This window comes from the organism of the source record quoted next, unplaced genomic scaffold, assembly GCF_019419815.1.
Source record: "Pyrus x bretschneideri cultivar Hongxiangsu unplaced genomic scaffold, Pyrus_bretschneideri_v1 Contig50, whole genome shotgun sequence".
Taxonomy (NCBI): Eukaryota; Viridiplantae; Streptophyta; class Magnoliopsida; order Rosales; family Rosaceae; genus Pyrus; species Pyrus x bretschneideri.
The window spans coordinates 2,152,347-2,224,435 of NW_025999788.1; the positions used below are offsets into that span (position 1 = coordinate 2,152,347).

At 36.0% G+C, this 72,089-nt stretch overlaps 2 protein-coding genes, 1 long non-coding RNA gene and 1 other non-coding gene across 5 annotated transcripts; 2 read left to right on the top strand and 2 right to left on the bottom strand.

The window, feature by feature from the left end:
- The first annotated feature begins 3,750 nt into the window (after positions 1-3,750).
- LOC103945979 (9-cis-epoxycarotenoid dioxygenase NCED1, chloroplastic-like) lies at positions 3,751-6,040 on the top strand. The gene has a single exon (XM_009356579.3). It carries the CDS (start codon positions 3,919-3,921, stop codon positions 5,758-5,760), a length of 1,842 nt encoding a protein of 613 aa, XP_009354854.1. The 5' UTR covers positions 3,751-3,918; the 3' UTR covers positions 5,761-6,040.
- A 23,449-nt stretch (positions 6,041-29,489) lies between these two features.
- LOC125470611 lies at positions 29,490-31,333 on the bottom strand. The gene is made up of 2 exons (XR_007252907.1): positions 30,044-31,333; positions 29,490-29,861 (listed from the first exon to the last, which is right to left on the bottom strand). It is a non-coding gene; the product is annotated as an uncharacterized LOC125470611 (long non-coding RNA).
- A 21,669-nt stretch (positions 31,334-53,002) lies between these two features.
- LOC125470631 lies at positions 53,003-53,104 on the top strand. The gene has a single exon (XR_007252927.1). It is a non-coding gene; the product is annotated as a small nucleolar RNA R71 (small nucleolar RNA).
- Positions 53,105-59,739: 6,635 nt separating this feature from the next.
- On the bottom strand, positions 59,740-61,873 carry LOC103945984 (gibberellin 2-beta-dioxygenase 1-like). 2 transcript variants are annotated; one of them, XM_009356581.3, is made up of 3 exons: positions 61,309-61,873; positions 60,642-60,999; positions 59,740-60,240 (listed from the first exon to the last, which is right to left on the bottom strand). In XM_009356581.3, exons 1-3 carry the CDS (start codon positions 61,671-61,673, stop codon positions 59,989-59,991), a joined length of 975 nt encoding a protein of 324 aa, XP_009354856.2. In that variant the 5' UTR covers positions 61,674-61,873; the 3' UTR covers positions 59,740-59,988. The 2 variants fall into 2 exon arrangements, with proteins under 2 accessions (XP_009354856.2, XP_009354855.2); XM_009356580.3 differs by having other exon boundaries at positions 61,270-61,872.
- Positions 61,874-72,089: the final 10,216 nt, after the last annotated feature.

Genomic DNA, 72,089 nt, shown 5'->3' on the forward strand with positions numbered 1-72,089 from the left:
CTACCCGCCTACATTGAGTCATTGACTGAACATCTTATTACACTTCTTCTTAGCATTTTTAGATGAAGTTCAGAGTGAGTAATTAAGAAAAGTTTTAATATAATTAGCGTGTTTTATGTAGATAATTTCGTTTTCATTTCGTTAGGTGCGAATTTCTGTCTCGCACTCTTTCTCTTGCACATGCAATGATGTTCGGTTAGACTTACTGGAAACCTTAGTTTAATGTTTTACTAAAGGACATTGCTTTGCCTAAAAGAATACACTTTCAGATTACAACTTTTCCTAAGAGAATTACAAATTCATTAAATTAATGAAATTCCATGTCTCTTGCTCATCCCTTGATCAGCTTGACAAATTTTTTACGTGTCGGAAAATACTTAGCGTATAATATCCAGTTTTACTTCTTAATAAGTCCACAATATAATTTATATATTACACTTTTGAAGTATGTTATAATAAGCGTGTTCTGGTAGAATACACTATTGCATTACGATTTTTCAAAAGTAAAATACTTAATTCACTAAATTAATGAAAGTACCATCTCTCTTTTTTGCTTCTTCTAACCTCTTGAGTACGTCGTACTTTCACACAGGTAACGCATTAGATGACCCCATATAACAATTGTTTTGCGATTAGAAATATCATACTATAATAACTGTTTACAAAAAAATGGAGCTTGATCATATTATAATAACTGCTTACAGGAAAATGGGCTTACTCAAAATTGACTGGACCTAAAGGATGAGAGAGGCTCATGTTGGCCAACTCGTCAGCAACAAAATTTGTCTCACGATAGATATGCTGAATATTACATTCCTAGTCATGCAGTAACATCACAAGACAAGCTGCTTGAATCAAGTCACTAGTAAGATGATTATCAGTGGCACTATATGATATCAGACAATAATTGCATAATTAGACTCCACCATAAAGTGTTGAACCCCTTTATGCTAACTAAGATGTAATCTCAAAAAATACCCCTAATTTTAGCATTGAGAATCTCACCACGTCCATGATTAACACAAAACCCAGCATCCCAAGATTCAAAAGAATTTCTAAGAACACCAGCTGCTTCTATAAAACAAAGAGGGTCTTTCTTCAACCATCCACATTTCGTTTAAACTACACTTTTGGTTACCGTTAAATAATTTATACTTTAAACAAATATTTTCTTGTGATTAGCTTGAGTATATATACTACTTTATTTTTCATACATTTTTGCTCCTACATATTCTATATTCTTCCTTTTCTTAATTTTTCTAAAGAAATTAAGATTCCATTATAAAACCAATTGACAATATGAGGAGCAGCTCAACTAGCTCTTGCAGGTTTTTTCTTTCTCCAATGTGAGACTCTTTTACCTTCACACTTTCAACTATTATCTCTCATTTCTCTTATTCTTCACGTTTGTCCATTTTTTTTAATTAAAAAGAAGAGAAAATTAAAACTAAAATAATTAAATTAAAGCTATTCTTTTTTTTTGTGATTTATATGCTAATATCGCACTCTTAATGTGATCCTCGTGGTGAGAAAGTTGTCAACTAAACTCTCGTGTTGAGCTCTATTAACAATTGGGGTTCAATACATCTTTCCTTAAATATACACACGCGAGTCTCACATAAAGAGGTTAAAGTCGTTCTTTCAAACCAAATTAAGAAAACCTAGAACATTTGTCGTAAGATATAATATGAAATAAGGTTTCAACTGAAAACAGATTTGACGGAAAAGAGGCTTGAGACACGTTGTCGAAGGGTGAATATAAACCTTCAACTGACACTCATACTTTCAATCTAAACTAAGCCCAGGACATATTTGGTGATGCTTGCTTGTTTGTTGCCGACATAGATGGGGATGATACAGGGTTCGGCTAAAATTACTCAGGATTCTGGAACTAGTCTGATCATTCGTGACCATCAGGGTTCGGCTAAAATTGCAACAAAATAATGGATGCAATTAGATTACAATTGGAGGATATACAAATTTCTGTACTTCAAGTGCACAGTACAGTCAGAAGCCCTGCAAAACGTTCATCATCTGGGAGCATGCCTTACCACACACGTTTTAGGAAGTTTAGGTTTGAACCCTAATTGCTAACGAAGTTCGCTGCGAGGGTTTAATCAACAACTTTCTTACCATGCGATCACATTGAAAGTGTTGTATCATCATAGAGATCACAAGAAAAATGGCCTTACACTAAAAGTAGGGTGGTGCTATCTACACACTTATTTTTTTCTTCCACATACTCCTCTAAATTTTCGACTCACCATCAGATTGAATGAATTGAAAAAGATTAAAAAACAGAAATTAACAAGAAATGTGTTGATAACACCATCCTAAAAGTAAAGATGATATATATATATATATATATATATATATATATTATTTTTTGAATGTGGAATTTATTCAAGGTAGAGCCGTGTACCCTACCGTGCATATATGGAGCGCATGGTCGTATTTATTTATCCAAGTCGCATAATAGACCATTTGGTATGGTAAAAGTATTTTTCATGTAATAGAGACGTATGACAAGGAAGTTGGAATTGCATGCACTGCGCACAATACTTACTTTCATTCATTAGGGATTATAAACTTAAATTAAAAAGTTGAATGGCTTTCTGTGACATTCGTTTTAAATTGCACCATGGACTTCCCTCACCAATTTTTAAAGGAAGCCTTAAAGGGAAAATCTCTATTTTTTAAAAAAAATGAAGATTAATTATGAGATCCACACCTCACACACACACACGTATGTATGTTTATATTGTGAGAGTCAACTGCAACTGATGAATATGGAGGTTTTAAGCGTGTGGGGCGCATTTGGTGATGTGACCTAGATTTTGAAGGTGACGGAGACCAGGAAATAACGCCACGTACTCAGGGTGACTCTGATTGAGGGAGGAACGCGGGGTTAGACGTGTACCAAGGGACCAATACCCTCCCTCCCTCCCCACCAAAAACAACAACGAACCCAAAACCCAGCATTTCCATTAGTCTGATTTTTACACCAATGGGCCAATGGCCAAACTCAATATACCACCACTTTTGTCTCCTCCAACTTTTCTATTTGTCAAATTCAGTGTGACTGCAGAAGCTGCGTATGATTAAGTGGCATAAGTATTTTCAAAGTCATTTTCACGCCGCTATATAATATTACTGATTTGTGCATTTATTCGATATTAGCGAATGTTAAAAAAAGTGTTAATAGTCTGAAAAACAATCTAATTGGTTTGTTTTTTTGTTACTCAAAATTGTGACGCGACATAAGCAACCTGTTTTCAGATTAATCCGTGCCAATTCTTTATATTGCATTGTAATCAAATGTGACAGTGTCAGTGTGATTTTGTTCTAAGGAAAATTAATAAAAAAAAGTTTAAAAATTTTAAATTTTAATGATAAGGATAAAATAAAGAGTAGAATGAATAGTAATATGTTTGATTTTTTAATGTAAAAATATAATTTTTTATTAAAATGAATAATACCGTGAATTTTTCGTTTAAACTCCTATTGTTCTAAAGTTAGGGAAAAGAAAATCCAAAATTGATGCAATAAGTAGGGGGTTCGTGTCAAGTTATTAAGGAAGTAGACCCACCACCCCACCACCTCCTTTTCGATCACTTATTGGTAAAATCCTAATTTGAGTCCCCCATTCTCGTAGATCCACCACGTGGTCGCTTGCTACATGTTCGAGGTGGACCTCCCTGCCTCCTCCCTCCACTATATATTACCCTCCTTCTGTCTCGCCCATTTCTCAACTCACACTCTCCACTCCCCCACCACCCCTCCCATTGCTCACTGCAGTGCTCTCTCTCTCTCTCAAACAAAGCAGAAACAGACTGACTTGCCCTTCAAGGCCAATCAAGAGGCACCATTTTCTGCTGCTACTACTACTAATATTAATTTACTAAAACTGACCAAACCATGCCTTCCACTGCAGCAGCAGCCACCGGCACATGGGTTAAGCCTGTTACTAGTACTACTACAAGACACCGCCACCTTTCTTCTTTAAACTCTTCAAATCCTCTCAGAAAACAATTGAGATTTTCTCCCTCTTCTTCCTCAATTTTCAAATCAAACACTCTAAATTGCTCTCTGCAAACCCCTTCTCTAATCCAAATCCCCAAACGCTCCCCTTCCTATCAACAACCTTCAACTCCCACTAAAATCCCAAGAGAAAATAAGACCCAAAAGTCCAGAACTTCTTCAAAGCCAGTGCCGCAACAATGGAACTTGTTACAGAGAGCAGTATCCATGGCTTTGGACGTAATGGAGAGCGCTCTGCTTTCGAAAGAAAAACAAACCCCACTTCCCAAAACATCCGACCCAAAAGTACAGATTGCCGGAAACTTCGCTCCAGTACCGGAGCACCCCGTCGAACACTCTCTACCGGTGACCGGAAAGATTCCAGACTCAATCCAAGGCGTCTACGTCCGAAACGGCGCCAACCCACTTCACGAGCCGGTGGCCGGTCACCACCTCTTCGACGGCGACGGCATGGTCCACGCCCTCCAGTTCAAAGATGGAACCGCCAGCTACGCCTGCAGGTTCACCGAAACGCACCGTATGAGCCAAGAACGCGACCTTGGCCGTCCCCTGTTTCCCAAAGCCATTGGCGAGCTCCACGGCCACTCTGGCATCGCCCGCCTCCTCCTTTTCTACGCCCGCGGGATGTTCGGACTCGTGGACCCAAGCCACGGAATCGGCGTCGCCAACGCCGGCCTCGTCTACCACAACTGCCACCTTCTCGCCATGTCCGAAGACGACTTACCGTATCACGTCCAAATCACTGAAACAGGGGACCTCAAAACGGTCGGCCGTTACGACTTCGAAGGGCAGCTGAAGTCCACAATGATCGCCCACCCGAAGGTGGACCCCGCCACGGGCGAACTCTTCGCGCTTAGCTACGACGTCGTTCAGAAGCCATACCTCAAATACTTCAAATTCTCCCCAAGCGGCGACAAATCCCCGGACGTCGAAATCAACCTCGAGCAACCCACCATGATGCACGACTTCGCCATTACCGAACGACACGTCGTAATCCCAGACCAGCAGGTGGTGTTCAAGCTGCAGGAGATGATCGGCGGTGGGTCCCCCGTAATTTATGACAAGAACAAGATGTCGCGTTTCGGGATCCTCGACAAGAATGCCAAGGACGCGTCGGGAATCCGGTGGGTAGACTGCCCCGACTGCTTCTGCTTCCACCTCTGGAACGCGTGGGAGGAGCCGGAGACCGACGAGATCGTCGTAATCGGCTCCTGCATGACACCGCCGGACTCCATTTTCAACGAGAGTGACGAGAATTTAGAAAGCGTTTTGTCCGAAATCCGGCTTAATTTGAAAACCGGTAAGTCAACGCGCCGCTGCATTTGCGCAGAGAATCTGAACCTGGAAGCTGGGATGGTGAACCGGAACAAGCTAGGGAGAAAAACCCGGTTCGCTTATTTGGCTCTGGCGGAGCCGTGGCCCAAAGTTTCGGGCTTTGCCAAGGTGGACCTCTCCACCGGCGAGGTGAAGAAGCATATCTATGGCGAGGAGAAGTACGGCGGGGAGCCTATGTTTCTTCCCAGAGACCCCAACTGGGAGAATGAGGACGATGGATACATTTTGGCCTTCGTTCACGACGAGAAGGAGTGGAAGTCGGAGCTGCAGATCGTGAACGCCATGGATTTGAAGGTGGAAGCTACAATTCAGCTGCCCTCGAGAGTTCCGTACGGTTTTCATGGTACGTTTATAAGTGCCAAGGACTTGGAGAAGCAGGCCTGACGAAATTTACTTCCCCCCAGGTGTAAATTATCAAAAGTTACAGGAGGTTTACCTGTGGGAAGCTATCTGATATGCCCCCGGAGACTCCTCTGTTTTATTTTTTAGTGTATGTAATTTTGGGTGTATTTAGAAGGTTTTCGAGTGAGAGGTGGGGCATCCAGCTCGTAGCTTTGGAGAATGGGTTTAGCATTGGAGCTCAGCTGAGTTTTCTTCTTAATCTTTCACTTTTACATGATATGATTATACAGAAATAGTATATTTCTCAGCAGATTCTGTTTAATTATTGTGTAATTAAATTTAAACCTGCAGTTTGCTTCTTCTCTCACGCTATAAAGTTTAATAATTTATACCTTGTTTATAAACAGTCACGTGATAGTTTTCTGTTCATATTTACCTTCTGGTATATTTTCTAATATTTGTTCTTTTTCAAACATGATGTGGTGATGGCGTTCTTTTCCTGTTTTGTCCATTAAAAATGAAACGTGATGTTGGATTGAAAGGAAAGCAAATGAAGAAACGAAAAATAGAGAGAGAGAGAGAGAGAGAGTCATGTTAAATCTGTTGTGCTAATAAATTAAGCTCCTTTAGGCTTTTTAGTGAAGACGACTAATCCAGGATGAGCCAATGAGTAACGAGTATCCAATGGAGTTCGGATGGAAATGTTCAAATTGCAGTTGAGTGGATAGGAGAAGAACTTGCATGAAAAAGTTGCAACCAGCTTCGTACCGCGTTTTCTCCTCACGTGTTAATAATATGATGAAATATAGAGAGAAAAATAGGACATAAAACTTGTTTACGTGTGATGATAGAAGCAGAGCAAGGATGTGAAGTATGCACGTTATGAGCGATAATAGAATATGAAATTGGTTATTCAACAGGAGCAATGCTCGACTACTTAAAGATGAGTAGGAACTTTTACTTAAAATTCTTCGAGTCAGATTCACAGAATTTTGTGCTTATAATCGGAACCGTTCATATTACTTTGTAAAGATCATCTCTACAAAAATTGAATTAAAACTAATGTCATTAAGTCGATCAGCTGTAGAAAATAGATAGACAGTTTGTAATGTTTTTACCATTTTCGTCCATCTGTTTTTATACAATTTGATGACTAAACGACCTTAGTTTTAATTGATTTTTTGCATATATGATATTTATAAAGTGATTTATAATATGAATGGTTTTGATAATAAACATGGAGATTTATGAATAAATAAGAGCTCCTGCTCATCATTAAACTCTTAACAAAAATGAGATTTACAATGAAGCCATTATTTTTTTATTTATTAGAGTTTGAGACTTACAATTACAACATAACAAAAATGAGATTAAAGAAAAAAAAAAGTGCGCGTTTATTATTTTTCTTTAATAAAGTCCTGATCAAATTCGGGGGAAAGAAATATACCATATGTTTCATAATTTCATTGCCGTTACAAATGGGGGTAACTGATGGTGGAGAATTCTGAATGGTAACTTCGGAAATGTTAGGTTAATTGAAGCAAGAAACATCATAGCATCAACGACTAGCAAATTATTCAACGCTTTTGCAAAACTATCAGTGGGATAGTTTAGATGCTTACTGGTAGTGTTGACATCTCAGTTGGGTGTCTGAATATATAAGTCAACTCTACGACATAAATATGGAAATGCACTATCTTTTTAAATTTGTGACAATGAAGTAAGACTTCATGATTTAAGGAAGGAAACTCTTTGAAGAATTCAAAAGAGAAGATCAACGGTCAACAACCACATCATATAATTTACAAAATATAATTTAAAAAAATGATTTCTCTAGTATTACCTTCTAAATATTAAGGGTTTTGTGCATAAAAATTGTTGGGTATACAATAATGTTTCGAATGATATTCCAATTATTAAGAGGAGAAAAATGATGCGATGTTGATATTCCAATTGTCAAGAGGATTTACTTTTACATACAAAATTGAGGCCTATGAATGATCATGAAACTCAATTATAATAGGGGAACTAAGCTTTTTCCCCATATGAATTAGCTATGAGTTTGGTTTGGTGCTTGGAAGGTCCATCCCAAAATACAAATTAAGGAGGTTTTTTTTGGCATCATGCATGTCAAGTTGCTACAAAACGGTCCAATTGATTGGCCACTACTATGATTTAATTAACTTTAGAGGCTGTTTTATAGAGTATATGGGCGTTCCTGTTCATTGTGTTTAGATTGTGGGTGATGAGTATGTAGGGCATGTGTGGTCTTATCTAGTACTTCTCCAGTGATTGGCCTTAGTATATCCTTCATTTATGTTGCAGGTCCAGTCATGGTCTTGTTTTGTTTTTATAGTGAGAACCAATGTCAATTTTGCATTCTGTGAGGTTGAAACCGTTGAATTAAAGCATAATGCTTGGATGGGTGCTAATGCCCTTTACAAAATGGGTACATATGCACTATGGAAAGGAAGGATAATCCTTATAGTACATTTGGTTTGATGTCGGTCGCATACTTATCACATATGACGGATCCTACAATACTACTCCACGATAGAATGTGAGCATCTAATCAAAATAATAGACGTTAAGTGAAAGATATCTAAAATCTATTATGCACTTAATGCAAGACTTTCGCTTCTCTACACCCCGTTATGTCCTTCTATTTTTTAAAACCTAGCTAGCACGTGTTCATGTTTTATAAAGTGACAAAAAATGTGTGGCTGCCGGATACTCTCAAACAAATACTACCACTCTTCCCTAGGCTTGTCTTGGGTTCGGAAGGTTAAGCTTCAGGAAAGGATATACTCTGTGCAGGTACCTCTTGGATTCCATTCGAGTTGGTGTTTGTCATGTCAAGTGTCTTTAACTTGTGAGCACGGACATACATTATGCATTTGGAATCAGCGACTTTTATAATTCCCCTCCCCTAGGACTTTCTGGGGTTCGAAGAATGGACCCGGCTTCTCAGTCCTTTCATTTTCCATGCATTCTTATCTCTTTCTATTTTGTACAATCACGGTTAAGTCACGTCAACATTTTATATTGATTTTGTTTTACAGAGATAATAAGACAAAAAATAATAGTAATATAAAATGTTAACGTAACTTAACCATAACTACACAAATAGGAGAAGATGAGAGTGTATGAGAAGTTGGAGGGTTGAGAAGCCAGGTCCAAGAAGAATAGGGCATTCCATGTTGTGGATGTCATTTCATTACTTTTTTTTATTCATGTAGCAAAGGGTTTCTTATGGTTCACTCAATAAAAAAAATTCTGTCTACAGATGAATCTAGTTCACTATATGACAAATATACAAACCTATACAATTTGACAAAAGAAAAATATTATGAGATTATTTTTTTAGACTATATTTTGTTAACCCCATAATATAGCGATTGATATTTAATTATAGTTCTTTTTTAATGATTTAAGAAGTAATCCAAATCGTCAATGATCACATCATATAATTTACAAAATATGATCTAAAAAATAATCTCTCTAACACACCTTGAAAAAAGCTCAAAAGAAGCTACTCATAACATGTGACGTGATTGTTAGAGAAAAACTTTGATTGGGGCTTTCCTACTATATGGAAGGATCAGTGAGCAATTAGTATCGCATTGCAGTTAAACTGTAAAATGTGTCACAGCTAGTCTTCTACATTTTATATATCTTGTGTGTTAGCAAGATTCCATTGTTTAAGAAGTATAACTGCTAGGCTAACTACTTGATAAGAGTTTTCTTCTGTACATTAGTGCTAAGTCCTTGTCCCTAAATAATGAACACTACTTGGCCTGCTGCTACCCAATCACGTTTGAACACGTGTCTAATTTATGTTTACAATTTCAATTATTTCAGCACGTGTTCAAACATAATTGGATAGCAACGGAAGCTGCCGCTGTTGCAGCAACCAAATAGTGTTCCTAAATAATTGACCGACAATGTAATATTTATTAATTAATAGAAATACATTAAGATGTCGAATAAGATATTGGACAGATAGCTTTGTTCTTATGGTCACCTTAATTTCTTAGCACCATGCTGCATGGCTTACGAAGGGGCAAAACAATTACTAGACTGATCCCCATTAGCAGGACAAACCCCTCAGTAACTCGTCTTATGTATTATATCTGTCTTAGGTTTCCCTTTTAATTCATTGGTATTTTCATTCCCTATGTTTTGTCCATTTTGCCGACACAGCTCGTGAAGTAAAATCATAAACCTATCTCTTAGCGACCTATCACGTTTCTTGGACAAGCAACATCTTATTCACAATTAAAGTGAAAAGTTGAAAAGTTTTATTGACCATATTATGATGATTATTTTTTAAATCGATTCCTACACACACACACACACACACACATACACACACATATGGCAGATATGTGACATCATTTTGTTTTACATAATTTTTAGCATACATTTTTGTGGAATCTACTTCATAGTATAATTTAATGATCTAAACCGTCTATTTTTAAAACATTTTATATATCATTCTTACAAAAATTAGACAAATAAAAAATCATTAAGACATTTATTTGTAGTGAAGAAAATAAACGAATGCAGTTTTACAAAAAAACTCTAAACTCTTAATCCAACAGTCATATGATTTCAAATTTGAATGATTTTTTATAAATATGATTTTTGAGGGAAGACATAAAAAATAGACGGTTCAGATCGTTGAATTACATTATAAAGGAAGACCACAAAAATGTATGTCAAAAATTGTGTAGAAAAAGTAGTACCACAAGTCGGTTCCCAAAATGAGAGTTTGTAGACAAATTTTGCAAATTAAATAATATGAAATTTGATGGTTGGATTATTACTTAATTATTGATAAACATGTTCATTTATATTGTTGACACATCATTTAGTTTGCAAATTTTGTCTCCTTAGCATTACACACACACAAACACACACACATATATATATTTCTCAACTTGTATACAAGTGTCGACACTTGGCAAATTTATAGTTCGTTCCTTTAGTTATTTAGCATGTTGAAATGAGGAGACCCGACAAGGACTGAATTATTTCGGACCATATCTTATCGTAATGTTCATTTATCAAAGTTTTTATTTTTTAAGTCATGTTATGTGTACGTCAAATTTTAATTAGTTGTGATCAATCGATAATGTCATTGATCACTAAGAGCAACTTCACCCACGAAAGAAAGGGTAGGACAAAGACTGGGGAATTGTGCTTTAACAAAAAAAAAAGGGAGTTTTAACGAAAAGTCCACGGTACTGTTCATTTAAACGAAAAACCACATTTTTACACTAAAAAGTCAATCATGTTACTATTTACTTTACCATTTATTTTGTCCTTATCATTAAAACTCAAAGTTTTCAAGCCTTTTCCATTAGTTTTCCTTTAAAAAAAAAAACACCTCCAAGAGGGCATTTGGTGAGCCAACAGACGCCCGCCTAACTGCTCATGCAATTTGAGCTAGTCTTGAGTGCAAGATTGACGTCAGCTATATATATATATATATATATTTTTTTGTCTCATCTTGGACAAGTGGGCCAACTGCTTCTATTATCAAGAGCCCCAATGTCACGTCTCCAAAAGAAAGCCCGATGGTTGCCTAACATGGCGCGATGAGAGTTGTTGGATTTTTAATGGTATGATTATCTGGACTGTAAGACTTTCAAAGGTAAATTTTTCTTAAAAAAGTTTTTGTTGTGCCACATGGTATGTTCTAGAACATCAGATTTAATAATAAGAGAAATCAAATCGTCAAAATTAATTCAATCGTTATAAGGAAAAAAAATAGGGAAAGAAAAAAATTAAAATTTTTATTCTATAAATATCCAACTATCTTCTTCATTCGCCTTTTATTTTTAATGAATTATGCTTGTTGTAAAGATGTGCTTTGCTAGGTATTTGAAATTAAATTATTGAAGTTAAACAAAGAGTTTTATTTTCAAAGAACAAACTTACAAAGTTCACACTTACTAGGCATAAATAAATATATTTATAAATAGTAATCGCCATTGTCCTTACCCTTGCTAACAGGTGAACTTGCACAAAGACATTCACTTTTTAGAGGGAAATTCCAAAGCCCTTGCCTTTGGGCAAAGGAATTTTCCAATTCTTCATGTGCATCAAGAATCTTTTTCGCTTCATATACTCTTTTATTCTCTTCATTCTTTTGAATGTGTTTCTCCAGTTGAGTTTGGATGTCGTCCAATCAGTCAAATAGAGCTGAATTAGAATCTTAATATATCATATGAACTTTGTAGTTTTTAACACTTTATCCGACTGGCCGAGCCAAAATGTTAACCTTAGCAATTACAAAGCCTATGTGGCACACAAGCCAAGCAACTACTGAGTTAACTACATTCTTCTTGTGAATATGGGCATGCAAACTTGCCGGCCATCTCGGTAGGTGAGTAAAATGGATTTCATGGTGTGATGCTGAATGCGCATTTGACTTCTACATTAAGCGACTATGCCCAAAGAAGGAACACCTTTCAGCCTAGGGTTCTGGAAACCTGAAGACAAGGTTGCCTTTACTGTGAAGGTCAATAAAGGTTTGACTTTCAATGTGCCGAACATTATGTAAATTAAGTAACACCTCTCTTTCTCAAGAAAGATAATGAAGTGACCTTGTTCAGTGAAGGAATCCTTGTCGGAGAGACTTGGATAGATAACCAACCAACCAAAAGCAGTGATGTTAATCCAAAATGAAGATGCTCCTAAATCGCCTGATTCTACGTCTCCAGTTCTATTAATCTAAACTGAAGATGTTGCCGTTTACCAACACCGTGTTGTTAATCCAAATTGAAAGTGTGCTGACGAAAGGGTTAGGATGGTAAGTATTTTTTTTCAAGGTGTGAGAAGGTTTCGTGTAGAGTGTTTGAGTTTGTGTGTTGGGTTGAAGAGGTTTCCCTTCATTGCAAAACCTCATATTTATAGGGGTGAATTTCGTGATGGTCAAGTCTACCGAGTTGTAAAATTTTGATAATATTCCAATTCCACTTCATATTCTCTAAAGATACTCGAAATTATTCTCGGTTGAAAGTTTAGCGCTCGTTGTCTTCCATTAGGACTTTGAAAATAAATTGATTATGCAATTCATTCAACCTTTATCTGGAAACTAATCATAATCATGATCCTTAATATTCTCTCATCCAACAACTTATATTATATGAGCCGAGTGTGTGCAAAATCGGGTTCAAACACACACATACACATACACATATATATCACCAAGACAATTGCATGATGATAATGCAGAAAAATACAATCTTCAATTCGAAACAGTAAAACTCTAACCTAAATACTAAAAATAATCCTATAATATATTAATTAAACCTAATTGCTGCCTTAGCTAATATTCCAACGCGGTTTAACATTATCTATTATGCTACATCTATATACAGTTTCACTTTTCTATTTTATATTTGAATCAAATTTGAGATAGTGATCTTATTCTCAACTCTCATTCACCATTGTAGTAACTAATTTTGCGTCATTTCCAACTCTCAAATGAGGCCTCAAACATAAAATTGACACCCCGTATAGCACCTCTACATTGTGATATTCTAAAATAATAAACTATTTAATTATTTGGTTAAGTGGATTAATTCTATTTAAAAGTTTATATGGACTAAATGGACTGCCTCATAACAACTTAGTGTATCATATATCTAAAACGTTGACCTCATTGCATAATTCGAAATCATGCAATTGTATATACAATTAACGACTAATCATAACAAAACAACGTTCCCTACCCGTACCTAGCTTAGACACGTTTTGACACTCAACCATGCAAGTCTGCATTTAAGCAACTAATCATGCATCATAAAATAATTTCCCTAACTGTGCCTTGGACACGTTTTAATTCTACAATGAAAGCTTAGCACCACGCATCACAACTTTTTGTTCGGTGAATCAGCGATTGCTTTGTACGTTTCGTTTGCACAAGATCCAGTTGGTAGCACATTTTTATTAAAGATGATTTGAATGTCATAGTCTGTGTAAAGTAGGGCAACTAACAATCATTTGTTTACCAAAAGTAGATACTCCTCTTTCCCTACTCATCACATTGCCACGTTCCACTTACTCATAGTGGAAGGTAGTAGTAGTTAGCAGTCGTTTTCTTTAATTAGTAAATAGTGGAGCTCTCATATTTGGCATTAGTTAAGTAGGGAGTCAAACCAGAAAGAAGAATTAATTTCCACTTAAATATACATAGTTAATTACATTAACACCCCTTAAGGTATATCGGGTTTTCACAAAACCCCCTCATGTTTGAGACATTACACTAACACCCCTTCAAGTTTGAATTCACTTTCACATAACCCCTTTAGTCAAACTTCTGCTAATAAATTGACAATTTTACCCTTATAATTAATTACTTGAACAATAAAGAAAGTCTTTATAATTATATAGAAAAGAAAATATTCAACAACAACAACAAAGTCTTTTCCCATTAAGTGGGGTCGGCTGTATGAATCCTAAACGTCATTGTGCTCGGTTATGTATCATGTATTCCCTTAAATCCAAGTACTCTAAGTCTTTTCTTAGAGTCTCTTCCATAGAAAAAAAAATATTAAAAAAATAAATAAATTAAACATTAAAAAAGGGAGTGGAAGGATGCCCTATGAACGATGGCTAGCGTCCTCAAAGCATGTTCAAGTTATTGGATACAAATGTAATTGGCATGTGCTGTGCACATGGTATTAGATAGGATTGTATGTGTCATGTGCTATGCACATGTGATTGATAGCTTACTCTCTAAGTCATTGTCTTAGAGAGAGTTAAAAGGTAGAGTTTTGAGTAATATCTAGTCAGTTTTGTAAAGAGAGAAGATACAGATTTGTAGAGAGAGATTAGAGAGAGAAATCAAATTTGTCTAAAACTGTTCATCTTCTTCATCTTAACATTTGTGAGTTTATTGCTGATTCTTCACTGTGTTAAGATGGTATCCAGAGCCTACATCGCTTGCGCGGGTGCTTTCGTTTTCTGTCGATCCGATTGCTGCTAAGGTGATATTTTTCTTCGCGTGTTTACTGAAGTTGGAATTTTTTTTTTTTTGGGGGAATTTGTTGAAGGCCGATGCCCTACATGACTGTGTAAAGATTTTGTTGTTGAGTTACCTCAAGGCCGATGCCAATGGTGCTCCTTGTTTTCTTGTCAATCTGAAGGCCGATGCCACTGATGTTCATGAATTCGTTTATTCTTGTGATTCTTGATTTTTGAAGGCCGATGCCATACATGTGTTTCTTTCTTTCTTGATCATTTCTGAAGAATATATTGATTGCAGTTGGGTGTTTCTTGCAATTTGGTATCTGGGCTTTTCTTCTTCACATTCGAGTGTCTATATTGTTTCAGATTATTGTTGTTGTGTAATCATGTCGGATTTAGTGAAGATTGAAAACTTGCTGGGTATGCTTACTATCAAGCTTACTGATGAGATTTTCATAAAGTGGAATTTTCAGTTTACGTCTGTTTTACGTGGGTATGACTTGTTTGATCATTTTACTGGTGAATCTGTATGTCCACCCAAATTTGTTCTTACTCCTGAGATGGGTGTTACAACTGAGATTAGTGCTCTCTATAAGGCATGGATTAAAACAGATATGGCTTTGTTGAGTCTTTTAATCGCAACCTTGAGTGATGATGCTATAGAACATGTGGTTGGTTGTAAAACTTCCAGAGAAGCCTGGATAGCTTTGCAAGATCGTTATCTTTCTGTGTCAGTATCAATCACTTGAAGGCTGAGCTTTACACTCTACAAAAATGAGGTGATACAATTGATAAGTATTTGTTACGGTTGAAAGAAATTAAGGATCAATTGTAGGCTGCAGGGGAAAAGATCTCTGATAATGATCTTATCATTGCTGCTCTCAGTGGTTTACCTCCTGATTATGATACGATTCGTATGGTAATTTTGGCTAGAGATACTTCCATTTCTTTCAAAGAGTTTCGAGTACAGTTGCTTGGTGCTGAGAAGACTATTGAGTCAAGGGTCCAGTCTTTGGTTCAGGGCATGGCTGCTATGTATGTTAGTACCAATTCTTCCACTGGTACTTCTGACACTAGTAGTTCTTTGTGTTCGAATACTTCTGGTTCTTCTTCTCAAGGGTTATCTAATTCTGGGTATGGTTCTAATGGTCCTGGTTCTTCGCAAAATAATGGTGGTTATTCTAGTTATCACTATAATGGATCTAATGGTAATCATGGAGGGAGACCTTATCAGTCTAATAATTTTCGACCCAGGAATAATGGTGGTTACAAACCTCGGTTCAATAATTCAAGGTCTGGTACTTCATGGCAATCCTGGTCTGGTAATACTTTTAACAGGTATGAGCAGATGCCAGAGTGTCAGATCTGTTCTCGAAAGGGGCATGTTGCTGTTACTTGTCTTTATAGGAATGATTCTGGAAATGGTCCGAGTGTTCAAGAATGTCAGATTTGTGGGAAAAGAGGTCATATTGCACTTAACTGCAGACATAGATCGAATTATGCTTATCAAGGCCATCAGCCACCTCCCTCTTTGTCTGCTAACTATGCCTATCAAGGGTTTTCACCTCCAGTTGAAGCACCTATGTGTTCCTCTGCATCACAGTTTCCTTCCTTCCCTCTGAATACACCTCAAGCTCATCCTGGTGATTTGTCTGGTATGAATGCACATGGTGATTCATGGATCATTGATACAGGTGCATCTCATCACATGAGTCCTGATGTTAATGTTCTCAATCAGGTTACTCCATATGAAGGAAATGAGAAGATAGTTGTTGGTAATGGTGCAGGTTTGGAAGTCAAACATATTGGCAGTACTACCTTGTCTACTCAGTCTCATGTTTTACACCTTAAAAATGTTTTACATGTGCCGCTGCTTACTGTCAATCTTTTGTCTGTTAAACAATTGTGCAAGGAGAATCATAGCTGGTTCATTTGCGATGATGTTCAGTTTTTTGTGCAGGACAAGGCAACAGGGGCAATTCTATACCACGGAAAGAGTAGCCAAGAAGAGTTGTTCAGAATTCCAGTACGTGTGTTTCCTACATTGTTCAGTTCAGGTGGTGTTTCTTCTGTCTTTCTAGGACATACTGTGAAAAAGTCTTTGTGGCATCAACGTTTGGGTCATCCGTCCAATGAAATCCTTGCTGCGATGCTTAAAGCTTCTGATATAGTGTCTAGTCCAGATGAACATGTTCAAGTCTGTTCTTATTGTGTTTGTGGAAAGATGAGTAGATTACCTTTTTCAGAGAGGCTTGATAGGGTAGATATTCCATTTTATAAGATACATAGTGATGTTTGGGGACCATCTCCAGTTCTGCCTCTTGGTGGTTATAGATGCTATGTTTCTTTTCTAGATGAAGCTACTAGGTTTGTATGGATTTTTCCTCTCCTCAATAAATCAGATGTCTTTGGTGCTTTTGTTAAATTTTGTGCCTATGTTGAAACTCAATTCAATGCAAAGATCAAGGTGTTTCAATCTGATGGTGGTGGAGAATTTGTGAATACTTCCTTTAAGGCTTATTTAGAGAAGAATGGCATGTTGCATTATATTTCTTGTCCATACACTCCTCAGCAAAATGGTATGGCTGAGAGGAAGCATCGTCATTTGCTTGAAACAACTATTACTCTTTTGTCAGTGGCTAAATTACCACACAGGTTCTGGTATTATGTTGTTGCTCATGCTGCTTTCTTGATTAATCGAATGCCGTGTAAGATTTTGCAAATGATTTCTCCATTTGAACAATTGTATGGCAAGAAACCTGTATTGACTACTTTGAAGGTGTTTGGTTCGGCTATATATCCTTATCTTCGACCTTATAATGTCAACAAACTGCAATCCAGATCTGTCAAATGTATTTTTCTGGGGTACTCGAATGGTTATAAAGGCTCTCTGTGCTATAATATGGTCACATACAAGATTCTTATTTCTCGACATGTATTGTATGATGAAAGCTCCTTTCCTTATGAGGAGATGCTCAGTTTGCAGAAATCTGGTTCATCCTCCTCTTCTATTCCTGTTAGACCAGTAGTGATGTATTTCCCAGCTTCACAAGACAGTTCTCAGATATCTGCTAATCCTGACACTTCTCCTAGTGACTCTTCCAGTTCTTTAGCTAATCAACATTTGTCTCCAGCTTCTCCAAGTACAGGCATACCTTCATTTGCTGGTCCTGCTTCAGAAGTCAGAACTGCTGCTACTCTTTCTGGTCCCAATCCCTTGTTGCCTGTCCCTCAATCAAGCTCCGTTCCCAGTTCAATGTCTTCACAGGGTATTCAAACCAGACTGCGAACATGCACTATCACTCGCAAGGATTACTCTGCTCTTACTACTTCCTTTCCTCAAATTCATTCCTTAAATCTTGCAGATGACTCTCATTTTTCAGGGGGTTTTACCTTCCTTGCTGACATTACGGATGTTTCTGAGCCATCCAGTTTTAAACAAGCTTCTCAAATTCCTCAATGGCAGTTGGCAATGCAAGAGGAATTTGATGCGCTTCAATCTCAGGGTACTTGGATTCTCGTTCCTAATTCTGGGGAAAAGCATGTTATAGGCAGTAAATGGGTGTACAAACTTAAGCGTAATAGTGATGGTTCTGTCTCTAGATTTAAGGCCCGGTTGGTAGCCCAGGGTTTTAATCAAGAACATGGTGTTGATTATATGGAGACCTTTAGTCCTGTAGTTCGTCATACTACTGTGAGATTGATTTTAGCATTAGCTGTCACTTCCAAGTGGGAGCTTCGACAGTTAGATGTTAAAAATGCTTTTTTACATGGGGAATTACGAGATGAGGTGTTTATGAAACAGCCTCAGGGATTTGTTGATCCTAAGCTCCCTACACATGTTTGTAAGCTGGTGAAATCATTGTATGACCTCAAACAAGCTCCTCGAGCTTGGAATGAGAAGTTCACTGGTTATCTCTTTGCAATTGGTTTTCAAGCTTCTCTTTCAGATTCCAGCTTATTTGTGAAGACCAAAGGTGATCAGGTTGTCATTTTACTGTTATATGTTGATGATATTATCATCACAGGATCCAATTCTGAGCTGGTGCAATCTGTGATTACTAATCTTAGTATGGTCTTTGATTTGAAGGATATGGGGAAGTTATCTTATTTTCTTGGTCTTCAGATTACTTACAAGTCCAATGATGATCTGTTTATCAACCAAGGGAAATATGCTAAAGATCTTATTCATAAAGCTGGTATGAATGATTGTAAGTGTTGTTCCACCCCTTATAAACCTCATAATCAGATTCTAACCACTGATGGTACCTTGTTGTCTGATCCTACCTTATATCGCAGTTTGGTAGGGGGTTTGCAATATCTTACCTTTACTCATCCAGATATTGCTTTTGCAGTTAACACTGTGTGTCAATACATGAGTACTCCAACTGATGTGCATCTCGCCATGGTTAAGAGGATTCTGCGATATTTGCAGGGTACAGTTTGTAATGGTTTGACATATGTTTCTGGTGGATCTTTATCAGTAAGTGCCTATAGCGATTCTGACTGGGCAGCTGATTTGAATACTAGGCGTTCTATCACTGGTTATGTGGTTTTTCTGGGGGACAATCCGATCTCTTGGCAATCCAAGAAGCAATCTTCTGTTTCTCGGAGTGCCTATAGCTCATACAACTGCCGATATTGCTTGGATTCGGTTACTTCTTAAAGATTTACATGTGTGTCTATCCTCTCCTCCAGTTCTTTACTGTGACAATCAATCTGCAATTGCTCTCAGTTTGAAACCTATACAACACTCTCGGATCAAACATTTAGAAACTGACTATCATTTTGTTCGCGAAAGGGTCCAAGCAGGGGATCTTTCCATTCAGTATCTGTGTACCAAGGACCAAATTGCAGATGTTCTCACCAAAGGCTTGCACGAACCTGATTTTCTAAGACATTGTTTCAATCTTAAGTTGGGTTATCCCTCTTAAGATTGAGGGGGGGTATTGGATACAAATGTAATTGGCATGTGTTGTGCACATGGTATTAGATAGGATTGTATGTGTCATGTGCTATGCACATGTGATTGATAGCTTACTCTCTAAGTCATTGTCTTAGAGAGAGTTAAAAGGTAGAGTTTTGAGTAATATCTAGTCAGTTTGTAAAGAGAGAAGATACAGATTTGTAGAGAGAGATTAGAGAGAGAAATCAAATTTGTCTAAAACTGTTCATCTTCTTCATCTCAACATTTGTGAGTTTATTGCTGATTCTTCATTGTGTTAAGACGAGTCTTAGTGCTTTTGGACAAGGAAAGCAAATCCATGCCCGTACCATCAAGTATGCGTTCAGTCTTGTAGTACCAATTGGAAGTGCTCTTTCAACCATGTATGCAAAGTGTGGGAATTTGGGAGACAACAGTCTGATGTGTAGGAGGATGCCAACGAGGGATACAGTAAGTTGGAATGCAATGATATCAGGGCTTTCACAAAATGGGAGGGGCATCCAAGGCTCTACGGGCATAGAGGTTATGAACTTTATGATAACTATAAGTTATTCAGTAGGTTTATGCTTCATTATTCTTCAGGAATTCTCGTTTTACTCTTTTCTTTGGAAATTAATTTGAGGAAGAAAGGCAACCGTCTGCTTATTTTTTGGTTCAAAAGAATAGAATTAGACCAAAATACAAGAAATTTAATTACAAGTTGCAAATTTAGTTGATTCCTCTTGCGCCTCTTGACTTCTTTTGGCATATCAAAGTAATTTTTCATGAAACTGAAACATTGTTGCTGTTAATTATTTTCTTATGGATGCAAGCAGAATGCTTATGAAGTAGAATCCCATTGTTCATAAGCATTCTTAGCAGGGAAACAGAAGATGAAGATGGTGATACTATTTTAATGTTTAATTTATTTTTTGTATAAATTATAAAGATTTTTTTTATTGTTTAAGTACTAGTTATAAAGGTAAAGTTGTTAGTTTATTAGTATAATTTTGACTAAAGGGGTCATGTGAAAGTGAATTAAAACATGAGAGGGTGTTAGTGTAATGTCTCAAACGTGAGGAGGTTTTGTAAAAACTGGATAAACCTTAGGGGGTGTTAGTGTAATTAACCCTAAATGTACATGATCACAGATTAAATATTCATGTCATCAGCGTTAATTTTTAATGAGAAGAACAAAGAGGAAATTTAATTTAAAAAGGGGGAAAAATACATTGAATTTGGATGACCACAACTCCAAACACTAGAAGATTCATGCCAAATACATAATAAACAACGAAAATAAAACCGGGCCATAAACAGTGAGGAAAAATAAACACACCTCACAGAAGCCGAAAAAATGAGCATCTCCAGCGCGCAATTCACGTCATCAATATTAGAAGGTTAATTAATTTGTAAGAAACAAAACCCTACACACGCGCGCGCGCACAAACACACTTTACAAACCCTAGCCTGTGAGAATGGTAGGAGGAAAAACAGAGGTAAAGAGAGAGTGGTCAGAAAATTGTGGAAGGAATTTATATTATTATTTTATGTAACATTACAAAGGAGGTGGTTTTTTTGTTGGAAGTTTTCATGAAAATGGTTTGGGCTAAGTTTATATTAACAAAAAATCATGCTATAATTTTATTTAATGAAAAAGAATTAAATATTAATGAAAAACCCTTAAATTTTAGTAAAAATGACAAAAAGAACTTAAATTTTAATGACACAATTTAAAAAAAATAAATAAAAAAATAGACTTGACGCGCAGGACCCGTCCATCCACTACAGACACTGTTTATGAAACTGGACAATATTTATGAAATTGAACACTATTATGAAACTGAACGGTACGACACTAGTTATTGGTCTATGTAATACTCTGAAAAATTAAAATATAAATTAGTTATGTGTATGGTTATGTGGAGCAAATTGAAAATAAATTGAATTAGGGTTATGAATTTTGAATGGGGAAAATATGGAATTGCGTTCCTTGATTTGATTATTATTGTCATATAATTTTTCGTTAGGTAGAAAATAACAAAAATGCCCCTAATTGGTCAATGTAATTATACGATGACGCATTTCTATTCTCATATATTTTATCGTATTTCTTGATATATATGGATAGAGCTCGACCCTACGAAAGTGTAGGCTAAAACCGTTTGTGAAGCTGTTTGGACCCAAAATTACACTATCAACCCGAGTAATCGAGGCCATTAGATGAGTAGAGCTTTAGGGCGTTGGATGACTCTGACTATTAAGAGGCCGTGATTTTGCACACACTCGACCCGAGTACTTTAAGAGGCCCTAATTGATATTACCATTTTATTAGAAATTTATTAAAATGGGAATTATCTTGTGGTTACGGCTTGAGAGTCAAATAAATGAAAGAAGTTACATTGTATAAAGACTCTATGTGATTACGTGTTGTGTGCAGCATGGCTTGTTCGCGGCCTAATCAATGCGGAAAAACAGTACTTATCAGGATTTAGGGATAAGACATCATGCAAAGGTGGGAGATGTGATCAGGTTGAACCTTTTGATAATGCATGGCCTGCATTTAGTTGAAAAGATGGGATAATGCAAATGAATTTGGTGCAATTATTTTGTAAGTTGCGTTGCATGCATGGATGCATACGAGCAAAAATAAAGGAGATGCCACATTCGTCACTTTGCTAGCAATGGCATATTCTAGTTTAAACTGGAATTATCATGATGATCTGATGAATTAGTGAAAAGATATGGCACATGGTACATGGAAATTTGGAGTTGGCTACAATTCCAAATTTGAGCCTTATCAAGTGACTAGTGTATCTAGTCTTAATAGAAGGAAAGTGCAATTGCCAACCCTTTCAAGATATCAAGATGATGGCAAGGGCTTTTGTGATAATTATCTTTGGGAAAGTGTTCTGCTTTCAACTGGAACTACACGGGTTAGCTAGTAAGTTTTTAGTTACTATAAATAAAAGAGGTCGTGCAACATGGAAAGGCCTTTAAATTCAACACACAAATTACCTTGCGTAAACTCTCGCTCTACGCGAAACTTCTCAACAACCTTGAGATTTTTATTTTCTTTTTCCCGTTGACACATCTTCAGTTTGGATAAACAGCACTATGAAGGCAATCGGCGACATCTTCAGTTTGGATAAACAGTACTAGAGCTGTAGAATCAGTCGATCAAGGAGCAGCTTTAGTTTGGATAAATAACACTGCTTCTCGGCCGACTGATTACATATCCAAGTCTCGGTCGACAAGGATTTTCAAGTCCTTGTTGGTAGAGGTCTCATCAGTCTTATTGGCGAAGTGAGGTGTTACAGGTTACAACATTTGGCACATTGGAAGCCGAATTTGATATTTGAACTTCGCAGAACTAGCAGCCTTGTCTTCAGGCTTTAGAACCCGAAGGCCGAGATGTGTTCCTTCCTCGACCGCAGTCTCAAGATCAAGAAGTCAGCAGCGTGCCCAATGCACACCAGCATATTTTACTCCTTGCCCAAGCTCGGTCGATGAGTTGGTATGCATTGCACACAACCGAAGGACGTACCGAGCTCGGCCGACAAGTTGGCACGCATCGCACACAACTGAATGACGTAGTTAGCTTATTAATTACTCGGCTTGCACACCACGTAGGCTTGGTAGTTTTTAGGGTCAACAGAAGCGGAGTTGAAACAAAGAAATTAGAGACTTAAAAAAAAAAACAAAAACAAAAACAAAAAAAAGGAGAAGAGAAGTTTAGAAGCTACTAGATGACAACGTGAAAGAAAAGGAAAATGAGAGATGCGGGAGAGAAGAAGGGGGGAGGGGGACCAATCAGGAAAGGAGAAAATGAGGGGAAATGAGGTAGAAGGGGAGGAAGAAACTGAAACCCCCTTCGCCGATTCGACCCGGCCTTACCTTCCAAGTCTGACCACCATTGACGACAGAACTGGTGCCAAAATGATCCTTATTTTGAACCCAGTCGTTCTCTCTCCCATTTACACTCGAAAATTAATGAAATTGGATTGATTTTAAGAGGAACTACACGGTGGGTGCAACGGGTTTGGCTTCAATTCACCAAAACCTGAAGCTAACTCCATCCATCACCACCACCAACAGTCTCCCCTCAATGTTAGGAACAAAGTCCAAGTAATGGTCAAGGCGTTAAGGTTCGTCTTGGGTCGAATCAAGAGCACCCACTCCTAGGGCTTCCGACGGATCGAGGCCAAATTCAGGTGTTTTCTGGCCGAATTGGACTTCGGCCAAGGTATGAAAGTTGGTTTCTGTCATTGACTTTTACTTGCCTGTAAAATTTGGTAATTTTTGGAGTTGGTCGAAAATTGAATTTTCGTTCATCGGAAACCGCCGCCCACGGCGGCACATGGCCCGAGGCCCGAAGCTATCTTTTTAAGCTAATTTTGATATTGTAAATCCATGTATGATATTCATTTGGTGTGATTCATTTGTCTAAACCTAGTTTTGTGATTGGTAGTTACTTGAAGGATTTGGAAAATGGGTTAAAAATGAATGGTGAACTATGTAAGGCTTGCTCCCGTTCAAGGGTACGTAGACAGTCTAACAGGAGTTAGATGCATCCTTAAAATAATTGAGATTTATCTTTATCGAAAATTAGAAAGAAGAAAAGGGTTTGGGTGTTTAGTTTAAAGATTAACCTTATGTTTTTGGTAAATAAATTTAGCTACAGATTTTGTGAGAAATTTAGAATTTATTAAATAAATTGTGATTAATAGTAGTAAGTAAACAAGAGTTTATGTTTGGCCTACCACTAAATGTAAATTCCGAAATCACTTGCCAGGGCATTACAGTCTAGTTTCATAAATAATATATAGTAATTGGTGCAGTTTCATAAATAATGTCTCTTTCTTGGTCCGGTTTCATAAATAGTGCCTAGTTATTGGTCTAGTTTCAGAAAGTGCCTAGTTCTTGGTCATGTTTCATAAGCAGTGTCTAGTTCTTGACCTAGTTTCATAAATAGTGTATAGTTCAGTTTCATAAATAGTTTCCACCTATTGGTTTAGATTTAGAAATAGTGCCTAATTCTTGGTTTCCTTTCATAAATAGTGTCAACTTATTAGTCCAATTTCATACATAATGTCTACTTATTGGTCTAGTTTCATAAATAGTGTTTGCTTATTGGTCCAGTTCATAAATAGTGTTTACTTATTGGTCAAGTTTTATAAATAGTGTCTAATTCTTGGTTCAATTTCATAAGGTTTGAACCTTAAACACTTTTTAGTCTTGTAAAAGCACCCATTGCGCCTAAAATGATAGATCCATACGTGATTGTTTGGATCAAAACCTTGAGATGATTATGTTCTCAGTAATTAATTTGAAAAGTTGTTTTCAATTACCCAATTAAAATTCCCTCACCTTTTTTACATACCTACAATAATTAAATGTAGCTCTCCATCCAATTTTTGTAGCTTGGTTGTCATCTTGGAGAAATTTTTCCCTATGCTTGTAACACTAGTGGTACACCACGTGTTATTATGTAAGTGGTGGTAAATTTTATTTTATATGGTATTAATTTTTAACACAAAAATCTTATCACTTGTATAGAGACACGTAGTGTACCACCCCGTATTCCAAGCACATTAAAAAATATCTCATCATCTGACTACTATTGAAAAACAATAGCACAAAAATAAAATTGGGATATGTAATTCGATTTGAAGTCGTTTTCTTATTCTAAAAAAAAATCTCTTAATGATAGCTGACAAAGGTAGAAAAAAAAGAATGTGGAAAGGGGAAGGGGGGGGTGGAGGGTATGCGCGCCCAGCAAGTTGTGTTTTTTATTTTTTTTATTCTTATCATTAAATAAAATTAATAGATAATTTGATTCAAATGCAAAAATTTGAAGTCTTTTTCATTAATTTATTCTTTTTTTATTAGGGTTCTAGTGTATTTATAACGTATGTAATTCTGTCTGTTTCATAACCTTCAAGGTTACGTATTTCATACTACATGCACTAAATTTTGTCCAAATTAATTCTTATCCAGATGAAAAGGTTCTACCAATAAGAAGAGAATTATACGCATTAATCTTACCGACCTTTAAGTAGGTAGGAGAGAGAGAGATATATATATATATATGTGTGTGTGTGTGTGTATATATATATATATATTTCTCTCTCTCTCAAGCAGACAGTGAAGTAGGTACGTTAAACTGTTAAAAGTGCATGGAGCTTTCAGTTCAGTTCAGTTCACCCGACCTCAGTTTCCAAAAATTGATAACCACTCATACCAAACTCGCATTGTGATCAAAAGTCATTACGTCAAATATTTGCGTATACTTCCCAATTCCAATGCCTCTAATTGGTTACGTCTCTACTTCGGAGCACATACATATGGGTTCTTCCCAACCTGGATCTGGTCAATTTTCATTATCTCAGTTATTTAAAATACTTATATTTACGTCAAGTTTGACTAGCATTTTGCAAGCAATCCAAGATTCCTAACGCGAGGGTAGTTATACACACACCAAACTCTTTTCTTTTCCCAGAAGTTTTGTTCTCCCAAGTACTAATATGTCAGTGACCGATTTAAAACAGGATTTTACTCGCAGAGTACAAGTTGAATACTATAAGATTATTTTAATCGTAATTAGCCATCCTCACATGGATATTTATAACTAAATATTCATTTGTTAGTCAAATTTATTTTTCAGAAATATGAAGAGGGGCCGCCTTCTAGTTGAACATGCCAAAACGGTAAAGAGAGGGGCGTTGATTTCCACTAGTTCCCAGGTAGGGATTACTCATTAAGATAATATTTTTTTTAATAAAACCTAGCTATATATTGTTCGTTTCTGCATGTATTACTGTTGAAACATAGTTTGTCCCACATCGGACAAAGGACCAAAGATAAAGCAGTTTAAATAGAAATACCCCTCTTTAACTAACATTGAGGCATTTTGTGATAAAACCTCATACCTGAGGATTGAGTAGGTGATAAAGTGAAGACGGTATTAGTGTTGGTGGACCCATTGACCTGAAAAATTCTACAATTACTATTACCATATATATAAACCAAACCTATGCCACATACTTAAAAACTTAGATGATGACTCCAAAATGCTGCCATCACCATCACTAATTCACGATGACATGTTGCTTGACTATAAATCGAGAAGTTTCTAGAGATATGGTTAGGTAGGTAGCTAGAAATCAAGAACTTGTGCACCAAATTCCAATGGAAATGTGAAGTTTACGGATTCCCATTGAATTATATGTAAGCTGTTACAACGTTTTATACAAGAACCATCCTTATCAGTATAAGAGTCCTGAGATAACTATGATACATTTGAATTTCAAACAAACAGCAGAAAGATAAAAAATAAAATAACAACTAATTATCCTTATCAACATTCCCCCGTAAACTTGACTCCGATGAGGAGACTAAGTTTGAACACAACAGTCGGAAGCGTGACTTGGAGAGTCCCTTCGTAAAAATAGTAGCGAGCTGGGAGATAGAAGGTAAATATTAGCGAGCTGAGAGATAGAAGGTAAGAACTGAACCTTGTGAATGCTAGCCGCAACTCGCTCCGGAACAAAATGAAAATCCAAAGAAATGTGTTTGGTGTGAGCATGAAACACGGGATTGACAGCCATGTAAGTGGCACTTAAATTATTATAATGCATCAAAACTGGTTTGGAAACTGGAACATGGAGCTCACGTAACAAACTTAAAATCCATATTGTATCAGCACATGTAAAGGCAAGAGCTCGATATTTAGCCTCGGCACTTGAGCGGGAGACCGTTCGTTGTTTCTTGACACACCAGGAGATCAAAATATTCCCTAAAAATATACAGAAGCCGGTGGTGGAATGGTGAGTGTCAGGGCACCCTGCTCAATCCGCATCAGAATATGCAATAAGGTGGAAGGGTTATGGAGATGGAGACAAGCGAATACCCATACCCAGAGAACCTTTTAGATATCGCAGAATACGTTTCACAACATCCACATGCTCAGAAGTGGGATAACCCATAAATTGAGAAACGTTTTGAACGGCAAATGCAATATCCGGTCGAGTTAACGTCAAGTATTGAAGGCCACCAACAAGTTGACGATAACTAGTGGCATCAGGTAAGGGGGTTCCAGAGTGTGCAGAGAGTTGGTTTTTGGCCGCAATAGGAGTGATGCACGGTTTGCATTCAAGCATGCCACTGTGTTGTAATAGTTCAAGAGTGTACTTGGTATGTGTCAATCGAATTCCCGCTTGTAAGTAGGATACCTCAACACAAAAAAAATAATGCAATTTGCCCAAATCTTTAAGTTCAAATTCAAGTCCCAATGTGTGAATGAAAGATTGAATTAAAGGAGGAGAATTACTAGTCAAAACAATATCGTCCACGTATATGAGAAAGATGAGAATTACTGAACCTTTATGAAAAGTGAACATGGAGTTATCAGCACGACTCTGAACGAAACCAGAGTGTATGAGGAACGTACTGAGACGTTGGAACCAAGCCCGTGGGACTTGCTTGAGCCCATAAATGGCTTTATTTAATTTACACACAAAGTTAGGACGACTAGGATCAATATATCCTCGAGGCTGCGACATGTACACTTCATCCATGAGCGAATCATGAAGGAACGCATTTTTTATGTCTAGTTGATGAAGAGGTCACCCAAAAGAAACGGCAAGACTTAGGACTGTCTGAATTGTAGTTGGTTTGACAACGGGGTTGAAAGTCTCGTAAAAAGCAACCCCTGGTTGCTGGTGAAACTCCTTGGCGACGAGGCGCGCCTTATACCGTTCAATCGATCCATCGGATTTACACTTTAATTTGAAAACCCATTTACACCCCATGGTATTGATGTTATGAATATGAGGCACTAGAGTCCAGGTTCCTTGCTTGAGAAGAGTGTTAAACTCGTCTACCATGGCATGTTGCCAATGTAGAGATCGAGAAGCTTGACTGAAACATGAATTGGATGGCGGGAGGCAAAAAATGAGCGCACCTTGGGCTTAGAAATTCCTGATTTGGATCAAGTGTGTGGACCACGGTGAGGAGACGGCGCATGAAGAGGCACCGCTTCAACATGTGTAGGAGAAAGTGGCGGCAGGGCAACAGCATCTGCAGCTGCAGACTGAGCAGCATCATGAACTGCAGGCTGAGGCATGTCGGGTTGTGGGGCAGCAAGTTGAGAGGTGTTTGTTAGTGGGGCATCAACATAAGGAACTGCAGCATCAATGGGAACAGCAGGAGGAACAGTGACATGAGGAATAAACACCAATTCGGATTCCCTAGCCTTGGAAGAAACACTAAGCTGCTCATAGGGAAACGCATTCTCATAAAAAAGAACATGCCGAGAAACGTAAACTCGGCAAGTGGGTGGGTGTAAGCAGCGATATCCCTTGTACTAAGCACTGTATCCAATAAAAACACAAGACAATGATCTAGGTTGCAACTTGTTAGTTACATAGTCACCAAGAAACGGAAAGCAAGCACAACCAAAAACACGTAGTGCCAAATAATTAGGAGTACGTCCAAATAAACATTGACAAGACGACCTCCAGTTAAGTACAGAGGTGGGCAAGCGATTCATTATATAGACCACAGTAGTGAGAGCCTCAGCTCACTGATTGTGAGGAAGTTGGGCAGTGAGTAATAAAGTGCGACCAATCTCTGTAATATGACGATGTTTGTGTTCTGCAAGACCGTTCTGTTGTGGTGTATGTGGACATGAAAATTGATGATGAATTTGCGCACTTAATTGTTGAAAAGACGAATTATTAAACTCTTTACCCCCATCACTTTGAAAGTGTTTAATAGTTGTTGAGAATTGGGTTTGGACAAGGTTTAGAAAATTACTAAAATGAGTAAAGACTTCAGATTTATACTGCATGGGAAAAATCCATGAAAAACGTGTATACTCATTCATAAATAAAACATAATAACGAAACCCAGAAACAAAAGCTACAAGAGACATCCAAACATCAGAATGAATTAAATCAAATGGAGAATTAGAATAGTGTTCAGACAAATTGAACGACAATCGATGAGACTTTACCAATGCACAATTATTACAAAATTCCTTATTTGAATCTAAAAATTTGGACTCTAACAAATGCCCAGAAGCTAACACACTAAGTACTTGACAAGATGGATGCCCGAGACAACGATGCCATAAGGAAGGCGACGCAAAAACAGACACAAAAGATTCCTTTGAAGTATAATTTCTAGAAGCACGACCAAGTTTAATTGGGTAAAGTTCCTCCTCGCATAGGCCCTGAAAAAAAACAACTCCTGTTTTCAAATCACGAATAACAAATCACCAAGGAAAAAATGTTAAACAAACCAAATTGTCACGAGTAAACTTAGCAACGGACAACAAATTTTTACGGATGGCAGGAACATGTAATACATTATACAAACGAAAAACAAAAGACCCAGACATGAAAGACAGATTACCAGTGTGCACAATGGGGAGAGTTTCACCATTTCCAACTATAACTTGATTTGTGGAGCCATACCCAGTTGTACCAGTCAAGGAACGAGCATCATTAGTCATGTGATGGGCTGCACCTTTGTTTGGAAGCTAAGGCGCATCAGAAGATTGAGCAATGTGCATACCAGCAAACGCATGAGATAACTCATCGTCAGGACGAAGTGTTTGAGGACATTGTGCATCGAGATGGCCGTGTCGGCGACAAATCCAGCAAGGGCCACAAGGAATGGGTGATGGCCCAGGAAGACCAGGAGCAACAAGTCCACGATGAGGGGCCCTATTGTTGTTGTTGATGTTGTTGCGACCATAAACTTGATTTGGTGCGTTTCGACCACCAAAATTGGCACGAGAACCTCGTATCACAGCGGCTCCACCATTCTTACCATTTTACCATTGGTGGTGATCCTCATTGCCACGGTTTCTAGATGTGCCACCACCATTGGTGCGCACAGAATAAAAAGCATGTGGTGCAGGAGAAGTACCCGGAGTCATGGGCAATTGTGATTGAAAAAAAAAAAAGACGAGAGCGCAACTCATTAAACGGAGGGAAATGAGGGAAATTGGGGAGCATAGCAACAAGTACACTGTACTCTGGTCCCAAACTACGAAGCACATACGACACCAAATCTTCATTGGCAACAGGCTGCCCAATCTAAGCCAAGTGATCAGCAAGATTCTTGGCCTGGGCAAGGTACTCAGCAATCGATTTTGGCCCTTTTTGTAGTGAGATCAACTGAAAACGATAATGAGTGGCATTGGCAAGAGAGTGCTGCGAGAAATTCTGCTGAAGGTGCTCCCAAATTTCACGAGAAGTAGACAGCCCAACAGTCAATGAAAGAATGGGCTCAGTAAGAGTTGCTCGAAGCATACTGACGAGTGTTTGATCAGTTTGATACCTTACAAGGTATTCCAGATTAGGCGTTGAAGAGGCCACATGAGATGGAAGAGCGACTGATGAGTCAGACTCTGGAGAAGCCGCAGCAGAAGCATGAGCGGGGAGTAGAGGGGCGGGGCACGGATAGGAACCATCAATAAAATGCCAGTAATTCTGACCAACCAGGAACAGCTTGACTTGACACTCACATTGGAGATGGTTCGTCTCAGAAAGCTTCACCAAGACTAAGGTAGAGATGTTAGGAATGGAAGAGGATGAAGAAGCCGAAGCCGTGAGGATGGAAAAAAAAAAAAAAAAGACTCTTATATAGAATGATTGAAGGCTCGAATACCATGTGAAGTTTACGTATTCTCATTGAATTATAATGTAACCTGTTACAACGTTTTATACAAGAACCATCCTTATCAGTATAAGTCTAAGAGTCCTAAGATAACTATGATACATTTGAATTTCAAACAAACAGCCGAAAGATAGATAATAAAATAACAACTTATTATCCTTATCAACAGGAAAAACCAAGAGTCGGTCCATAGAGACATTTCAGAAACTTTGAAGTTTTTGGAGATGGAACATGTCGTGATATCTCTATGTATATCAACAGAAAACGTACATATAAGAAACTGTGGGTGGCTTAAAATCTACCCAGGATTCCAGCCGGAGAAGTTCTAGTGCTCAAATAATCCAACAATGAAATTAATTAGTAATTAATTTGGTAGTTTGGTATGCCACGGTGGCCAAAACATCATGTATATATCATGCATGCTTATATATATATATATTCTCTACTGGGAGTCCTCAAAGGAGGAATGGGCATACGCTGGTTCGATAAGCCAAGGAAAAACAACCAAATGAATCTACCGGTGTTAAGCATCTAACTGGCATCTTTTTCTAAAGGCTATAAAGACTTTAAAATGAATACCATTGTTCTTTCTTCGTTAGCAAAAGACGGGACTCCCCTGGCAAAGATAGGTGATAAAGTGCTAAGATAAGACGTCAACCACGGGGTTGTTGCGGTTCTAGCTCCCGGCCGATATGGGCTCCCAGAAATTGTTGTCGTTTCAGCCCGTTTCGGTTGAGCGAAGGAACTTCCTAGCTCCGCGCGACTAGCTGATTAGGCTTCCTCTAGAAACAAGTAAACCCGCTCTATGACTACCCAAGAATCCTGTTTTCATTCTTTTTTTGGCACATCCGGACGTTGGAACAAGGCTTAAAAGCGGCATACGCGGGGGTTACCCCATTTGCATTTGCACACCTCCTCCTGAATGAGTTGAGATATCTCCTTTCTTTCAGATGTGTCTACCAATGGTTGGGGACTGGGAGTGGTTTATACTTCATTACAATCATAACCGGGCCAAAGCCAATACACACGGACATCGACGGGCTAAGTGCTAATCTGTGTAACAACGGGTATAGTCGCCGGGTAAGAAAAACTGCCTTATTTGCCAGGGTTGTAGTTCGGACTTTTAGCCGTTGAGCCAGTTTAGCTATCTAAGGTATCCATTGATTTGCTTACTACGGTATCAACAACTGGAATGACAGCCGCTGAGGGCTCGGTTAAGAAGTAGAGTGATCAATATCAGATGTACTTGTTTTGGCTTTTAATTAATTTTTAAAATTCATGGGAAATCCAATTCTTTGTTAACCTCGGCGTGGATGGCTTCCTACTAAATATTCATTCATATTTTATAACCCTAATTTGAATAGAAAGATTAAGGCTCAGATTTGCCAATTGATAGAGAAGCTTGTCCCATCCTAAGCCCAATGTGATCTAAGTAAGACCCTTCGACAGGGCTTCAACGACAAGACAAATATAATTGACTAAGAATAGAAATGCAGGAAGGCTAATCTCTACTTCCTGGCCTTGCTACCACTACCCTACCGTTCAGCAGAAGATGGCCGGGCTGTTCCATTCTCAAACCATTTAGCTAGGGGCGTCACCTCACTCTTTCTTCTTTTTTTCGGTATGCGGTATGCCGCTCCACAAGCAAGGAGCATCCAGCCCATCTTCATCTTGAAAGCTTTAGATCCATCTTGAAAAGTTCTAACGTCAAGACCCCCCCTTCTCTTTTTGGAGAAGATATTTGTTTCCATGAAATCCTGCGGTCATCGGTTTTTTCAGACCAGAGAAAGTTGGACATCAAAAAGAGTTTCTAGTCGTCATGACTCCCTTTGGAAGAGAACAAGCTGCCAGTATTTGAACAGGAATAGAAGATAAGACATCTTTAACAAGTATCAATCTTACTCCAGGTGTGAGTAATCTTCCAACAAAGACTTCTATTTTCCTTCTCACTTTCGGTTCGAAATTTTATTTTAACTTTCCAGAATACAAAAGAGCACCCAGGTAAGTGATTGGGAATCCTTTTGCAAGAGATACCCGAAGTGTTTTGCATCACAATCTTCCTAGCCGCAGTAGTTTTCCTTGAGAGAAACAGAGCACTCTTAGACTTGTTAATGCGCTGACCTGATGAAGCTTCATACTTGTGAAGAAAGCCAAATAGGTTCGAGATAGATCTCTTTGAACCCTTGCAGAAAACAAGAGTATCGTCCGCATATAATATAACAAATGAGTGATGAAGATAGATGATCTGCCACAATTGTTAAATCCCAAAAGTTCTTTTTGGAAGAGAGAAGATAAACCCCTGCTAAGTGCTTCCTCCGAAATAATGAAGAGTCTAGGGTTCCAAACCCTGACGAAGTCCTCTTGAGCCTTATAAAGTAAAGAAACCATGATCCATTGACCAATACAGAAAACTTTTTTTTTCAAACAACTTTTTATGAGTAAAATGTAAGTGTTTGAGAAACCAAACTGACCCATGACTTAAAACAGGAAATCCCATTCCAGACGATCGTATGCTTTCATCATATCAAGTTTGAAGATGATATGCCTCCATACGTGTGCCTATCAATTTTTCTCACAAATGGTTATGTTATCAGATATTAAACGATCTTTAACAAACGCACCTTGCTCTTTAGAGATTATGATAGTAAGAAGTCGACTCAGCCTGTTGGATAGGATCTTCGTGATCACCTTGTAACTAAAGTTACAAAGACTGATTGGCCTGAAATCTGTAAAGAAAGGTGGCTGGAGATTCCTTTTTCGAAATAAAGCAATTGCTGTTGCATTGATCGATCTAGGAATGATACCGCCATAAAAAAAAAAGAAATACAGAACAGCCGCAATCAAATCATTTTTTTTGATGTCCTATACAGTCTGGTAGAAGGTGCCCGAAAATCCATCAGGTTTTGGGGAGCTATGTGGATCTGTCAAGAGAACAGCATCTTTTATGTTTTCTTCCGTCGGAGGTGAACTTAGCATCTCATTTTCCTCAATAGTAACAAGGCTTGGGATGTCTTGTAAGAAGCTATTATCAATGGAGTTGGTTTCAGAAGATAAAACTTACTCAAAAAAACTTCCAACCAGCATCTCCAATTGCATCTTAGTCTTCGACCCATCTTCTAGCTTTATTTTCCGTGTGTCTTCTATGATTATCTTTAGCAACAGTGTGAAAGAACTTAGTGTTCTTATCACCTTCCTGGAGCCACTGAACTCTTGATTTCTGTTTCCAGAAAGTTTCCTCCATGCAAAGCAATCTGTCAAAATCTTCTCGAGCAGCAGTTAAAAAATTGAAGGTAGACTGGTCGATAATATTCTTGAGTCGTCTCTCGCCCAGAGGGAGCTTACCTAAGTTTTCATATAGAAAAAACTTCTATCTGTTCTGCGCTATTCGTTCTTCCGGTTTGTAACTTTGAAACCGGGCGGCAACTGCAAAAGCTGCTTCGGTTTGGGATTAGGAAGGGAGAAGTTTCGACGGCCCTAGCCGAATCCGTACGGCCGGCTGTATCCATCGGGCACCCTTGCCTTTTTTTTGGGGGTCCTCCTAACGCCAGCTGAAGGAGATGGGCCCAGTCCCGTAGAAGGCGAGCTCCATTGGTTGTTGAGGGCCCCGCGTTTGATTGGATGGAGACAGATATATAGAAAGTCTTCAGTGAGGGTGGTTGTAAATCACTAGGTTCAAGGAGTACTAAAAAAAGTGCTAACGGCAGTGGGACGTCTACGGATAATGAGAAGCTTAAAAAATGAAGGAAGAAAGACTTGTTGGGAGAGAAATATGCTATATAAAAGGTGCTTTCAAGCCTGGCTTTGTTGAATTGAAGGGGCCCGCCTCACCTCTCCCCTTCCCCACGAACTCCCGAGTGGGCCCTAAACGATTTCTACGCTTTCCGAAAAAAATATCTAAAATCATTAAGGGGAAAATACGCCTCCACAATTGAACGAAACGTGGAGGATGTGGGTCCTTTCTCTTTTAGATCTTTGATCATATTGTTTAATTGTTCTATTTCCTTTTTGTCGATCATGAGGATATCTTTAGGCCGGTTATCGCCGCGCCTAAAGGACTCCTCAATGTGTGTGTGTGTGTGTGTGTGTGTGTGTGTGTGTGTGTGTGTGTGTGTGTGTGTGTGTGTGTGTGTGTGTGTGTGTGTGTGTGTGTGTGTGTGTGTGTGTGTGTGTCTATATATATATATATATATGATATGTAAGCTACATCACTGATGTCGAAGAGTGATGATGATGCCACAGAAATGTTTGAACAACAGAGTTACCTGATTTGCTCTACAATTACTCTATATAAACCTTTGCCCCTTAGGAATTGAAAAGGGCATAGATGCCGACCAAAAGGGCCGGTCCAGAGATTTTTGAGGCCCAGGGCGGCATTAAAAAATGTGCCTTCACTTTATATAAGAAAATTATTTGTTTTCACATTTAAGACATCAATAAAATTATACTTTGAAAAACACTTCAAACTTAATAATTTATAAACACGGAAAAACTAATTTATTTTGTATCGTGAGAAGAGGACGTGAAGAGGACGTGTACGAGTGAAGAGATAGATATAGATTTAGATCACTTACAAATTAATAGTTAAATACCTTTACCAACAATACTATATGTTCTAACAAATTATTGGATACGCATCTGCATTATTGTCGATACATTTTATATATCTAGAAGTTTCCAGAGCAATGTCTCTTCTGAAACTTCTAGAATTGGGAATCGTTTCTCATGTCCAGCATGCATCAAGCAAATCCGAAAACAATTAAAATAACTGAAAATATAACTTTAGTTCTTAAAATTTAATTTTTTCCACATAAAACTCGATATAAGTTTTTTATTCGAGTAAAACTCATTTACTAGATTCCACATCAGCAAATTCATTAATTATGTTTGACTTAACACATTTAAATTTTTTTAAATGCCTAAAATACCCCTATTTGAATATTTAATGTACACAATTAATGATATACGAATTATAAGAGAAAATTAATAATTTTATTAAAAAAACATTTATTATAAATTTATTGCCTAATATATAATTACAATAAAACATGTCTAATATATTGACATGCTGGGATTTCAGAAGAGAAACGCCAGAACGCATGGTTGTTTGAACCACAAGCTCAGCCAGCTCATGTTGAAATTTGGAAAACGTGCAGTAGCAGAAACGTCAATCAACAATATCGTGGCATAGGTCATGGGGTATATGGCTAGGTATAAGGGATTTCCAATTACCAAAAAGATTAAATAAGATAAATAGCAGTTCCTTAATAAGATATAATGATTGTAAAGTTTGTGTATCATCGTCACTTGAGTGTGGTGAGCAAAAATATAAGTTAAAACTTCGTATAACCTTCTTGATGAAAATCATGGAAGATTTCTTGGGATTGGATTCTTCGATGCTTGTTTTCTCCTAAGGAAACATAACAAACGTGTATGTTTTGTATATTAACGTCGAATGGTGACTATTGCTTTTTCTGCTGCACACACACTTTTTTCTATATGTAGTCGATCATGGTTGGGCTAGGAACAAGTTCAAATATATTAGATATAGCGTTTTATCTTTAATTGTCTCGGTACTTCTCTATGTGGGATTAAGTCTTATTATCGAGTATCTCCATCTTGAAGAACCTGTCCAAGTTAACCATCCATTGAATGTATGACACGATCCATTGCCGCTTTGCCTCCGATTATGATTTTCTTGAGTCTGCTCCACTTTTTGTTCGGAGTTGGGACGTTTAACCTGAAAGAGTTTTTCTCATTCTAATGGAAAAACTAAAATAATAATTTAGAAAGTATATTGGGTGCCCATGAATGTTACTTTGGTCAAGTGGTTTGTAATTCTAAAACAAAGGAAGCCCACCAAATAGCAAGGCCGAGTTAAATGCACAGAAAAACCCAACACAAACAGGAAGGGTTGCAAGGTCCAGGAGGATTTTTGCATGCAGCCAATTAAGAAAGAAAACTGCTAGACCCACCTCACAAACTTATTTACTCACCCCATCTTATAATCTCATCCCTCATAAAAAGTTAAAAAATTAAAACACTCTTTTCTCACCCACCATATTCCTAAAATATCCATTAATTTAATTATTTTTCAAAAATTAAACACTAGTATGTTTTTAATGATTCTTCAAAAGAGTGTCGATATTAAATCATAGTAAATTGTGAAGATCTGAACATAAACATGGCTGCCTTGCATTGAAGAAGAGCAAAAGTACAAACACCAACCTCTGAACTTAAATTGGAATTACTCTCTCCTTTCAAAATATTGTCCAAAATCATAGGAAACTCAGTGCCAGTTTTAGGTTCCACTGCATATCTTCTCCAGTTCAAGATGGGAATTGGTAGTCCTGCACATTTGTAATGCCCCAACTTCACAAGGCCTTTAATCCATGATGTCCGTATTCTCCAATGGAACAACTAGTACGTTTGAAGATCTGGTGGTAATTAACAAAGAAGAAGGTTTGTAATCAACATATAAAATAAAACCAATTGGGTAATTTTATACTTTAATCCACTCCCTTGTGAAGGGTTTAAGACTTACAAGTTGCTAAAGAAAGCTAGTGCGTTCTCTTCGTATTCTTTTTTTTTTTTTTTTTCTTTTGGCTATAAAATATTTAGGATTAGTTTTTATTAGGGCTTTAGAAGTCATTTTACAAAAGGTTAAATATGTCATTAAAATTTTCATCAAAATGTGGGTGGAAAAATAAGAGTGTGGGATGAGTATAACAACTCTCTTAAGAAATTATGTATATATACTAAAAGAGAAACACTGTTTATTCGACAGTGTTCTTCCATTTTTGCCCTTCAGTTGCTCTTCAAGTCTTGCTTTTTTGGTATATTAGACAGTAAAAGGACGGTTTTAACCCTGGGTGTCCAATAGAAGGCTCCCGACTTCTTCTTCAAAAATTGCAGAAATCAAAAAGGAAAAAACTGTGCTCTGCAACACGATTGGTGATTTCGATTCCGCTTTCGTGAGATTTGTGCGATCTTTGCTTCCTCATCTGTTCAATCTCCTCGCCGGCCCATCATGCTCCCAATTTCTGTAGCCTTTGACGGGTAATTAAGAGGGGTGTAGTCAAACTAAGATTTTAAAGGATTTTAAAAATGATAGATTTTATAGAATTTAAGAGGATTAAAGACTCCTACAAAATTCATATGGATTTTTAAAGAATTTGAATGGATTGTGGTGGAAGGATTTGAAATCCTAGGAGCTGAGGTTGGATTCTTTTTAGTCTTGGTTATATGTATTTTTGGCTCTCAAATCCCACAAAATCCACAACTTATTGAAATCCTCCAAAATCTTAATTTTTTTATTAGATTTGGATAGATTTTAAAGGATTTTAGAATCCTAAAATCCTTTAATTGACTACACCTAGATTTGAATGGATTCTAAAATCCTTTAAAATCTTTTAATTGACTATACTAGGATTTTAATGTCTTTTAAAATCTTCTCAAATCCAAGTTTGACTACACCCCCCTAAATCTCACTTCTTCTCAACTACCCAAAAGCCAAATATTTGATTTTTTTTGGTTGTGCTTTGTTACTTCTTTGTTGATATTTGGTGGTGAATTCGGTGGTTCATGCAATCATCTTTAATAATTTCTAATCAGATTACAGAAAAGAAAAACACACCTGTAAAGGAATTTTGGGAAAGGAAGAGAGAAAATATTTTGAGAGTCGTGAGGCCATTGCATTTCCCAATTCCTATATTAGTTTGAGAGTATTTATATTATTCTGATTAAACATTTAAGTGAATTATTCTTTTTGATTTGTAAATAAATAACAATTGAAACCCTTGGTTTTTTTAAGCGAAGGTGAGCAATCATTGAAACCCTTGGTTTGATTTTCGGAACTCCTTTAATTTGCATTTTCGTTTGATAAAAATTGAAATGTATGTTTGGAATGTGTTCTCCTTAATTCAATGATCTGCTGAATAGACTCATCTCAAACTGACCAAAAACCTATATAGAGAAAAGATTCATATTAGTCATCATTTATTTTAGTCGCAAGTGAATTTTAAAAAGTGTGTATTGTTTTGTGCTTCACTCTGATACTTCAGAGATATTGTCTCACTACCATTTTGACTTCCTTTCCATTACCATCTGTTTCGCTACCAAGAAAACTGTCAAAAACACCAGAGGAATAGAGAAATATAAGTCTTACCCTTTCTGTTGTGTATCTCTAGAGAATATGAAATCTTTAATTTGTTCATTCTGTCTCGACTACAGTATCCGGAACAATTGTTACAATATAATGAATATTTTCTTGGATCTGTTTGTTTTCAGTAAGAAATAGTAATTAGATATTTGTGAAGGCAATTATCATTAGAGGGTTTTTAACTGCACTTTTTTAAGCAGTACGAGAACCGTAAGAAGGATATAACTTTAGCACATATGAATCGGCCAGAATTAAGTCACTCTAATGACATCGATCTTCCCTGGAGGGTAGAATGAATAACAGATTAATAATGCAATAGTTACACCTGCCTTCTTAATAATGGTAATATAGCTTAAGTTCACAGCAGCACCCTTACTTGGAGACCTGCAACATCATCTGTTGCCAATAGGGTTATAAAACCAAAGTCCGAATGAGCTCCAGCTCCAAAAACTCCATTCGCTGGATCAGAAACTTGACCTATATAACAAATGGGCATCGTCTTAGGAGTTAAAATAGTTGTAGGATCAAATTAAAGTTACAAAACTTTTGATCGAAATATACCATCGTAGTGTGGTAAACGCAGTGTTGCTATAGCCTTGCCAAGCATTTCTGGTTTGTCGAAGAAATGGATGTCGAGATCAAGAGCAAGGGCCACAAGCCTACCAACTGACTTAGCCACCTCCCTGAAATGATTTTCATGAAAATCATCCACTCTAGAAAGAACTAATCTAGAAGAAGAAATATGGAAAAGGATTATTGAAAGTCATGAAACTAATCAATTATGGAAAAGGATTATTGCTTATTTATTTGGAAATTGATGAACATGACTCACTTTTCTCAAAGTAGTTCGCGCTGCTTCCATTGTAACAATCTAAAACTATGCGGAATATGTTGATATAGGAATTTAAATCTTTTTCAGTTTTTAGTGTGTTTATATATTTCAGCTTTAATTTCTATGTGGAATTTGATATATTAAAGCAAAGTAAAACGAGTAAAACCAGTAGTCCTGATCCTGCTTTAGTCTTTGGTCTTTTATTTCATTTCTGAATTCTTCCTTCCCACAGCGTTTCAGTCTCTCGACCGTTGAATGTGAACCACACAAATGAATTTATACGCTGTTTGCCACATCCATATCTTTTAGCATCTAAACGAAAAACACTTGGTTTGTGTGTTCCTGATATTCATATATTACAGTTTTGTATGTGGTGTAAGGTAATATGCATGCTTTGAGCTGCTCAAGTGGAACACACAGCTCAATGGCTAAGCTAATAGCTTCCATAATTTCGATTTGATTTGGTAAATATTTATAAAAAAATGCTACTTTTATTACATATATCGATTGCTAAGATTTTGGAAGGGTGTATGGGTTTGGGTAATTTTCATATTATTTTGTGAGTTTGCCCACTTGAGGTAGAGCTTTTGTAGACAAATATTGGTTATCTGGGCAAAGTTCTTGCCTTTCCAAAATGTTGAAGAGGTCATTGAAACTAAATTAATTGATTAAGTTATAAAAAATTTATAATATTAAAACATTATTTGAGATTTCTGACATTTGAATTGAATTGGTATTAATTTTTTCTTTTTTTCCTATATTTTGGATCGACGAGATGAACCGTAGGTTGGCATATTGCTGTGCTCTTGAATGATGTTTTGTTTGGCATATTACTGTGATCGAACCTGGTTGCTTTTCATCTAAATATTATTATATTTTCAAGTCACATCTTATGCGAGTAGTTTTTGTACACAGTATGGGTTAGTAAACGTACTAAGAGGAAGAAGACTACGTAAACATACCGACAGGAAGAAGTCTATGGTTTCGATAAAACATGTTCTTTTGTAGTCTTCTGTTAAAGATTATCTGTATTTATAGTGTTATGGAAAGATTATTTGTTTGCTATGTTTTTGCATAAATTTTCATACATTTCTACTTCTATTCTAATTCCATGTATATTTGCTTGCAGTTCTACAGCGGAATGAATATAGATCCTATCCGAAGTTTATTACCTTTTCAATTTAATAAGAAGATTAGAGTCCGTGTGTGTAGAATTTGGAGACCTAAAGTGATAGAAAAAGATAATACGTTTGGCAGTCTTCAATGTATATTGGTTGATGAAATGGTAAGAATTTTATTATTTTTAAGTTTTTAATTTTGGTAATACCGTATTCCACGAATTTGTCAATAATGTTAAACCATATTTTGTAGAAAAGGTATAGATATTTTAGTTATTTGCAAACTTATAGATGATCTTTCCTAAGAACTAGAAGAAATTAGATGTCTACATTGAATGGTTCTTAGTTAAGGAAAAGTAATAAAAATGATTTCAAAAGTTTACATTTTAACAAAAAATCAGACCATAAGTTTATTTAATGGTTAGTACAAAACTCAACATTTAATGAGTCAAATCAACATGGCCCAACATAAATGACCTTGCTGTTTTTCCAAATTTACCCTTGATGACTTTTTATTTTATGTTTGTAGTTTTCCGTTAGTGTTTTCAGTTCAGACAATGCATGCCATTCCGTTTGAACATCCCATAGCTCGATCCCGTTTGAACATCCCATAGCTTGATCATTCAAGCTTCAATCCTCAGCAATTCGTTTGATCGACGACTTTTGTAGAAAACCGAACGGTGGATTTTGTGTTTCGATTTCAAATTTTTGAGCTTTTTCTTCTACATGGACATGATTCAGTTGTCGGTTTCTGGATTTTTGGAATCATCGGTTTGCATGTGATTCAATTGTTGAGTTTTGGAATTTTGAGATCTTCATCGCTATTTTATCATCAATAAGGCATTGTAGGTAAGTTTTGATTCACTCTTTGTATTCTATTTTCGATTTGTTTTGGATTTTCGTTTGTTATTGTATGTATTTTTGTATTTATGATCGCTGATTCTTGTACATTTATCGTTTATAAATATGTTCGTCAATTATTTTGTGTTTGGATATATGTTTTCTGAAACTGTTAGTACATATGTTTCATAAATAGTGTTCAATTTCGATAAATAGTGTTGTAGTCTTCATAAATAGTGTTTTGTTATTGGTTCAAATTAATAAATAATGTTTGTTATTCGTTGAGTTTTAGAAGTAGTGTTTTGTTATTGTTTTCTGTTCTAGAAATAGTGTTTGTTATTGGTTCAGTTTCATAAACAGTGTTAGTTTTTGGTTCATTATATATGTATATTGTTTTATAGATTGTTATTGGCTATTTTGGACAGTTTAAGAAACTTTGTTGTTGGTAATTTGTTATATATTTGCAATGATTTGTAACTATTTGTTTTTGTGTTTATTAGATATGGAGAATCGTAAACTGGCTCAATTTACTTATAGTGGTGTATCTGTCATTAGCTCTATTACTGCAGAGTCTACGTTCAACCAGATAAACTCTCAAGGTCGAATTTGCCCATCTATTTTTGTATCCCTACTTCAATGATAGTGTATAAAAACAAAAGCTTGAAAAACCGATTTACATCAGTGTCAATGATCATATAGTTTTTATAGGTGGCTTGTATTTTTTATCAGCCTCAAGATAAAGGTTGAAACACTGATTTATACACTACCGTCCATCAGGTATTCCTTGTGTCTCCTGAGACAACAAAAATGTACAAAATAATTTGTATCAATGAATGCTAATAAAAAATGCTATACAAAAACACTATTTGAAGAGGATAATACTATTTGATAGCATTTTTAAGAAGAAGAAATTTTTTTATAAATGAATGCTATTGAAGAAGGTTTGTCGTGTAGCATAGGCCACAATGTTTATGAAACTAGACGAAAAATTAGGCATTATTTTTGAAACTAGACCAATAAGTAAACACACCATTTATGAAAACAAACAAAAACGAGAGTTAGGCATTATTTTTGGAATTGGACCAAGAAGTAGGCCACACTGTTTATAGGACTGCACCTATAAGTAGGCATTATTTATGGAATTGGACTAAGAACTAAACAATATTTATGAAACTGGACTAATAACTAGACACTATTTATAAAACTAAACCAAGAAATAGGCATTATTTATGAAGATGCACAAAAAATTAGGTGCAATTTATGAAACCAAAACAAGAGTTGGACATTGTTCATGGAACTGGACTAAGAACTAGGCCACATTATTTATGAAACAGAACGATAATACAACAGAGAGTTTATGGGACTACAAAAATTTAATGAAGACCTGAAGAAAAGAGACGACAAAGTGAACGATGTAGTTTTTATACAGAGAACTAGTAATTATTTGTAGAAACATGTTATTTAAAGAAATATTTGCCCACTGTATCAATCGCAAACATACAAAAAGAAATAGAAAAGGGTTAAAGTCTTCCCCAATTATTACAACAAGAAGTAGCAGTTAACATAACCAATTAATATTACAGATAGATACTGATATCACCCAGTCGCATTTTCAGCAGAGATCATTCTCCTCGTCATCGCCATGCTGTATTTTCGCTATCTCAGCCTGTGCTCTCTCCATAATTTGCCCCTTCTGCAGTACTAAGTCCTTGTGGAAATCCATCATCATCTTCTCAACAAAAAAATTAATCGATTTTGTAGTGTTTTTCGAAGTAAAGTTCATAGATTTATGGAATCACAAACATTCAAATATATACCTCTTCGTTGACGGTGTGCTCAGATGAAAATTCTGGCTTTTGTTCGACTTTTTTTGGCAATTGGTCAGCCATTGATGACTTTTAGAGGTATTCAACTTGATTTTGTTCTTCAGATTACTAAATGTTGCTAGATTTCGAGCTTCAAATTTCAAATTTTAGGGTTTTTGTTTGGTTTACAGTGGAAGAATAACCATTTTCAAATTTTAGGTATTTTAAGGGTCGAGTTTGGTGGGAATTGATTGTGCGAATTTAGAGGATTGTAAATATACAAAAGTTTTAGCTGGCTGTGTAACTTTCCGTTAGGGATATTTTTGTAAATTGACTTTTTAATGTTTTGGGCTTAGAGAATTCAACACATGTTCAAATTTTAGGGTTTACCTTTATTGTTAATATTTAAGCCCTTTTGGTAAAAGAAAATTTTTGGGTGATTTTTTGTTAAAATAAAGTTGGGCCAAATCCTTCTCATTAAAGTTCCCTATTAATTAAAACATAAGTTATAAAACAATTTTGAAATAATATGTTGAATAGGTTTAAAATTATGATCATTACGAAAATTTCTCGAATGAGGATGAGAGGAAGACAGATTGTTCTCCACTCCTCTTATCTCCCAAATAAGAAATATCATAACTCTGTTTTAAAACATCTTCCTGGTTATCACTGCCAACGCTTGAATTAGATAGGAAGAAAGGCCTACTATATTTCTCTTTCAGATCTTATATCACCAAAATAAGCAACGTAATCAGGCTTGTTTCCAGTTTGCATCTCACTCCAATACTCCACATTAGTGTTGCTTGACTGTCTCTTCACACTCACTTCACTTGTAGAATTGGATTGGGAAAGTCTACTTGATTTCTCTTCTGATTTCGCATTACCCAAATAAGAAGTTTTATCAGGTTTCATTCCAATTTGCACCTCACTTACATTTAAACTGGATTATATTTTCTGACTTCCAGAAATCATTAAATACACTGGTATGCTGCTCATAAAGACTGTATCATAAAGACTTTTACTGTCCTGGCATCATGTACTGTACATATATATCTTCTTAATCTTCTTTTTTTAATCGTGTAGAAAGATGCAATTCAAGCCACTATGAAAGAAATGGATTCTGAGTACGTTGCTTCAAAAATAAAATCTAATCATGTTTATAAGATCACACACTTTTCTACCAGTTGTTGTAAACTGACCTACAAGATTGTCCCCCACGAAGCACAAGTGTGCTGCGATACAAAAACAAAATTTGAAGGGTTACCAAGTGTTCATCCACAGATTCCTTCACATCAATTTTACTTACTTGATTATTCTCAACTATCTTCTCGCATCGATCGATATGATATTCTCACAAGTAATTGTATATATATTTTTAAAAAATTGATATAACCGTAGTATCATTTTGCCAATATCTTTTTAATCATTTTGATTAATCTGACTACAATCTTTGGATAATTTTTAAGATGTTCTGGGACGCATCACTACAGTAAAACCTTTGGAGGACAAAATGATCAGTAATGAGAGAATCGAGAAAATATGCGAACTTAAATTGCAAAATATCAAGTAAATAATATATCAAAACATATGAAATTTTTAAAATTGTTGCACATCTTATTCAAAAGATTAATTTTTTCTTGATATCCATTCACTTAGGAAAGAAAATGTTAACCTTACGTTGTGGGGTGACACTGCAAAAACCTTTGATTTCAAAGCTTTGGAACACTTAACACCACTAGTTTTGGGTGTTTTCACAAGTCTTAAGGTTAAACTATTCAGAGGTGTATAATTTTTCTATGCTATTTTCAATTGTTCACATTTGTTGTATAAAATTAGAATCTAATTCCTTTTTTATAAACAACTAGAAAACATTGTGCTGAACAACAGTATTTCCACAATGATTTTCATCAATCCAGACATTCCAGAGGTAGCCCCTTATAAAACAAGGTCAGTTCCTAAGTCTCAAATAATTTAATTTTTTTTTTTCATCTTGAAATTGAGTTAAATGGACATATCTGTTACATCTGTTTACTAATGATATACATATAAATATGAAATTGTTATTTCAAGTAAGCACATCTGAAAATGCAACATTTATATATTTGTTCTTAGTTTGCGTGTTTTCAAACTTGAAAAAGCTATGATCTAACTTTTTTGAGTGTAAGTCTTGCCAAATACTTCACCACAACTTATCTGCAAAATAAACCGGTTACAAAAACTTAGAAAAATCCATTAATCATAAATTGTAATACATATAACAATTACCTAAAATTGTACGTTACAAACTAGTAGACTTTTTATTTCTTCAATATTGTAAACTTATGGAAGCTATGAAGAAACTTGGCAAGGTCTGTTAGCTTGACTAGAATTGTTTAAAAAAAGTATGTATACTACACATTGTTGTTGTTGCTATAGAGTAGGTGACGTAGAATTTCTTTCCCCTTAAGGTTAAAATATATTAACTTATTAAAATTCATGCAATTTTTTTTTTCTTATTAGCAAAAAAATACTCTCATCAAAACGTGTTCATTTTAGTTTGCCATAATAGCATTTGCATATACATTTGGACAATCTTTCTACAATCCACACTTTAGAAACACAAGCCATGTTTGTATATGCATTGGACAGTGATGCAATAAGTTTATCGATGTATCAAAAAATATTCTTTCGAATTTATGATGACACTATGTTTTACATTTTTTTTTTCTTCGATTGATCAATGCCTCATGAACAAGTTATTACTATCCCTTTATCATTTAGATTCTTATTCTATTTTATTTGAATAAAAAAAATTATGCAGCTTTGTTGGTCCGACTCATTCTGTGAAAATATTGTCAACGCCAGCAAAGCAACTAATGGGATCAGAACAATTGGAAACCGCTGAAAAACTATCTATTCAAGATCTGAATATTTTGGATGCAGGTTTGTACAAGGTAAACAAACTTCTCGCAATGTTTGAGAATGTAAAAGTAAAGCATTTCTTGCATGAATTTAAATAAAAATCTAAACCTAAAGAGAGATTAGTAGTACATTTAGGAAATGTTTAAAATACCAATTAAATGATACTAATTTGAGTTATGATAAATAATAAAATCTAGCAATGAAGTTTCACATACATGTGTCTCTGTATTACATTCTTTTTCTTGCTACTTTTTTTATTGGAATTATGCGTTGGTTGTTGCCCGAATAGACATTTTAATTGGTTAAGCTTTGACGACTGGAAATAATATTTTCCGAGCGAGAAAACAGAGGTTAATAAATAAAACTGTTGATCGATGGTTTCATCCCTATCACACTAGGTTACACGTGATTCAAGTCTCGTAATAATTTTAATGCTGGTATCTTCTATGGGCATTCCGTTTGCATCATCTGCAATATTTTTTTGTATATGCGGATATAGCAATGTCATCTGCTTGTGTTTCTCACAATGATTTTTCATGTGAATCTTAGTTCTCTCTCTCTCTCCCTCTTTCACAGAAACACACATATACAGACACAGAGGGAGAGGGATTTTGTTTTTGGGGGGGGGGGGGGGGGGGGGGTGCGGCCGGGGGTGGTGGGTGTGGATGGAGTTAGGAACTGGAAAACATTTGTGGTCTGAAACAATGAGGACTATGGTTAACGTAGTGATCACGGCAGGTAGGACTTGGAAAGCATATTGTTAAGAATTATTCTTTTTTTGTGGTTGAACCGTAAATTATCTTATCGGGAGTATATGCATAAAAAGACAAACTAATAAGAAATTCTATAATCTTGATGACTTCATTCTGTCTCAAGATTACTCCATTTCGTCAATATGACAAATTAGTTGAGTAAATATCATTCTTAGCTTTAAACCTTGAACAGAAAAAACATATAAGTGAAAGCACAAAAAAAAAAAAAAAAAAAAAAGATTTGGTTTCTCTTTTGTCCAACATGAACAGTATGTTTTACATATACATATATCTCAAAATTGGAGTGATGCTTTCGATATACTGTCTATACACATACTACAAGCAGTGTCTTATGCACGTATATGTATATTTCAAGATTGAAGTGATGCTTTTGATATGTTATCCATCTTCCATCATTGCATGATCCATATAATAATCATTGTCTGTGCACATATTTTAGAACACTTCAGTCCTATGTAGAGTAGCCATTACCCATTTTGATTTGCATGCTAGATGGTGGTACAAAGCATGTCCATGGTGCTACAAACAACTCAGAAAAGGATGAAAACAATGACGTGCAAATTTGTCTAAAGCACGGTGTCCAAACTCCCCTCCCCTGGTAAGGCAAATGTTTATAACTACTTTCATAATACTTAATTACCCTCCCCTGTTTATAACTTATTTCATAAGCATCATACTTTATTGTCCGTCATATACTTAGGTTCAAAGTAACTTTAATCCTTGAAGACGCTAGTGATGAGACTAGTGCCATCATCATTGGCAAACAAGCTGAACATTTGTTTGGAACTTCATGCTTTGACTTAGTTATTGAAAAAGGGTTTACTGATCAACAAGAATTACTGGATGCAATTCTCCAAGGTCGAGGGCAAATCAAAATTTTTCAACTTCAATTCAGAAATTTGAAAAATGATTTCAACAAAAATGATTTCTTGATCCAAGCGATTTTGACGACAAAGTATAAGTTGTTCGATCAAGCTCCAAAGCTTCTTATGAATCAATGACTGAATTTGAGGAGGAAGACATGGCTGCTCAGAATTTTTCATCGACCCCACTACTTTTTGAAAAAAAAGTTAAAACATCTCTCTTCCACCATTTCACCCACTATTGTCACATCGCCTACAAAAAGTTCAGTTTGGAAGGGTCTTTTCAGCTCTGAGACTAGAAAAAAAACATAAAAGGTAAGAATTTTCATTGTTAGTATCTCATTTTTATCTATATTTTCAAATAACCTCACAGTTACTAATGTGTTAATCTCTCTTCTGTTTATATGAATTTAAGGGAAACTGAAATTACCGAAGAAATAGATGAACAAAACACATCAGACACTGAAGATTTTTCCATCAAATCTCTCAAGAACAAAGCGTCTCCAATCAAATTTGAAATGGTCTTTACTGCTTCCAAAACCGAGTATGTTACATCTGTTTGTTATTAACCCATGTATTCTCATAACTCCAATTTTATCATATTTCTTATAAAAAAAATTAATTCCAATCTACAGTAAGAAGAAGTGCAAAGATGACTGAAGTTCTCTGTGACAATATATAACAAATGGGAAATTTTTTTGATGAGCCCAAGAACAGAGAAGTAACATGAAAAAAAATGTGGGCAATTTTTGAAACTTTATATATTTGGGACTTGAAAGTCCGTCCTTTTAGTCGTTCAAATCTACTTTTTTTTGTTGTACATTGAACTTTTAACATAGAATTAGTATAATACTGGTGCAAACGATTAAACAATGTGGGAGACTTTTGGAAATGTATATAAATGTAACTTAGAAATCTTCCCTTTGGATTGCAAATATGTTTTTGATGTAAAGTAAATAGAATGTAATGTTAACTTAAAAAACTATTTTACCCTGTTTGTTTAGCTGTTCTATTAATTTATAAAATGTTTTACAATGAATGTGTTCCTTTGTGTATAGTAATATATGTGTTTGTCAATGTAGATAAGCAGTTTCTAACTTTTGAATATCAATTATTATTAGGTGCCTTTATTCAACTTTGTCTCTTTTTTAAGACATGATTCGTCTTTGCTGTAAAATGTAAAATTATTCTGACCAGCAATTTTACATTCCAATGACGCAGTCGACCACCCTCCTCTCTCACAAGTCTTTTCCCTTACATTATAGAATTGAAAGAGTTAAGCTCTCCTTTTACGCAACAAACAATCCCTCTCTCTTTGTAAACCAATCCAACCAAACCTTTCTTATTTATCTTAAACATATAAAACCAACACATTCTGTGATAGTAAAGATAAAAATGCATTTTTTTTAATGAAATTATATGGATTAGTCAAGTTATATATAAGACTTTGTTGTCGGACTATATTATAGATGAATAATAAATATTATTTGGATTCAGTTGCTTTAATTTATTTTTGAATAATTTAGAATTAAGTGTGCTAAATTTTGGTTACGGTTTCAAACCCGCAGCAGAGTGCGGACTTGTTTGCTAGTATATTTTATGATTATGGTTAATACATATCTTAAAATTCTAGGACCTGTTTCACTCAGCTTGAGCTATGTTCAGGAGTTTGTTTTGTGTTTCCAGTTTCCACTAAGGCCATATTTGAATATGTAGGACTAGACTAGTTAGACAGTTAAATGACTAATTAAATTTAATTATGTGTAACTCAGGGAGAATGGGGATGTCATCTTCTTACTCGGAGGATTAGATAACTTTTAGAAATCAACCTCTTATGAATAGTTCATCCTAATCTTCCCCAGTAAGAAGACTGTATCCATATATTTTTTCCTTAATTGCACGTGAAATCTAGTCTAATCCTGTGTGTCAAGCGTGATCTGAAAATTTAAGTGATTACACTTTAACTGTTTTTATTTTTTATTTTTTATTTTTGGTGTTGGGTTGGGGGTCAGAAGTGATTTTATTTTACAAAGGTGGGGGAAGGTTCCGATCATTTTAAGTAGATTGTGAGAGCCAACTGTTAAAGAAGTCAACCCCATCTCATTAAAGGACCTACACAAATCTAGAATAAAGAATTCTAGAACATTCACTAAGGTTGGTTAGCTAGATTATCCAAGTTAAAGTAGTACTTTGTAGAAATGACTAGAATGTTGTTTCTTAAGTTGGTGGAAGAGTCTAGAAGAATGGTTAGGTTTCCACCAACATGCAAGATTAGTGTAGATAATTCTAGCTTAGGAAGTTAGTGGAATTATCTAGATATCTCTAGCATGGTGTGTCCATGCTTCTCCAAGATTCCACCCATACCTATAAAAGGAGAAGGCATCCACATCATTTGTATCAACAAATCAACAAGCAACCAATCAATTAAGAAGAGCTAAGTAAGAGAGTGGGAAGCCTTGTAAGTAGTCTTGTAAAAGTGTGAGTGCTCTAGAGTTTGTCTCTAGAAAGTGAATGAGTGTTATTGTTCTTAAGAGTGTCCTTTGAGAGTGTTGTAATATTTGTTTGTGTAGTACAAGTAATTTGTTTACTTGTATTGTCTCTCCAACACTTGTGTTAGAGTTGTGTACTCTAAATTTTTCCCAACACCAACTTTGTACATTCTAAAGTGGGAAAAAGAGTGCCCTGTGAAGACTCTTCATGAGGAAGTCCCCCCTTCTGGGAAATAATCCGGTATTAGTTTCCTAGTTACGTTTAGTCCAATGTGGTAAAACTACAAGCATATCTCATTCAAAAGGAATGATAGGGAAACAGGAAAGAACAGCTGAGTTAGCCTGGATTAGGCAATTATTTTGTGATTTGCATGTGCCAATTACACAGCCTCCCTTGATTTACTGTGACAATATATCTGCCATAACTTTGTCTACAAATCCAGTATTTCACTGTAAGGCTAAACACATAGAGATTCACTACCACTTTGTTCGTGAAAGGGTAACCAGAAGAGATCTTCAAGTTCAGCATGTATCTTCTACAGATATTCTTACCAAGGGCCTCTCTGCTCCACTGTGTAACTAGCACTGTGGCAATCTCATGCTTAGCTCCTCGCATGATCTTGAGGGGGAATATAAGAGTGGTGAAATCAAAGACTCTAAGAATGACACTTGTCATCAGATAAAGGAGAGCTGATTGTTAGGATTGTTAAGTTGTCTGTTATAACAGTTGGTTTGTTAGGATGAATTGTCAAGATTCTGTTAGAAAGCATTCGATATTAGTTGTGTATAAAACAGCAAAACCTCTAGTAGTTGTAACTGTGTGATATCAATAAGAAAATTATACATGCAAGATTGAGAGAGAGGAAATTACATGACCTAGACCTTAAAATATTTCAGTACAGCTAGGTTGCTCTCCCTCTCCCAGAAAACTTTGCCTCGTTCATCATTGTTTTCGTTGATCATTGTAATTATAGTCACATTAATTGTGTGAGATAAATCCTTGTGCTACCATGACTACAGAAAAACAAAACAGTTCCGGCAGTAATTGTGTTTGGATATTCGATTGTAGACCCGGGCAATAACAACGACATTGAAACTCTGATTAAATGCAATTTCCCCCTTAGGGCTTCTCCAACTCTGAGCTAAAACTCCAATTTTCACTTCTATTCCCCCTCAAAACTCAACCCAACCCAAGGCTAAAATGTGGCCTAAAACCTAAAACTCAGTATGTTTTGAATGTTTTGGTTGATTTTCTGAATTTCTTGTTTTGTTGCATCAAAACTTGACTTAGTGTGATATGCCAATTTTTCAATTGCGACTTCCCAAGAAGGTTTAGTTTGAGCAGCAGGTTGCTGTATTTGTTGTTGAAATTGTGATTTAACCTGCTTATCTGTATCCCACTTGAAATTTGGGTCATCTCTCCACGCCGGGTTATAAAAATTTGAATAGGGATCATTCTTAGGCCTTTGATAATTATTGAATGCATTAATCTGTTCTGTAGCATGCTTCGGATATGCGTCCCTATGCAGGCAGCCCATAAAATCATGTGTTGTGATGCCACAAATGGTACATGCGACTGCAGTAGGCTGCTGGACAGCAACCTGCTACACAGGTGTTGTCATTCTTTGTAAAAGCATGTCAAATTTTGCATCAAAATTTTCTAACTTTTTCTCTATCTTTTCCATTTATGCAGATACATGAGGTAAGCCACTGGACATCTAAAAAACGCCCTTGGTTTGAGGTAGATCAACCGCCCATTGTTGAGATTCTGTTGCCATTTTCTCAAACAATTGATACACTTGTAGTGCATTTTTGTTTGAATACGTTCCTCCACAAGAAGCATTAACAAGAATCTTAGTAGTCAAATTCAGCCCTCTGTAAAATAAATTCATTTGAGTGTCACCATTAATGCCTGAATGTGGACATTTCCTGAGCAAATCCTTGTAACGTTCCCATGCTTCATGAATTGCTTCATTAGGTTTCTAAGCAAATGTCAAAATTTGAGTGCTCATATCAAGTGTTTTAGAAGTTAGGTAGTATTTGCTTAAAAATGCAGCACTACATTGGTTCCACGAAGTAATGCTTTCAGATGGAAGTGTGAGTAACAATCTCCTTGCACCATCCTTCAAAGTGTATGGAAAAAGTCTGAGTTTGATAGATTCTGCTGAAAATCCTCTCACCAAAATATTTTTGCATCCCATTAGAAATTCAATTAGATGCATGTTAGGATCATCTGTTGATAAACCATGAAATGAAGGTAGAATCTCCAACATATGATGTCGTATCTCAAACGTAGACCCATCTTCAACTTCAGGATAGGTAATGCAACTTGGCACTTCAGTGGCATGGGCTGCCAGGGATTCCCTCAGTGGTTGTCCCGTTGTTGGTAGAACAAAGGCCATAACTTCTTTGCTATCCAAAACCCCTGTAAACAGATTATGCAAAATTGTTCCCTGCAGTGAAGGTTCCCACTGCAGATTCTGCTCGTTTCATCTTTGTCTAGCTGTTCGTTCAGGTTCTGGATCAAAATCTGCAATTTGTTGTTTTTATGATCTGGTGCAGACCATGCACAACCTGCAGAGAATAAAAAAAAAAATGAAAATTATTTTTTTTAATTATATACAGGAATAATTAATTGAGAATATGATAGACAAAAATCTATTTAAAATCAATCCCCGACAACGCCACCAATTTCTTGATAGGATTTTTACCACCTACGCAAAAGGGTTAAAAACACCTAAAATGCTTGCAAGAGAAACAATGTTATTGTAGTATAATTGGCTCAAGTAAGGTCGTTCTCCACAAGGATTAATTTAAAAAGATCAAAGCGAAATCAATTCTCAACTAATTAATTAAAACAAGGTTTTTGGAAGAGGTGATTTAATGACCTAACTTAAGAAAAACGAATTTAATTAAAAAGATTACTTAAAAACCATAACTTTAAAGAAAGATAAAGGAAACAATTTTTAGCATTTAAAGTGAGAAAGTACTAGGGTTCCACCGTCACCCTAACAATCCTATGTAGCTCTTCTAAATTACTTACGAACCATACATGCATATTTTGAAGGTTAGGTTTTCCTAGAGTATATCCTCCATGGAACCTCCAACATAGAATGTATATCTAACATGCAACCCGTCCGTGGTGTCTAGATTGAATGTGAACATGCAAGACTCATTAAGTTTTATGAAAATCCTTTAAAAAACCATATAACCCTTAAAACGTGTCGTCTATCCTAAGAGGTTACATATATTAACCATAAGAAGCTTTAGTCAATTTTAGGGACAGCCCTCCGCCAAAATTGCATTAAATTACTTTTCTAAATATCCTAGTGGTCGCGAATCATTAAGACAAATCGATAGTTTAAAGCACAGTGATTAACAATCCAAAACTTGCATACATAAATTCATAAGAAAATTAAAAAGAAACTACATATTCTTACTAAGAATCATGGCCTCACCCTGGCAAAAAGGATTAGTTACGCATATTCATAATTAAAATCAACATAACCGTATTAAACTAGAAAAAGAATGAAAACACCTTGTAGAATAAAATTTGAAAATTTGTAAACTTTGCCCAAAATCTTCTCTCCAAAAGTTGCATGCATTCTCTCCTCTCCAAAAAAATCCTAGGTCTGCCAAAAGGCTTATTTATACTACGCTCATTAAAACCCTCCTAATAAATGGTCTTAGAATAAGACTAGGAAACTAAATAAATTAAAATAAAATAGGAAACATAATCCTAAATTGACTTGATAAATTCGCCCAGAAATCTGCACAACCATGTTTTGGACCCAAATCAGCTCCAAAACTAGCCCAAAATAGCTAAATTTAAAGCTTGGACTATTCTGAACACTTCTCCAAACGGCCATAAACCCATATGAAGTCATCTTGGGCTCCAAAACACAATTTAAGCTCAGAATCATCACTTTCTAGCAACGCGCACTGCTCCATTATTTAATCTCCAGAAAATAACCACTTGGTAGAAAAATCCCAAATTTTGATACGAACAAACCAAGAGATACACGAACGTCCTCCAATTTGAATCACTCGAAAATTCGTCAGTTTGATCATGTTTTTCTCCAGAGGAAGTCGAATGTCCTGTATTGAGAATATAAAGCAAAGTATCAAAATTTTATCAAAATAATTACCAAATTATACTAAGAATATGGTGAAATATATAATATAATATTGACTCATCAGCATCTTCCTGCTCAGAGTGACATAGATGGGCAGCCACTTATTGCCATCGAGGAAACTAGTGGGTTTCAGCCAGCTTCTGCCGAGGTCGAGCTAGCCTCGCCGCAAGCATTTGCCGAAGCCAGCAGCCATGAATTTTGTGCCGAAGCTTTCCTCCTTTCTCTAGCTTGATCGTGCCATTATCGAATACATCTTATCTTAATATCCCTGAGGTAAATACTAGTGATGCTCATGTAACTAATGATGTTATAAGTACATATAAATAGCCACCAAGGCAAAATCATGGTGTAACTCTTGATACATTCTCTCCAGAAGGAAAAGTAAAGTATCCTATAGCAAATTATGTGTCGTGTAAAAACCTATCACCTGAACGCCAAGCTTGGGTGAACAATGTGGAGTCAATTTAAGTGCCAACTCGAGTAGAGGACATTTCGAAGAGTCAAGAATGGGCGAAAGCAATGGATGAAGAGATGAAGGCACTGCAAAAAAATAATACATGGGAAGTAGTATAGTTGCTGAAGGGGAAGAAGCCAGTTGGATGCCGATGGGTTTTCACAGTTAAATACGAAGTTGACAGGTCACTCGACAGGTATAAGGTGAGGTTGGTGGCAAAAGGATATACTCAAACGTATGGTGTTGATTACCAGGAAACTTTTTCTCCAGTAGCTAAGATGAATACAGTACGCGTTCTTATCTCATTAGCTGCGAATTTGAATTGGCCATTGAAACAGTTTGATGTCAAAAATGCGTTTCTTCATGGACATTTGGTTATGGACTTTCTTCGAGGATATGATAATGGAGGAAAAACATGAGTATGCCTATTGCAGACGTCTCTTTATGGGCTTAAGCAGTCACCTCGTGCATGGTTTGGAAGATTCACTCAGACCATGAGGAATAATGGGTATTATCAGAGTCATTCTGATCATACTTTATTTGTGAAGCAGAGGAACGGTAAAGTAACAGCCTTAATTATTTATGTGGATGATATGATAATAACAAGGGATGATTAAGATGAGATTGTAAAACTGGAGAAGAACCTTGCGGCCCAGTTCGAGATGAAGAGTTTGGGTGACTTAAGTATTTTCTGGGAGTAAAGGTGGCTCGTTCATCCCAAGGTGTTTTCTTATCTCAAAGGAAGTATGTTCTTGATTTGTTAATGGAAACGGGTATGCTTGGATGTAAACCTGTGGATATGCCTATTGTGGAGGAACATCACTAAGGAATTTATCCGAATCAAGAACCAGTGGATAAAGTTAGATATTAGAGGCTGATAGAAAGACTAATTTATTTAGCTCATACCCGTCCAGATGTAGCCTATGCAGTGACTGTGGTGAGTCAATTTATGAACTCACTAAGTGTGGATCATATGACTACTGTTATGCATATCTTGGCATATTTAAAGTTGGCCCCAGGGAAAAGAATCCTGTATAGAAATTCCAGTCATCTGGAAATGGAGGGGTTCACTGTTGCTGATTGGGCAGGTGATGTGACTGATAGGCATTCTACCTCTAGATAATTTACGTTCTTTGGTGGAAATTTGGTCACTTGGAGAAGTAAGAAACAACATGTGGTGTTTAGGTCTTCTGCGGAGGCCAAATTCAGAGGTATGGCACATTGAGTGTGTGAAGTTCTCTAGTTACGTAAGTTGCTTTGGGGTATTGGCTTCAAACCAAAGAGGGCGACAAAGTTGTATTGTGACAATAAGTTGGCACGAGAGATTGTAGAGAATCCGGTACAACATGACAGAACGAAGCATGTGGAGGTGGATTGACATTTCATTGAGGAAAAGCTCAAGAAGAAGATTGTGTCAATACCGTTTGTGAACTCAGAAGAGCAGCTTGCAGACATCCTTACTCATGTTGTGTATAGTAGAGTTTTTGATGACTCACTTGTCAAGTTGGGCATGTGTGACATCTATGCTCCAATTTGAGGAAGAGTGTTGCGTGAGTTAGTTTTCAAATAGGAATGTAAATATTGTGTAAATATTAGAGTACTTTATTAGGAAGGATATTTCTTATATCCTTTTTTTAGTTTACCTTGGAGAATAAGGATTGTATGTAATATATTTCCAATTATGCAATACAAGAAATTTAAACTGTAAATCTCTATTTTGTCTACGTTGATGTCTATAATCCATCTCTTGATCTAGTTCGGAACCCGACCGATTGACACTTTGTATACATAATACAGTAAAAAATTTGTGAGGGAAAATTTGTATTATTAAAATATAAAAAAATTAAAAAAAAATAAAAATAAAAATAAAAATAAAAAACTCATTGTCAACGTACGAAATTAACTTGCTTATAGGGTGTTGTAAGGTGAAGCTTATAATTAATTTGCGCATCCTTTGTTGCTCAATTGCATGGTTTTTCGTACAGGACTCAAAGTGGTGGATAAAGCATGTTGTGGCACGGCAGACTTAGAAGACGGATTTCTGTGCATGTTTTGGGATATTTACCATCCTTCAGAAAAGTCCTACCAGGTACTTTCCTTTCTTGTCCTCGAAAAACTATCAACAAATTTTTCTGAGGTTGGGCGAATTGACTGTGGTATCTACTTATGGTGAAGTAAGACAAACACAATGTTACATATGAACATTATCGCGATGATAATAAATTAGTAAAACTGGTGAAGAATCATATTAGAAAATGTGAGGTAAAAGAGGCCTCTTCAATCAGAGAATGTGAACTTTGTCGACGACCATATCCCAGTTTGGTTACAAAAGCTGTTTTGCTCCAAGTCTATTTGGATGGGTTTTCATTTTCTGGACTTGCCTCCATCAAACGTTTTCTTCCCTGGATCCGGGAATAACGACATGAACTAAATGTCCTGTCCAAGTCCAGGAACTCACTCCAAGTGGTCCTGACAGGTGATAATTTAGATGAGATTTGACATTTTTAAACCACGAAACGCTCGGTTTCCATTTCAATTGTAGGTGTAACCAACCTACTATTAATGATATGGCAGAAAGAAATAATAGAAAAAGAGCTCCAGTATAAAGATCCTAGACCCAAATCAAAAACTTGGCTTACAACCTTGTATATGCCGTAATGGCGAAAAACAATTATATTTATTCACCTTGGTGAGAGTTTGATCCCCAACGATTAACATGTACCCTAACTATTTACCCACTAACGCTATCGCTCTACTAAAAAACATTGTAGCCTACCTAAAAATGAAAACAAAAATATCATGGTGTGACCATCTTGATATAATTACAACCTTAACACATATGTAGGCTTGACCAACTGGCTAGGGCAACACGCATGTCCCTTGTAAGTACTGAATTGCCTTAGTAGACAAGGTATTCATCTTTTACTAACTGCGTCCGAGTTAAAACTCTTTCCCTTCCCCTTAGTTTTGCTTAAAGTAATAATATCGTTTATAATAAGAAAAATGTGCATGTGCCTTAAGTCCGAGTTCAAATCTCCTTTTTGCAGGTTTTAATAGTTTAACATATCGTTTTGGTTATATGAAACAAAATACAACCTTAAGAATTCTTGAATTTCTCTAGCTTAATTTTCTTTTCTTTTTTCCTTTGTTGTGTAGATTATTTGTTTGTTGGCTTGTTTGGCCAATGTACCCACAAAAATGTTGTAGAAAATTCACTTTTGTTTTTTTGAATTCTTTCATACATTAAAAGCGCTTTTAATTATTTATTCAAACGTAACTGAGGCTGGTATAGCTCATTCGACATAAACTTATTAATCTTGAGTTCTGACTGGCGATGGCCATATACGTTATAAAATGACATCAAAATCATTGTACTCAATACTCAGGAATGTAGGTTTTGGTAACTGTTGAATTATTATCGATTAGACTAATGAATAAGTAGTCATGATTTTGTGTGCACCGCAAGCCGATGATTTGCAATTGACCTGATTATTAGAGAGAAGAAAGAGAGGGGAGGAAGTGAGGCAATCACTTCGTACGACATAAATTCAAAGACTATAATAATTCTTTTACCATAAAAGCTTTATGATAGACAGTTGTAGATGAAGATGAACAAATATCCTGTGGGGACATTCTCATCAACAATCCACCTATTTCCATAGATTTAAAAACTACGCAGAAAATAAAAATAAAAATAGCTCTCATGGTTGATGATTGTAGTCGGGGTCAAGTTTTATGTTTTCGAGTTGTCTTTTTCAAATAATGAGTAAAACTCTCTGTTCCGTTAAAGTTCTTTTAATAAAAACTACAAAAATAGAATGATGAACACACAAAAAGTTAAACTTTCTATAAATTATAGACTACACCAAAATAAAACTCGTAGTTAATGATTATGGCCTGGGACCAAATTTTACGTTTCCACGTTGTCCTTTTCGAACCATGAATAAAGATCCTTCGTTACGTCGAGGTTCTTTCAAAAGAAAAAAAAAAACTACAGAATGTAAGAGCAAGCACAAAAAAAAAAAAAAAAAACAAAAAAACAAAACAAAACAAAAGAAAAAAGATGAACATGTTGTATATCTAACAAGAGAGGTAGCTAGTTACATGAAGTATTACTTGGTAGAAAGGGGGGAGAATACAATTGGAGGAAGGGGCAAAACAGGGGGAATGGAACAGAGTATGCCATCTATGGGAAATTTGATAAAATTATGGTCTTAACCTATCCTGATTTCCGAGTACCGAGATTGAAAAACCCTATTTCTTTTAGCAAGAACTAGGGTTTTCTTTGTCTGTTCTGCTGTGATTTATGAGGCTGCAATTCTCTCAAAGTGTCCAAGCCTGTTATCTGCAAGTCTTGAGCTGCAGGCAGATTTTTTGTACTCAAACCATGTAAACTCTTCGTATAGGCTTTCCTCCTCTCCGTTCATGACAGATTGCAATGGAGCTATCTTCTCACTCAAGGGTGGTCCCCCAAAATAAATCATTGACACTCTTGATTTTAAACCATTTGCCAAAACCCTGTGCCTCACACTTTGAAACCTCCCATTAGTCAAAACCTGCAAATTCACCAAAAACCCTAATTAGTAAAGGATAATACTTCCCTCGTTCCCAGAAAATCGAACAAACCAGGGAGACTCTTATACTTTATTTTCTTCTCGTAGAGTTTATATTTTTGTGATGGGCAGAAACGCAAAAAAAAGGGGGATGGTATTCATATCTTATCCAGGGTAATAGGGAATTGAGAGTAAAATAGGAATCTTTCTCTACAGTAAACTGATTGGGATCTTTGTAATTATTAGTAGTTGTCAGTAAAAGGAAAAACAAAAAAACAGCAAGGAAATTAATTAGGAAAGTTTCCCATTTCCGCACATGTTTTTCTCATTTTTCTTGTTCCAAAAGTAATAAGAAGTGTGCGAAAACATTTTCTCAAATATATTTACTAGAACAGTAGTAGTACCTGTAAAGAGTCACCAACATTGATGAAGAAGGAGTTCTGATCAGGGGGGACTGAAATCCAACTCCCATCTCCCAAGGAAATTTGGAGGCCAGACGTGTTGTTGGATCTTAGCACAGAAATGATTTGTGGGTCTGTGTGCTCTCCAAATCCAATCACATTTCTGGCACTGGCACTACTTAAACCTTGAAGCTCTGGGCATAGTGGGTAGTGATTGAGCCTGAAATAAGAGTCACTCTGTTCATCCATCAGAAGTTTGCTTAACACATTCCTTGGTTGAATCTTCAACCCTTCAGCCATCAGTTCTAGAATCTCACAGGCCATTTTCTTCACAGCTGATATGTAATCATTCAAAGCAGAACTGCAATTACAACCAAATAAAATCTAAGATAAGACATTTTTGTTAAGAGCTTTTCATTAAAACAGGAAAATGATTTTCGCACATCATATTTATTTCTGCTAAATACCAGAAAAAAAAGAAAAAAGAAAAAAAAGGGGGTTGTGCACTGCAGGGAGGGAAAGGGGTGTAAAAAGTTATTTCCCTATTAGAAAAGATCAAAACTTTGGAATTAAATTCAAGTTATGATTGGATAACTTTTTTTTGTCAAGAAGTTATGATTGAATAAGATACCAAAACTCTTCTGGGTTATTTCCAAAAACTGATAGAAACCTCTGGGAATTGGACTCTGTATTGGTTGTGAGGAGGAGGTACTCTACCCCCCCAACATCACCATTCTTCCCAATATGTTTGTTCCCATATCCCAACGGATTAGGAGGCCCTGCCTTTTCCTTCTCAGAGAGTGGCATGGAGAAGAATTTGATGGCCTCAGATTCCAATCTGGTAATGAAATCCATTGGAACACCATGGTTGATGATCTTGAAGAAACCATACTCCTCACAGGCCTTGACAATGAGTTGTTTGGAGTCTGGTTTTGTGAGGTCTACCAGAGGAATCCCAGAAAATAATTTGGAAACATTGTTGCTGGTTCTAGCATAAGAAAAGTTCTCACTATGTGGTTTGGTCACAAACACCATTGCAGTACTTGGTATATTATGTTGTATCTAATGTGTCAAAAAAGAGGGAGAGAAAAGAGGAGAGTGAGAAGGGGTTGAAAGATGAGAATTCTAGAGAAGAAGATGGGGGAATATTGGTGAGGTGATGGATGGTGGGATTTTGATAATCTGAACAAAGTTGATATGGCTTGAGTAGGAGGGCACTTGGAGGTAACTGGCTTTAGGTTCTTGGCTATTTATAGGGGAACATAGAGAAAGGGCTTGGAACCTTCATGGAATTAATATTTTAAAGGATGACAATTTTTTAGTGTACACAGAACACAATCACATGCTGTTATATTAATTTAGTATTTATAACTTTGAATGAAAATTTATTATGACTTTGAACGGAATAAAATATGAGTTTCCTAGTATTTTACTCTTCAATCTTTTAAATGCCATCACCTTCCAAAGGGATCTAATGAGTAGTGACTCTACGCTGACTGCTCTCCCCTGAAAAGGACATCACAGTCAATTTGAACACAGAGGAAATGGATACATATGATATGGTGGGTTCATTGAATATTTATCCTCTATTTTTTATTTCCCTATAATTCATATCGTTTTCTACATAAAATGAAAATGGCTATATAAGTTCTAGCTAAATGGGATAAGAAGTATTTTTCAGATTCAAGTCGTGTTTTTTGTTTTGACAAGAGATTCAAGTTATAAGTTCTAGCTGAATGGGTAAGAAGTATTTTTCAGATTCAAGTCTTCTTTTTTGTTTTGACAAGAGATTCAAGTCTTTTGTTGTAAGCATTAAGAAAGATATGGGATGCACGAATTACATTTAATATAATTAATCTCTCTGGACACATGTCCTAAACAATAACAGAGATATAAAATGCGTAAATTACATTAGTGTAGCTAGTCGGCCTCTTGCACGCATGCAAATAAGCATGACATTAAATTTTGAAATAAGTAAATAATCGGAACTAATAAATCAGATTATGGTTGGTGGATAATATTTAAAAATTTTAATTATTTTATTTTTGAAATTGAGAAGAAAATAAATCTACCAAAATAAATGGACGTTCCAACCAATGAAAACCCTAATGAACCTAAAATTACTTGTTTTCCAAGACCCACTATAAGTTCTACCTTATAAATTTTGATCGCCAACTTATAAATTAAGATATAGATAAATAATTAGTCATTATTATAATGCTAGAGATACCGTATTTTATAATTTTAATCATCTCTCCCATAGACAATAATACAAGTAAGTGTCTTACGTACGTGGTCTTCTTAATTAGTGTTTTTCGAACATAAAAGCATATTTCCTTTACATATAGATAGGGGTACGTACACTTTTCATACGATTTCCCACTACATATAGATATATTGACTTGCATTTAAACTATATATTAATGAAATTCTCTTTGTCAATTAAAACAGGATGAAAAAACATTTTTAACTTTTATCAAAACAAAAAAGTTAAGGACAGTAACGTAATTATACAAAAAATTTCTATTTTTTGCTCAAGCCTCATCTACATGTGATTTTATCATTTCTAATTTTTTTTTTAAAATAGAAAATAAAATAAAAACCTTTCTCCCTCTCTCCCCACTTCAACGTTTTCTTTTACTCTCTTCCTCTCTCTTTCAATTTAAAAACAAAAGTAAAAAAGTTCACACACACTTTGTATTTGGGCATATACTATATATTATAGATTACCTAGACACTTTTCATAAGATTTCTCAATAAATAGATATATTGACTTTACATTTCAGAATTTTCTGCCCAAACTCAATCTATTCGAAAATAGTTATAATTCATTTACTCGTATATCATGTTTTCGTATCTATAACAGCTTCGAAGGAAACTGCATGATATGCCATATTCTACTAAATACATCCCCGACAAGCATTTCTTCATGTTATTTTTTTACGTTATAAAACAAAAAAAAAATACTCTTTTAAACTAAAAAAAATTAAATAAGTCAATTGGCTTGCATGAGTGAAGGCCAAGAGGCTAGTGAAACATAAAATAAGAACAAATTGTAAATATTATTTATTATATGATTGTTCACTTTTGGATAAATATATAATAAGTAATTAGTCAGGACATATTTCTGTGCACATCTTAAGCCTATAAATAGGAATGAGGTGAGGATCTTCAGGATCCTCAAATCATGTCCGTTTATCGTACATCGTGTGATTAAAAATTATTTTAATATTTTTATTTAAAATTAAACATGAACAGTACATTACAAAAACTGACTACACGATATATGATGAATAAACATGATTTGAGAATCCCTGGGATCCTCACAAAGAGGATCCTCATTTTAAAAATAGGACATGTTTTTCGATAATACATATAAAATTCATGCATTTTACACATATTTTTAACATAATATTAAATAAATAAAAAAATATATTTTTAATAAATAAATATTAAAATTAAAAATAGGCCAAATTTTTCAAAATATTATTTTTTCAAAGTTATCGAATGATACACGTGCATATGTTTCACGTATTATACCCATTCCATATTTTACTAACTATGATGAAGAGGTGTTACTAGGCCAATAATATATTCTATGTGGTCTTACCCTTTTTGTTTCCAACAACTAACAAAAAGATGAAAGGAAATAACGTAATCCAATTTATTCTACTTGGTTTGCTTAATCTATTATTGAAGTGACCAACTTTTTGATGAGGTAAATAATTAGAAAACATGTGATATAAGTTTGTATAGTAAACTTTTAACTATATGGTACCATTAAAGATGCTTACCACTAGAACTATAAAGAAAAATTAATATATTTATATAGTCTTAATTATTTCTTTTATGTTGAACTGAATCTAATTTTTCTTAAAGAGAACTGGTAATCCACCCCACAACTTTATTTGCCCACCCCATTTCATATTCTCACCACTCATCAAATGTTAAAAAATTCAGTCTGGCCTTTTTCACCCCTCAAAATCTTTAAAATGTTCTTGCATCAATTTAACTATTTCTAAAAAAAAAATAAAACTAGAACTGAAAAATTAGCTCACGCAACTACCCACCCGACGCCCACACCGCCTAACACAATTTGACTGCAACTCCCTTTCACCATGCATCGTGAACCCGCCCTTGAGCACCTTCTGCTTGCCGACGGCGTCCTGTGTGACGCCACGCTTTGTCGCTGACACCAGAGACTACAAAAAGATACTCTCAATCTTCCTCCTCATTGCATTCACTGCTGATATCGACAAAAACTCTGTTGGATCTCCAAAACACTTCTCTTGACAAATCTCAATTACGTCGTTTGGATTCGAAACAATATTAGTTCAAAAACGAATTTTTGAAATTTTGATCGGAAACGATTTAGAGGAGAGTGTGTTTTCTGAAACGGATAGTTAGGCTCTTCCATTTTCTTCTTATTTTTATTCTAATTTTGCAGTTTTGTATTCTTCCAGTTTGAAGAAAGCTATGCATCAATTCTCTTTGCGTTCTTTAAATTTTCATTTCTTTTGGCTGAAAATAGAAGTCATTTAACATAGGGTCAAATGTGTAATTAACCTTTTTATTAAAAAGTTGGTGGGAAAATAGAATTGTGTGGTGAGTCTAGCAGCTTTCTTCTAAAATTACAAAGAGCGACGAGTAATTTTATTTTAAAGAACATTTTTATGATTGTTTCTCATTATATGTCATCCAAAATGTGATGTGTATATAACACCTATTTTTAGCCAAAGAAATTTCATTAAAAATAGTAAAACAGCATTCATACTACATATTAAATGTGCCTTTTAAAACAACTCAAGAGCCCACACATGTCAAAAGAACATCACAACCTTCCAAGTACATCAAAAGTACAATATATTCTTCAATCATGGAGGACTCTTAGTCCTAAACCTTAAACTAGTCACACAAACTAGAACATTGCAAGCCCAAGAACTATTTTTGAGGCTCCACGAGTAAAAGACCGTATCAATCTCTAATGATTTTGCAATTGTTGGCTAATTAAGAAGCATTGCTTGGAGTCCCATTCAACAAGCGTTGAGTTTCCTTCTCATAGTCTTTTGCTGAGCGCACAAACCATAAACAACACCACCTCATATCTGAACAACAATCACCGCTCTAGAATCTGAGATTAAATAAACCAAAACTATGACCACAACCAAAAAATCTCTCGACAAAGTGAGAGAGCGATCACAGTTACGAACTGAAGGCTCTCCTCGACAGGGCGAGAGAGCGACTACAACTAGAAACAAATGGTGATATGTACATAACACTTGATTATGTAGTCTTGCTAATATTAGTGAAATTTTAGTAGTTTAATTTGATATTTTGATTTGTCATGTTTGTACAGGTTGAGATCCGTATTCAGATTGATACATTAGGTTATCGAAAAAGAATGTATTTGTAGACATCGAAATTTCGGTGAAATAAATATTCACCAACACATTAAAGTTTGACATGCTAGGGCATACGTGGCAGGTACCAAGTGTCTCACAAATCATACACATGGATGTGATTCATCAAAATCGGACAAATCATTAAGAAGGACACATATAAACACTTGGCGGAATATTTGATTTTGATTTAATTAAATCAATGTTAATTGATGGAGTCAAATTACAAACCGGCCCACAAATCGAGTCATAGTTCTTTTGTCAATTAATCAAGCCCACAATCAAGGCCAAATCCATCCGCATGCAAGGTTTGGAGAGTCTATAAATATGAGGCTCCAAGACAAAGAAAATGTCCAGAAATCATTCACACTCAAACGTTGAAGCTCTCAAACTCCCCAAACACTCAAGAAGACTCGAAAAACTCTCCGCGTTCTCCATCAAACCCTTGAAGAACCACCAAGCACCTCTACACGTACTAGTTCCCCCATTGCCAAGAGCCTCAGCATGACCCTTGGATCGACAACAGACACGTTACATTTCGGAGATTGAATCATAGGATTCAAAGTTGTAAAGAGATTGTAACCCTACATTTACATTAATATTATTACTTTGTACACGTGTTCTCTTGTCTTATTTGTCTTATTTTCCAAATACATAGTTTTAAATTTTTTTAATATTTAAGTGGGTCCAAATTGACACGTGGCGTCAAGTCATTGTCCATGTATGCACCACATCATCAGTTAACAGAGGTTTTGACGGAAAACTTAACGGATGTATGAAAATGTCCTAAAATTTTAACTTTAGGCATCAAACTGGGATGAAAAAAACTTGATGTAAGAAATGTTGAAAACCAGGAAACTTCAGGGTAAGTTAAAGCAAATTGGTGGTCAATCAAATTTATCTTAGATTGTTCCCATTGAACTCTTGGTAAATGTAGTCTAATATATATTGCAAGAGAAATGAGTAAAACTGTAACCTTATGTTAACAATCACGAGCTGATGGTCCAGTGGTAAAGGACGAATTGTGAGGCTTCCTTCAAACTAAAAATTGGAGGTCTCGAGTTCGAAACTCGTTGCTGATGTGGAAGCTATACTTGTGGCCAGGAGAACGTAGAAATGCCTCTGTGAGTCTTCCGAACTCTTGGAAGGGGTGGATAACCATGACTTGCCACTCGTTATCCCCTTAAAAATAAAAAAATAAAATAAAATAAAATAAACCTTATGTTAACGGTTGGTAAACCGTATGAATTCCTTATTCCCGTGCCTCGTCAATGAAAAGACGTCATATGCATGCAAGGAAATATTCTGCACAAATCATTGATGACCCCAATTAACAACATTCGTAAACTAAGAAAGTATAAGCCACTTAAGTAATTTTGTTCAGAAAATGACATAAATGTCGTCACAACATGCTATTTCTATCTATTTTTAAGTGATACGACTAACCGAAAGAGCTCCTTAAAAAAGCAACTACTTTGAAGATAAACATTGATGAAGCTAGATGCTCACCATCATAGGGCACTAAACATACGCCAATATTTATCAAACTTATGAAATTTTGGCATTGTGTTACATCTAGCAAAGATTCGAACGCAAGTTGGTGGCTAAAATTGTTATAAAAACGAAAAATATCCATGTGAGAGTTGGTTTTTCCCTCTTCAAACAATTTCTCTCTTGTTACAAATGAATTTTAAAGATTATGGAAGAGAGGACCTTGACTCTTTGATGAAAGTTGAGGTTACACTATAAAATTAGTTGGTAATATAGGGAGTAGTCCAACTACTTATAAGCACAAGTAACGCCCCTTCTTATCCCTATGTGAGATTGACTCTCAACCCGCCCCATCACATGTGGCGAATTTTCAAGCCTAGCACATAAACAACACAAATTGAGTAACATAAAACACGTGTGGTCTTTGAGCATCTCACATGGGACAACATGCTCTAAGACCATGAACAAATTTAGGGTTCCACCATAAAACCAATTCATAATATGGGGAGTAACCAACTACTTATAAGCACATGCAAGGTCCCTCTTTTCTTGACGTGGGATCAATCTCAACACTCCTTAATATCGAGAGGAGTTTCTCCTCAATTTACTTCTTGTTCAATTCACAAAACTTGTGCTTATAATTGGAACCGATTATATTATAAATCAAAGATCATCTCCACAGAAGGTAAATTAAAACTAAAATTGTTTAGTCAATCAATGGTAGACGGTAGCGAATAGATTGACGGTCTTCCCCCCCCCCCCCCCACCAAGATAAAGTACATTTTGGCGACTTACCCATTCAGTGACTTTGGCATTGGACGTTCCAAAAATAGTGAAGGAAAATTTGTGAAAAACAAGTTCATTTGAGCAACATCAACAACATGCAATTAACAATTAAAAGGCGGAATCATGTTTATATGCACTCAAAAACAAAACTTAACCCATGAACTTCAAAGCCTAGTAGATAGGTGAACCAAGACTCAACTCAAAACAAAGTGAGTTGAGAAATCAATACCTTTGTAGATTCCTCTTTGCATAAGCAAAGGCTAATCACCCAAAGAGAGGGCCTTCATTCCTTGCATCTTAGATCCATGGATTTGGATGGATGAAAAGGTTTCTCCAAGTTCCCAAAATTGAGAACCTCTAATGATTCATCACCAAGGCATAATGAAGAAGAAATGAGTGACCTTGGAGGAGTTTGATTGCTAGATGATCCCTCCAAGGTGGCCGAAATTTTAGAGAGAAAGGAGAGCTTGTGTTCTCATCTTTTCCCCAAAAATTACCCTATGTAAATTTTAGGCTATAAAGTCCTTTATATAGTCCCTTCAAATAAGTGACCTAATGGACCAAAAGCCCTATTCTTCTAACATGGCCGGCCTATAGGGTTTATTGGGCTTTCAAGCCCTTTGTTTATTCAAGTTGTCATACAACTTGAGTTAATGGGCTTGACATTCAAATCCCATTGGGCCTTGCGGCCCAAAACTAACCCGAGGTCTTTAACGAACTTATTCGTTTGATTAATTAACATATTAATTAATCATAGCCTTAGATAAATAATTAAACCATTTAATTATTCTTACTCATCTCCGTTGTTTCTTCAAACTCTACCTTACTCGGTGAACGATCCATTAGGTTCCTTTTAGCGAGGCAGTGGGCGATTAAAACTCTTTCTAATCGATTGTGAATTGAAACTTACTTTCAATTCTCCCGTTAGTGATAATACACTTTTAGGGCTTCCACAAACCATGGTTGACGCCTAGCAGCATGTCATGGTTACCCAAGCTAATCAGAAGAGGTAGAGAACCTATTCAGTTTTAGGATTACAAATGCAATACGGTCTTTCTCTAATACAATACTCTTGACCACATTGTTTGGTTTGATAGTTTATTCATGTCTACTATCCAATGTGAGTCTTGTGCTTATATGATTACCTTGAATGTGATTTGGAACATATTCCTAAATCTCATTCATACTTTGGCCAAAGATTCTTAATCATATCATAGAGTATTCTCCCTCAAACAGTTTGAAGGTTAGAGATCCCTTGTTGCGCATTCACTTGCCTCCATGGCTAAGTGGCTTAACCCCAACGATGCCATGGACACCCTCCTGATGGAGTGACTTTGACATAATCAAAGATTAAGGACCTAACCACAAGACAACTGTGATGCCTCAGGTCAAAAGACTACTTTGCATTATCCCAACCATGAGTTCTCATGTGACATGAATATGAGAACTCCTCGTTGATCGTGTTCAGTGAACTCATTCTCTATTGAGCACCTACATGCTTGTCTTGATGTCACACACACCAATGACTCGAGACTAGTCACTCTCCCTGAGAGAAGACATAGCACGTACTGATCTTAACGGACTGTCAATGCCCAATTGACAATCCTATGATCAGGAACGTTTAGGATGTGTCAACGAAAGAATGGTCTCATGAATCTAACTTCTTTAGATCGCATTCTTCCAATCACATATTCCTTGGACTTATCGTTTAAGCATATAACATTTATATGAGACGGCTCAAACAATAATCTTTGCCCTTTACATTTAAACTACATTAGTTTGAAATGTTCGTAAAGTATCATCATATGATTGGTTTTAGGGCACATTTCCAACAAATAGGTACTATCGGGTCAGGTGAATTGAATTCAATAATAGACGCCTGTTGGCATTCCAGCCTTCCTTCTTTTTTCAGGGCCTATCCGAAAGAGAATCCAATACTTCTTGATTTGCCTGTCCACCAGCTTACTAAGTGATAGATGTTTCGGGATTTTTAATTTTTTCCAGAATCTATGTATTGCTTGACCAAGAGGTACCAAATCCATCCATTTGTTTTTGTTTAGTTTATGATTAAATGATTTTATATTTTATTATTTTTAAGATATATCTTTATAGAGTGATTTGTAATTTCAACTATTCTGATCATAAGTCCAAAATTCCCTAAATCGACCACGAAGTAAAATGAAAAGAAACTCCTTCTCAACTATTGAAGAGCCAAATTAATTTTGTTGTGGAATAATGAGTTTTAACTCAAAACTTCTACATAGCTTAAACATTGTTTGAGAAGTGAAAAAGTTTATTTGCCTCTATGATTGTCTCCATCTCTTACCCAAATTCATTCGAGTCCTAACTCCAAAATAAATATTTTGTCAAATGATGAGTGTGACATCCCACATCGCTCAGGGGAGTGATCCTTAAATGTATATTCTCATCCCTACCTAGCACGAGGCCTTTTGGGAGCTCACTGGCTTCGGATTCCGTAGGAACTCCGAAGTTAAGCGAGAAGAGGGCTAGAGCAATCCCATGATGGGTGACCCACTGGGAAGTTGCTCGTGAGTTCCCAAAAACAAAACCGTGAGGGAATGGTAAACCCAAAGTGGACAATATCGTGCTACGGTGGTGGAGCGGGCCCGGGAAGTGATCCGTCCCGGGCCGGGATGTGATAATTGGTATCAGAGCCTAACCCTGGCCGTGGTGTGCCGATGAGGACATCGGGCCCCTAAGGGGGTGGATTGTGACATCCCACATCGCTCAGAGGAGTGATCCTTAAATGTATATTCCCATCCCTACCTAGCACGAGGCCTTTTGGGAGCTCACTGGCTTCGGATTCCGTAGGAACTCCGAAGTTAAGCGAGAAGAGGGCTAGAGCAATCCCATGATGGGTGATCCACTGGGAAGTTGCTCGTGAGTTCCCAAAAACAAAACCGTGAGGGAATGGTAAGCCCAAAGCGAACAATATCGTGCTACGGTGGTGGAGCGGGCCCGGGAAGTGATTCGTCCCGGGCCGGGATGTGATAATGAGAATATAGTTGTAAGTACACAAAATTACCGGAACAAATTTAACTGCTAAAGTTAGAAGCACGCAAAAATTTTACTGTTTAAACCACTAAAAAATCTTTTGTTGATTCTCTTTCTTTCATAATATTACTTGGGGCTTTTAGATCCAGGTCTAAAAACATAGATGGTTTTTAGGAGTGAGTTCAATTACCTAATTATATGTATTTATTTTTTTTAATGCTCATTTTATATTTTCTAAAAATATTAAAAATCAATTAAAATCTTCTAATGTTATGAATTTTCAACCCCAAAAAATATAATTAATATCTTATAACAAAAAAAATAATATATTGACATAAATCTATCTGCAAATCATTCTAACATAACTCAAGTAACAAATATATGAATGTATATCATACCTATGAGTAAGATATGAAACATAACTAAAAGGTAGAAAAAACATAATATATCTACAAGCAAGACACATGAATCTTACTTGATTATAAAAACGAATCTGTCATATAGGTAGATAAATATAATTAACATGTGATATAGGTTGATTATAAAAATAAAAAATAAAATCTATAAATTAATGGGGTTTAAAACGGGATAAAGAACAAGAAAGAACAAAAAAAATAAATAATCAAAGAGATAATTAGGAAGAAATTTGATTTTTATAATAAATCTTATCATTTAAGATATAATTATTGATAATAAAATAATAAGATTTAAGGAATTGAACTTATTTTAATAAATTAGACTATTTCTACTATTGGTTCAA

Coding starts and splice junctions, on each gene's coding strand:
- LOC103945979 (XM_009356579.3), top strand. CDS start 3,919: ATGCCTTCCACTGCAGCAGCAGCCACCGGCACATGGGTTAAGCCTGTT.
- LOC103945984 (XM_009356580.3), bottom strand. CDS start 61,673: ATGGTGTTTGTGACCAAACCACATAGTGAGAACTTTTCTTATGCTAGA. Junction 61,000..61,269: donor AATAACCCAGAAGAGTTTTG/GTATCTTATTCA, acceptor TTGTAATTGCAG/TTCTGCTTTGAATGATTACA. Junction 60,241..60,641: donor ATGTTGGTGACTCTTTACAG/GTACTACTACTG, acceptor GTGAATTTGCAG/GTTTTGACTAATGGGAGGTT.